Raw genomic sequence first — 72,089 nt, 5'->3', positions numbered from 1 at the left:
ACACGCTCAGAAAGTTAAAACAAAGAGAGGTACAGAAAAGCGTGCTATCCTTCTTAGCGCAACTACTACCCCGCTCTTCTTGTCAATTTCACTGCCTTTGCCATGAGCGGTGGACTGACGATGCTACGAGTATACGGTCTTGCTGAAAAAGGGCAGCTACTTGACTAAATATTGTATTTTCGCCTTACGCGACTTGTTTTTGTTGGTGTTGTTTCGAGAACAAAAAGTTGCAATTTTGAAAGCATGGCGAAAGAGTCGGCTAGAAATCTTGATGATGATGATGATGGTGGTGTTGGCGGATTTGAGCCAACAAAGTTTTTCTTTTCTTGTCGTCCTCTAATAATATTAAGATATCTACACCAAAACACCGCAAACAACACAAACCCCGAGAGAGAGGGACAAATGAGAGAGAAAAAAAGGAACCGTGGTAGAAATAGTTAGTGGTATAATACGCCGACCCCGCCCACTTCCGTGTGTGGTAAGTTAGTAGGTCTTCCAGCAAGAACAAACAAATCACACAGAACAACAAATCGAAATTGATTGTGAAGGGAAAGAAGAATCTCTCATGCACAACAACAACCATCCCACCACGGCACCGCATCTTCCGACATTAACAACGACGACAAGTTTGACGATATCCTCAGCTTTATTGCTGATGAAAATGAGTCTGAAGATGATTTCTACTATCAGGATATAGTCTACGATCCGACAGACGCCCCTATCGGTTTTGTTTGATTGAAGGGGGGATACAGCAAGAGAGAAGGGATGGCCAGCCAACCCTCCCGGTTTTTTTTCATTGGTCGCTGTGTTTTAAACTGTGTGTGACTTTTTAGTCTTGTATTTTCCCCATAGAGAAAATGTGCAAAAGAGGCGCGCCCCTCCTGATTCTCTCTAAAAAAAAAAGAAAAAAGAAGAAAAAGAATTCGGATGTAATGTTATCAAATGTATACTGATGGTATTGGTATGGAAATTCTCGGTCAGGTTTAACTCAACCATGACTGTTTGCCCGAAGTAGTAGCCACAGAGATTGCGGTTGAATGAGTTTTCTCGTCTGCTAAACGAATTCTTCCTCATCACCCAAACGAGCACCTCTTATAACGCGGGCCGCGAAGTTTATCTCACTAGTTGCAGACGACCTCGTTGGGCTGATACTACATACCGTTTTGGACCTGATGACAGGTTTTCTGAGAGATCACACTCTATACGGGAAGAGCAAAACAAGTTGACGGCTTTTTTTTTTTTTTTTTGCTTCAAGCTTTTATAAAAAAAAAAAATATCACCCGGCCGCCGGCGGTGGTGGTAAAAGGCAGACAGCGATTGAACGGCCGTGAAGTCTGTGTGATGGCATTCCAGTTATTGGTGGTATTGTTCTAGGTGGTGGCAAGACTTTCTTCTTTATAAAAACAACAAAACAAAAAACCATTGCTTTTGTCAGATCGCAGTCGCGACTTAAAGAACTACAAAACAACAACACACACATTTTTTCCTGCTTTGTGTGCGTATATATATAGAGAGAGAACGATCGGTGAGACAAAATTTCACCTTTTTCTTTTTATATTTAGTCAAGTTTTGACTAAATATTTTAACATCGAGGGGGAATCGAAACGAGGGTATGGTGTATGTGCGTGTGTCTGTGTGTGTGTCTGTGTGTGTGTCTGTGTGTGTGTGTAGAGCGATTCAGACTAAACTACTGGACCGATCTTTATGAAATTTGACATGAGAGTTCCTGGGTATGAAATCCCCGAACGTTTTTTTCATTTTTTTGATAAATGTCTTTGATGACGTCATATCCGGCTTTTCGTGAAAGTTGAGGCGGCACTGTCACGCCCTCATTTTTCAACCAAATTGGTTGAAATTTTGGTCAAGTAATCTTCGACGAAGCCCGGGGTTCGGTATTGCATTTCAGCTTGGTGGCTTAAAAATTAATTTATGAGTTTGGTCATTAAAAATCGGAAAATTGTAAAAAAAAATAAAAATTTATAAAACGATCCAAATTTACGTTTATCTTATTCTCCATCATTTGCTGATTCCAAAAACATATAAATATGTTATATTCGGATTAAAAACAAGCTCTGAAAATTAAATATATAAAAATTATTATCAAAATTTTTTTTTCGAAATCAATTTAAAAACACTTTCATCTTATTCCTTGTCGGTTCCTGATTCCAAAAACATATAGATATGATATGTTTGGATTAAAAACACGCTCAGAAAGTTAAAACAAAGAGAGGTACAGAAAAGCGTGCTATCCTTCTTAGCGCAACTACTACCCCGCTCTTCTTGTCAATTTCACTGCCTTTGCCATGAGCGGTGGACTGACGATGCTACGAGTATACGGTCTTGCTGAAAAAGGGCAGCTACTTGACTAAATATTGTATTTTCGCCTTACGCGACTTGTTTCTTCTTGTGAGATCATGGATTTCTGTACGAGGAGGATAACGAACACTACTACTGACCAACAACTTGAAGAAGAAAATAATAAAAAGGTCGACAGCGTAGCAATAATATCAGCAAAGACAGAAGCAGTCTGTGAAATGGGAATTCCAGAACATATAGTCATGCAAGTTATCGAAAATCGACGCCTGGATTTTACTGATGGAGAAAAGGAATTCGTCTGTGTCCAAGAGCTTTATCTCGCAGCTTATGAGATCGCACAAAGTCCAGAAAAGCAGGCTCAATTATCAAGAAAGCTGTACTTAGCCGAAGAAAAAGAAGAAGAAGAAGAAGAAGAAGAACGCCGTCGTCGTCGTCGTGAACAACTGGAACGCGTACGATTCTTAGCCAAAGAAAACCAGAACTTGAGAAACCGTAAATTCTGCCGAGCTTGTTTAAAAGTGGAGCTAGCTAACAGTGGTATTACTTTCTTACCCTGCGGACATTTTCTCACCTGTGAAAAATGCTCGGACATGTTTGACGATTGTTTGGCTTTGCGGCAAGAAAATCATGGGGACCGTCCGCACATTTCTGTCGTAAAAGTGAGTAATTATTTTGTCAACACACACAGCCACCATTTCAAATCCGGGCAGAATATTGAAATGAAATTGGAAGGAGAGAGAGAGAAAGAGAGCCGGCTGGTCTCTCTTGACAAACCGGCAGGGAAATAAAGAAGAGGGAAGGGAAAGATTTTGACTTCAACACCGCGACCATGCAGATTTCTCAACAACAACAACAACAAACAAGTCGCGTAAGGCGAAAATACAATATTTAGTCAAGTAGCTGTCGAACTCACAGAATGAAACTGAACGCAATGCAATTTTTCAGCAAGACCGTATACTCATAGCATCGTCAGTCCACCGTTCAGGCAGTGAAATTGACAAGAAGAGCGGTTTAGTAGTTGCGCTGAGAAGGATAGCACGCTTTTCTATACCTCTCTTCGTTTTAACTTTCTGAGCGTGTTTTTAATCCAAACATATCATATCTATATGTTTTTGGAATCAGGAACCGACAAGGAATAAGATGAAAGTGTTTTTAAATTGATTTGGAAAATTTAATTTTGATAATAATTTTTATATTTTTAATTTTCAGAGCTTGTTTTTAATCCGAATATAACATATTTATATGTTTTTGGAATCAGAAAATAATGGAGAATAAGATAAACGTAAATTTGGATCGTTTTATAATTTTTTATTTTTTTTTACAATTTTCAGATTTTTAATGACCAAAGTCATTAATTAATTTTTAAGCCATCACGCTCAAATGCAATACCGAAGTCCGGGCTTCGTCGAAGACTACTTGACCAAAATTTCAACCAATTTGGTTGAAAAATGAGAGCGTGACAGTGCCGCCTCAACTTTCACGAAAAGCCGGATATGACGTCATCAAAGACATTTATCGAAAAAAGGAGAAAAACGTTCGGGGATATCAATCCCAGGAACTCTCATGTCAAATTTCATAAAGATCGGCCCAGTAGTTTGGTCTGAATCGCTCTACACGCACGCACGCACGCACGCACGCACACACACACACGCACACACACACACACATACACCACGACCCTCGTTTCGATTCCCCCTCGATGTTAAAATATTTAGTCAAAACTTGACTAAATATAAAAAGGAAGGGGAGTTTTCACCACAGATCCTCCTCCCCCCGCCCCTGGCACAAACACATTGCTCTCTTGACAAACCGGCAGAGAAATAATCTTCTACCCCCGTTGTCCGCTCTTCTTGTCAATTTCACTGCCTTTGCCATGAGCATGAGCGGTGGACTGACACGGGATGCTAGTACGAGTATACCATACCGTCTTGCTGGAAAATTGGCATTGGCGTTCAGTTTCATTCTGTGAGTTCGACAGCTACTTGACTAAATGTTGTATTTTCGTCTTACGCGACTTGTTTTCTTTTTGTTTTCAAGCCGCAACTAAACGGGACATGTTCTCTCTCTCTCCCCCCAAATACAGAAACAAGTTAATATATGCTTTATTGACCCCCGGATCTCCACAGCGTTAATCAGGCGTGTTCTTCACGGCAATTCAGTGAGTGATTCGTCGAAAGCTGTAGTCCCCTGCTAGTACTTAGTTTCTTCTATCAAAAATCTTACATGCACCACATAACATGATGGGTGTAAGTTAGTCCTTGTTGTTTGAACTCAGAACTCAGAACTCAGAACTCATTTAATTGTCATAAAAACACAGTAGAGGGTTTATCAGACACGAAGTGAATATTTGTAAAGACAAGAAGAAATATCGTCCATGGAGCAGTGATTACAACATTGTTATGTATCTGTAGTTATGTCATTATTCCGTATAATCATGCAGTTGTATACAAATTCAGCAAGTTGTTGCTGTATCGGTACGTCTTGCATCGCCATCAGCTGACTCGGATTTCGAGCATTAACACGTGCATGTTCCATAAGCTGCAAGCGTAGATCATAAAATCTTGTACAACTATCCAGGAAATGGAGCTCGTCAGTTCAATCACGCCACACACGGTGCACTTTCTATCCTCTCTGGGTGTGTTTGTGTATCTCCCCCTTTCGATTTTTAAATCGTGAGCGCTAATACGCAATCTACACAGTGCTTTTCTGTGTTTGGGCGGGTTGGTTACACATGTCAAGTATGCTTCACAGTCGTAATCGCCGTCAGTAATTGTGTTGTAGTATTGCAGTTTTGAGCCCTCAGTCTTCTTTCCTTGCCAAAATCGTACGTATTCGTATTCTAGTCCTCGTCGTAGAGTTTTCATCAGCGCATTCTTTTGGACTGCTGACTGAAGTATCCAGTTATGGTCCAGTCCGAGGTTACCTATGATTGCTCGAATGAAATGTATCCATTGCGGTGAGCTGTCTTGTGGTCTGTCGATCATGTCAGCGTAAGCCTGTCGTAAATATGAATTTTCTTCTGACTCAACGATGTGGGTCCAGAAGTTTATTGTTTGTTCAATTAGTTTTATACCCACAGGGAGTTGCCCGAGCTCTGCTAGCGTTGGCAAGTTCATTGCTTTACTGTGGACGGCCAAGAAGGCGTTTACTGAATTTTAAATGCACTTGTTCATGGGGTAGATTATTCGATAGACACTTATCGAATATGTCGGGTAGCGATTGTTCGTTTTGGATGTTGATTGCTGATGGGAACCAGACCCCGGCTCCATAAGTGGACACAGGGGCGACTAAGGTATAAAATAGTTGCATCATAGTTTGTGTTGTGTGGTGCATGTGGCTGTGCTGGAAGACATCATGTAGAATGCATGCATTATTATAACGGGGCCGCTTAGTGTAAATCACGCTCACATTTCTCTAGGAGTGTTTGGTGTCTATGTAAACTGTGTTCACTAGACTATATGCGATGAGATCAAGAGCGTTGCAACTGGGAATATTATTTTATCTTTGAAAAACAACAAAGGCAGTGTGTTTCCCCCCGCCGTCCCCGCAGCGGACTGAAAAAGAGCAGAGTATAGTATCAGCCTGCCCGCTGACGTGGGGGTATCGCGTAATAACAGCGTGTGCTCGCCGCTCGCAGGCCACTCAGGAGATTAAGATCCGCGGTAGTACAGCTGGTGTTACTATTATACGCGGCCGTTTGCAGAGAGAAAATGAATATTCTTCCCCTTCGTTCGTTATTTTACCTGAACAGAAACTGTATAGTTGCGTGGGTTTTTTTTTTTAAAGAAAGAATCGTCCCCGATCTTTTCTCCTGTGTGTGAATTTAAGAATCGTTCCTGCTTTTTCCCCTTACCTTTCTTTTCATATCAACTAAACATGCTTGGGATGCGAGAGAGAGAGAGAGAGAAAACATTCGTCTAAATCGTAGTAGGGGTCAACTTCTCTCGTTTAGTGCACATTGCTCAGAGAAAGAGAATGAGAAAGAGAGAATGAGAGAGAGAGAGAAAAGAAATCAACGCTATACACGAATAATTCAATCGCAGCTTGCTCCAAGCGGCTTGGGGGAGAAACATTCACCACCACCATACAAAGCCAAACTCAAGCGGGAGATTTGCCTGTATACATAGCAGCAACGCCGGGGGCGTGACTCATCATTACTATTGTCGCAAGCAGTGGGTCGTAAGTAGCCTTACCAGCCGCAGTAGAATAGTAAAAGCTTGGCCGCTACTGGGGCTGAAAACTAAAAACTCGCAGTTGTGAAATTCCGGAGTTGCAGCTCTTCCTCCCATGACTCGTTGTCATAATTATTCTAGTTTTTCATGTGTGTGTGGTTTTGTTTTCTTTTGTGTGGGTTGATTTTTGGAAACTGTATAGTTGCGTGGGGTTTTTTTTTTTTAAAGAAAGAATCGTCCCCGATCTTTTCTCCTGTGTGTGAATTTAAGAATCGTTCCTGCTTTTTCCCCTTACCTACATGCTTGGGATGCGAGAGAAAGAGAGAGAAGAAAAATCAACGCTATGGAACACGAATAATTCAGTCGCAGCTTGCTGGCTTGGGGGAGAAACATTCACCGCGTCAGTTGACACCACCGGCCCCGTTCCAACAAACTATTGTCCTCCCCAGCACAGAATAAACAGTGAACGGGAAACATCAACGCTACTGCTGCGTGCCGTGCCGTGCCGTGCCACAGAGAAAAAGAATAATAATATTCCCAGTTCCTTTTTTTTTTTTACACCAACGGAAACGTATGAAAGAATGTTAGGGGTACGGGTAATAAAAAAATCAAGGGTCTACCAAACCCCGGCAAATGCAGTAGGCAGCCTAGAGATCCCTAAGTACCTCTCCCAATGATAGTACTTTACGGCAATATTTATAGTTTCAAATTGTTAGGACAACTTCTTTGTGATTTTATAGAGGTGTTCTGGGGAAACTGAAAGGTAGCCTCGTCCAGGGGACAACCGTATTCAAACCCATAGGCATATCCTCATCACTTTGTTTCTCGATTGAGAATAATCATTTATAGATGACCATTTTTCATTTCGCGAAGTTACATCCCCGTATACATTAATGTCCTGACGCAACAAGAACATCGACACAAAAATGAACGGGGAAGGAAGAAAGAATCCCGGCCGCCTTCCTCTTGCGATTTCTTCTTACTCTTTTTGTTTCAAATGTTGTGGGGTTTTCCCCGTTCCGATTCTTGGTTTTCGTTTTTGGTTTCGAGCATTGTTCATCTTTATTTTAAAATTCTTTGAAGCGAGTTTGGCCACCAACATACACACACACACACACACACACATACACACACACACACACACACACACACACACACACACACACACACATACAAAAGCCCTGTGTTGAACCGCAAGCGAAAGATCTCCTCGAAGCAACTGCTAGAAGCTTCTGAACAGTTGTCTACGACACTGTGCATGTGAATTTTTATCATGAACAACCAAAACATTCCAGGTGCAATTGCCTCCCTTTCGTCTCTCATGTCACACTCTCTCCCTCCGGTTCCCCAACCCTTGCCAAACTTTTAGAACAACAACTACGCTAGAGTTGTATTTGGGGTTCTTATATCTTGCGCTTGTACAGAGAAATAATACATACATATTGAGGCGTTCTCTCTCAGCAGTTCATTTTATCAGTAATTGACGAACCATTCGATCTCAGGCATCAGAGTGATATCAAAGTACTTCGCCTTCCGAGCAGTATTCCATGCTTGAAGGGACATAACTCCTCTCGTGTCCAAACTCGTCATCCACCAGGTTAACTCCCCTTGCAAGCGCACTTCAGTGTCGCCGGAATCCTCGTCACTAAGGTAACGGAGCACCTGAGCTGACGTCACGGGCGACGCAGAGTTACCTCCCTCGATTTTTAGGTTGACGGCAGGGGCGAAGATGTCGCCGTTGTCGGTCACGTGACGAAGACGAACTCTTACATCCGCACCCTTGACGACTGCGTCGCCGATGTCCGTTGTGCTGCCGGCGATGATGGTGTTGTTGGCGGAGTGGTAAATGGAGGACCAGGGTCTGGTGTCGACGAACCAAGACACGGCAGAGGAGTAGCGGGTTTCCGAGACTACGGAATGGTTGCCTAGCAACACCTCGTGACGCCATATTGTGCCTGTCGTGTGTACCACTTGCCAGCTCCATCTGTGGGAAATAAAAAACCGTTGTAGAGTGTTAACATTTCAATAATAACAACACGTATTGTCTGTTAAATGAGATAGCTACATTCAAACTGACTTTTTTTAAAGCACTGAGGAGGAGGTAGGGAAGTGACAATTCAGGTACATATAAATGATATCTTAAACAAAACATTGTCCTTATGCTGCTATTTGGGCCGGGAAGACTGAAGAGATGCATGCAAGTGCGTGAGGACTAGAGTTATGACGGTAGTGGAGGGGAATGGAGTTGGGATGGTGGCTGCTACAGTGGAACCTCCTTTTTTACGACACCAACAAATCTGAAAAAGTCAGGTCGTGAAAAAGAAGGGGGCTGGAGGTAAATCAAGAGAGGTCACGAACAGAAAATCTGAAAAAGTCTTATGGGGGGGGGGGGGGGGGTCTTAATTTGGAGGGGCGGGGGTGGAGGGGTCCCGAAAAAGTGGGTTCCGATGTCAAACAAAAACTCGAACCAACCTGGCTTGGTCATGAAGGAGGTGATGGTGGTCCTTCGCAGAACTGACGGGAGACAACTGCTTCAGGAGCTGCGCGGACAGGTGACCTCCCCTGATTTTCAGCACGTCAGCCTCCGCCGCCATGTTGCCCACAACGACCCTGACCCTGTGACCTCCTCGCGCCAAGAGCAGCAACTCTTCCAGTGACCCCTGCTCGCGCTGGCCTCGTGCGTCGTTGGTGAAGATATGTCTCCAGCACGAGTCCGTCATCCAGTCCAAAGACACGGAGTCTTGGTTGGCTCCCACGCTAACCTGGCCGTTGGTTTAAACAATGTTTTATTATTTTCATTATTATCAAGTGAAAACAACAAGCCTACGGCTTATAATGGTATCTTCAGTATTTAAACTGATAGAATTCAACTGAACTTGAAGTTTATTTTACACGGATGACGATTTAAGGCCGGGCCTTTTTATACAATCTGTCCTTGGGACAAGTACCCTCACCCCCCAAACACACACACACGCGCGCACCCATAAGAAACGCTTAATATTTTAGCGAATTGTGTGAGAATGGGTGGGGGGCAGGGAGGGAGAGTGAGAGAGAGAGAGACAAAGAGAGAGAGATAGACAAAGAGAGAGAGAGAGAGAGAGAGAAACAGAGAGAGATAGACAAAGAGAGAGAGAGAGAAACAGAGAGAGAGAGACAAAGAGAGAGATAGACAAAGAGAGAGAGAGAGAGAGAGAGAGAGAGACAAAGAGAGAGATAGACAAAGAGAGAGAGAGAGAGAGAAACAGAGAGAGAGACAGAGACAGAGACAGAGAGAGACAGAGAGAGACAGAGAGAGACAGAGAGATTCTGTGTTTGTCTATTTCACCTGGCCGTTCAGCAGCCAGCGAGAGTTGTGTCTTCGTCCCGTCGTGCTCCACGAAGACAGCCACATGTAGGCCGGCTCTCTGCGCATGCCCACGTGAGAGGAGAAGTGACGTTGGCCCACGTGCATGACGTTGTGACCTCCGACCCAGCCCTGAGCCGTGTCCCAGTTGACGAAGTGGAACGGGAAGGAGTAGCCACGGTCACGCATGACTCCGCGCACCTCCTGGCCACGCTTGACGGCTTCCAGTAGCACCGAGATCTTCTTCTTTCCTCCTGGATCCCCCGTGATGAAGTTGGAGTAGACGGGCCAGGCGAGGAACGACTGTGGAGACTCGCAATCTCCATCGGCAGAACCACCTGGAGAAGAAACTCCAACATCAATACCGTACAGGGATGCTTTACACATGGCCAGTTTGCAGCCTACTTTTACGCACATTTCGTTGGCAAGAAGTCGGGGGGAGTTCCCGAGACAAAATTGTCAAAAGAAAGGTGTTCATGTGATCAGTCCACCCAACTTTCAACCAACTTTTACGCACATTGAACAAGAAGTTGGGTCAAGTTGGCGTGACAAAATTGTCAAAAAGAGTTGTTCGCGTGAACAGTCCACCTAATTTTCGACCGACTATTGGTCGACTCTCAGCAGACACGAAACCCCCGGGCGGTACATGCTTTACCTTTCTGCCCGATTCTGGAGCGACTATTTTTGGAGCCTGAATTTAGCGGAAAGTGTGCGTGTTCTTCTTTTGGTTCGCATTACTATACCCTCCTACCTTCCCGACTCTAGAGGGAAAAGTCGGTTCAAAATAGCAAATACACTTGAAGTGTTTAACTGCGACAACTTTCCTGCAATCTTGTTCCGACAAACCTGCAGCCCAAGGCCAAACTGCCCATTCCGTAAAACACATCTTATATTTACCACTATGTCCAGCCCCGTAGCAGCTCACGTCTCCACCGACGGCCCAAGACTTGGTGAACCAAGACGCCGAGGCGTTGACGTGGCGGTCGCTGATGACGCGCCTGTTGCCTAGCGACAGTCCCAGCACGTGCAGATTGCCCGTGGAACACAGCAGGAGGTGCCAGAGGGCGTCAACGTCGCTTTGCGCATGCGCGTCGAAGTGTCGGTTGAAGTGGTTGAGGCTAGAGAGAGCTTCTATGCAGACGTGTTCCCGAGAGCGGACGACGTTGTCTGCGTGGACAGCGTAGGTGATGTTCTGCTGTGGATAAGAACGCATTCTAAATTGAGTTGTTTCACTTTTGAACACACTTTTTGTAACCTGGGCCGAGGTGCACGAGAAAGTTATCCAACCGGTCGGGAGTCAGCCGCGGTGTTGGATTGGTTGAAATTGAGATTTGTTGTGATTTCAACCAATCAGACCCGCGGTTTGTTCTCTCCTGTTTGGGTGGCACCCACTTTCGATTCGTGCGCCTCAGCTCAGTAGTTTAACACTAGTGTTTACCATGTATGCAACTTTTGTTAGTGGAATAAGGTACTGTCATTCTGTGTTCAAAACTGGTTACAAAAAATATGTTCAAAAGTGGAACACTTTCGTTTAGAGTGCAGTCAAACAAGGATAGGTTGAGGTGTGTTTATACGAAGTAATGACTTTGATGAAAAGGATTGACGTGTTGTTTTGGCCGACAATTCTATGCATATATATGGTAGGCTGAACTACGTGTATTGACCCAAAGAAGATGCATGAAGAGCTATCTACCGGAAAAAAAAAGACTTGAATTATTATACCCACTGCTTGTGGCTGTCGATAGAGGTAACTGCAATTGAATTGGACAAAACATGTTAACGAGAGACAGACAGACAGACAGAGACATACAGACAGACAGACAGACACACACACACACACAGAAACAGACAAACAGAGATAAACAGGGAGACATTTCTGCAGGCCAGAGAAACTATAAAAGAAAGAAGCAGGGGAAGCAATCACCTGAAATCCTGGTATGTCGTGAATGACAACACGGATTGTGTCCCCTATCGTAACCGCCTTGGTAAGAGAGCGAAGGTCTCCAAACACCGCAGTGCCCGCGTTGTCATGTTCGTACACCTTTTGCCATGGCCTCTCGCACAGTCCTGTGTGAAATCAATCGATTGACAAATTATGAGCGGAGAACACAATTACTCAAGGCCTCTTGCACAGTTCTGTTGTGAAAATAATCATTTGACAATGATTATGAGCGGAGAAGATATTAGGCCTACTCTCTCTCTCTCTTACACAGAAGACATTACACAGAAACAATAATCAGTTAGTTAAAGCGACAGAAGAGTTCTGCAGTCTGATTAGGACATACAACTGGTAGAGTCACTAACCCAAGCCCTAACCGTGTCTCTGTCTTATTTTATCTATCTTTCTCTGTTGTTTGCTTTATAAACATACGTATCAATACAAATGAACGTAATTCCTTTGCTTTGGTGTTTTTTTCTCAAGCGTAACACATTTGTTAATTCAACTTTACATTCAAGCTGATACATTTGTACAAATTAGGACTATACTCACATCAGTTGTAATTCGTCACTCCCTTTTGTTCAAAACACAGTGCGCGTCATTGTGTGTGACCTTTTTTCACTAGTGCTCTGTTTTTAATGCTAATGAAGAAGACATTGGTGCATTCTGCATAATTCTAATGAATTTCACATTCTGCTGTGGTTCGCCTGAGCTATATGCGCATATATGTGACAACAGATCTCTCTCTCTCTCTCTCTCTCTCTCTCTCTCTCTCTCTCTCTCTCTCTCTCTCTCTCAGTCTCTCTCTCTCTCTCGCTCTATCTCTCTTTCTCTCTCTCTTTCTCTCTCTCTCTCTCTTTCTCCCTCTCTCCCTCTCTCTCTCTCTCTCTTTCTCCCCCCCCTCTCTCTCTCTCTCTCTTTCTCCCCCCCTCTCTCTCACTCTCTCTTTCTTCCTCTCTCTCTTACTCCCTCTCTCTCTCTCCCTCTCTCTCTCTCTCTCTCTCTCTCTCGCTCTACCCCTCTCACTCTCTCTCTCTCTCTCTCTCTCTCTCTCTCTCTCTCTCTCTCTCTCTCTCTCTCTCACCACCCCTCCCCCAACGTACCTAAGTGTGTAGACCAAAACGAAGCGTCACCCAGAACGGTGGTCAACAGCAGCAATGCCACGGAAAGAAGACCGCTGACCCGTCCAGCAAACACAGTGGTCACTGGACAACAGCCTCGCCATTCTGAACAAGACAACAACAAGAAATCGGGGGATAGGCATAATCACGATATGGATGAAGAAAATAGTAAAAACCTCCTATGTTTCTGGGTTGATTAGTTGCGCATTGTGCCTTAGCAATATTAAATATTGATGGAAAATATGATTCGAAAACCAAGACAAGTGGATCGTAACACACACACACACACACACACACACACACACACACACACACACACACACACACACACACACACACACACATGTACACACACACACACAAACTTGATTCATCGATCCCTGGTTTTGTGGGAAAGGCACACGCACAAAAAGAAATAAACCATTAAACTTACCAACAAATCACCCAAACAAATAAAGAAACCGACAACTTACCGGTTAATTTATGAATGAATGAATGAATAGCCGTTTACCGAAGCAGAAACGGAAAGTGTAATGGCGATAACACGCACGAATAAAATGGCTGCTTAGTTAACCCTAAAGCAGAACGCTACTCCATTACTTAGACATTCAAACACTCAATAATGATAACAGTTAGCTTGTTACTTTGAAAAACACCAACTTACCTTGTGACATCATTTTATTATTTTGCGTGAAAAATCCTTTTGGTGCTGAAGAATACGCCACGTAGCCCGCTTTGTTCTGTTCAGTAAGTTTTGACGTTTTTCACCTTCACTTGTTATTTTGACAAAACTAATTCACAGGAAGAGTCTCTTATGTCACCGTCCGATTGCAAAGCACAAGCACCTGGAGCTGTTTTCTTTCTTTATTTTGTAGTTCACTTTTGTCGGCTTCTTTTTTTGTAGTTTCGGATCTTTACAGTAAGTATTTCATTTTTGATTTTCAGTTGATATGCATTTGTTCACTTCACTGTTCATTTTTGTTATAAATCCAAACAGTATCAAGACATTTAAAGAACACAATGGCTTATCAGAGGTCGCGTGAGTTCATCTATCCATGCGTCGAGCTAGTGAAACAATTTCTTCTCAGATTCATCATTTTAGTTAAATACTGATTGGAACGCTTTACACACCCATATAAAATTACAGAGCTTGTAAATCATAGTGTGAAAGCACAATCAAAATATATCCGCTCAAACAAACATAATTAATCTTCATTCATTTTGATAATGAGATTTTTCAGATAACCTTGAACGCAAAGTGGATCAACTCGAACAAACGCCATCGCCCATATCCGAGGCCTAAAAGACAGGCAAAGAAATGTGCAGTTGACACTGAGCACGTTCTACCCGACTTCTCTCACACATATTGGGCAGCTCGAACCACCATCACTTATGCCCTCAAAGTCGTCATCACGCGCTCCCACTTCTTCTTTTTCGTTTTCTTTTCTTTTCTTTTTCTATTTCCCCCAACCTTTTTTTCTGCTCGCTCTGCGACACAGCGTTCGTCAAGGCGCATCTGTCACAATTTTGAACAATGGTATTTTGCATAAGCAGACAGGTGTATAACTGATGACTGTGTGTCAGTCCTCATAAAACATGTAGTGACAGTAAAGGCTTTATGATGGACAAGTTTTGAAAAGCCTAAGTTTGTGACGTTATTTGCCTCATTTGTCATTATTATTTTGTCTCCACATCTTACGGTTTTTGTTTTGTTTCTTTGTTGTTGGGTATTTTTCCAACAACCTCTTCGCCTTGTTAAAGCGATATTTGCCCCACGATGGCTGAACTGACGTAAAACAGTGTTTCCGACTTTCGACATATTTTGCGCCGTTTCAAATATAATGTGCTTTTTATGGCTTAATAAAGTGTGTGTGTGTGTGTGTGTTTGTGTGTGTGTATGTGTGTGTGTGTGTGTGCGTGTGTGTGTATATGAGGGTGTGTGTATATGAGGGTGTGTGTGTGTGCGTGCGTGCGCGTGTGTGTGCGTGTGTGTGTGTGTGCGTGTGTGTGTTTACATTTGTTGTTGATGTAGTTATAAATACATTAATTCTACTAAAGGAGGATGCAACTTTAAATGCTTTTCATCCAAGCACTGGTATTTGTTTTTGTTTTGTCGCGGAAAGATCAGTTTCACAAATGGGGTAGATGATCGAGTGTGTCGAGTTTGATCCAAGGTAGGAGATGGGAAGGGTGGGGGATGGGGAGGGAGAGAGTGAAGAGAGAGAATATGCCCTCAGTATGTATGTAAGTACAAAATGCTCGGAGTTGAACTGTCACGTATGCATGAAGGTTGGACGGATGAAGTGAAGAGGAGAGAGTGCCGTCAGTGCGCATGTAGGCCTAACTGTATTTGAGTTCACATTGTTCGTATGCAAGAAAGGAAGAAAATAAGCTAGGAAGTATTAAGTTCTCATCTTTTTGCGTGTTGTTGTAATCACTGCACCATTGTCTATTGTCTACGTGTAACATGGGGCTTCTTTTGCAGGCGAACAGTTTGTAATCTGTGCCAAGCAAACAAATGACATGTATAGTCTTTAATTGTCATAAAAACATTGGACACCAAATGTCTTTTTCTTTCATTTTGTAACCGCAACATTAAGACATATTCCTGGTGAAGTGAGGGCAATAACATATGTTCTGTTATTCTGAATGCTCGGAACAGCAGAGCTTTTTGTTTTGATTTTTCTTTTTAAAGGGGTTACTGAAAACGTTTTCGTTTCTGTGTGTAATGTGAATATTTATGTCTTGGTCTTCTCACCTCTTGTTGTGTCTAACGGTAGCCTTTAGAATTCGTGGATTCACTCGGAACGAGGAATCATGATTCTCTCTGACGCGGAGAAGACTAGAACATTGGCAAGATGGTCGATAAATTCCGCTAAAAATAAAACCCAAATTGTCACGTGTAGGCGTTTGTGAACTTGTCCGGGAGTTTTAAGTTGACTTGTTTTTGTTATTTTTGTTTGTTTGATTGATTAGTTGTTTGGTTTTCATATATTATTTCCTTCTTTTGTGTGCGTTTTGTGTTATTTGTGTAGACAATCTCCCTTTGGTTGATTTCTTTAAACATTTTGGACCATTTCCTATTTATGTCTTACTCGACCCAGGTTTATATCTTTCCACTTGGTGCGTGCGCAGTTTCTTTCATTAACAAAGAAATAGCATGGGCGTGTCGCTGTATTCAAGTGCACGAAGTTCACCCAGACTCTCTCTTCCTCTCTCTCGCCCACACCAATCAAACCATACCCTTTTACACCCATGCACACAAGCACGCCACACACACACACACAGACTGACACAGACACAGACACAGACACAGACACAGACACAGACACACACACAGACAGACACACACAGACACAGACACAGACACAGACACACACACACACACACACAGACACTGACACACACAGAAACAGACACACACAGAAACAGACACACACAGACACACACAGACAGACAGACACAGACAGACACACACAGACACAGACACAGACACAGACACACACACAGAGACACACACACAGACTGACACAGACACAGACACAGACACAGACACACACCACGAACTAATACGGCTTGGAAAGCTTTTAATTTTCTTTGGTCTTTCGATAATGTTTATTGACAAGCTTAAATAATTGCGTTACATTTTTAACTGCAACAATTAAACGCTGTCTTAACTACCAGTATCAATATCAAAATATGTTAATATATTCAATACTTACAACGGAATGTCCTTCTACATACAGAATTGTAAGATGAATGTTCCAGATTCCACCATTCTCTGGATCATGGACTATTTGACGAAGAGGCCTCAGTTTGTGAAAATGGGAGATGACCTAGTGTCTGACACTGTGTGCACGAACACAGGCGCCCCACAGGGCACAGTTCTCTCTTCTTTTCTTTATATTTAGTCAAGTTTTGACTAAATATTTTAACATCGAGGGGGAATCGAAACGAGGGTCGTGGTGTATGTGCGTGTGTGTGTGTGTGCGTGTGTGTGTAGAGCGATTCAGACTAAACTACTGGACCGATCTTTATGAAATTTGACATGAGAGTTCCTGGGTATGAAATCCCCATACGGTTTTTTCATTTTTTTGATAAATGTCTTTGATGACGTCATATCCGGCTTTTCGTGAAAGTTGAGGCGGCACTGTCACGCCCTCATTTTTCAACCAAATTGGTTGAAATTTTGGTCAAGTAATCTTCGACGAAGCCCGGGGTTCGGTATTGCATTTCAGCTTGGTGGCTTAAAAATTAATTAATGACTTTGGTCATTAAAATTCGGAAAATTGTAAAAAAAAATAAAAATTTATAAAACGATCCAAATTTACGTTTATCTTATTCTCCATCATTTGCTGATTCCAAAAACATATAAATATGTTATATTCGGATTAAAAACAAGCTCTGAAAATTAAATATATAAAAATTATTATCAAAATTAAATTGTCCAAATCAATTTAAAAACACTTTCATCTTATTCCTTGTCGGTTCCTGATTCCAAAAACATATAGATATGATATGTTTGGATTAAAAACACGCTCAGAAAGTTAAAACAAAGAGAGGTACAGAAAAGCGTGCTATCCTTCTTAGCGCAACTACTACCCCGCTCTTCTTGTCAATTTCACTGCCTTTGCCATGAGCGGTGGACTGACGATGCTACGAGCATACGGTCTTGCTGAAAAATGGCAGCTACTTGACTAAATATTGTATTTTCGCCTTACGCGACTTGTTCTTTGTATACAGCTGATTTTAGTACTTCTGGCGACTCATGCCCCATGGCAAAGTTTGCCGATGACACTGGACTGGTTGGACTAATGACTGACGATGACGACTCTGACTACAGGCGGGAGGTAGATAAGTTTGTTGGTTGGTGTGATGATAATTATTTAGAACTTAATGTAGGCAAGACCAAGGAAATGATTATGGACAAAAGGAGGAAGGAACATGTACATGGGGATATAGTGATTAAGGGGGAGGTTGTAGAGAAAGTAGAGCAGTATAAGTATTTGGGAATAATCATAGATAATAAGTTGACATGGAAGCCCAATATTGATGCTATTGTGAAGAAGCTCCACTCCCGCCTGTACTTTTTGAGAAAACTCAGATCTTTTAATGTTAGACAAGAGATTCTCCAGATGTTTTATACTTCAACCTGCAATAGTGTGCTGTACTTTGGATCCGTGTGTTGGAGTGGCAGCATCAGCAAGCAGGACAGGGATAGATTAGAGAAGTTCATTAAGAAAGCAGGTGGGGTAGTTGGGAGGAAGCAGGACACTTTTGCATCAACGCAGGAACGACGACTGACTGACAGGCTACAGAAGATTTTGACCGATGACACGCACCCACTCAGACCTGAACTTGACAGCAGACGGATAGACAGAAGCTTAAGATTTAGACAGCCATACACAAGAACCACACGCAACACAAACTCATTCATTCGATCTGCAATTCACATCTTCAACTCTCAGGTGGGGCGCTAGGTGCTGGTGCTGTCGCTCTGACAACGGCATAATCTTTACATCCTTTTATCAGTTGTTTTTTCTCTGTTGTTAGTTATATTGACTTATAGGATACAAATGTGAGAAGATAATGTGGTTAAAGTGTGATAAGGTGATAATGTGATATAATTTTTAAACAGGCAATGCATTGCTTCTATTTGTAGGCTTATTTTAGTAAGTGTGTGGGTACAATGTTTGCGTGTAACGATATGATGTGAATATGCGATGTGAATGTTACTACATGCATGGTTGATTGATTGATTGATTAATTGATTGATTTTACAGACACACAGTCAAGCTTGTAATTTCTCTTTTAGAGATGAATAAAGATTATTGTATTGTATTGTATTGTATTGTATTACAACCTTGAATACAGTCAGACCTTTATTAGCATTTGCGTGTTAAAGCATTTTGAAAGAAGTCTGATTTTGCATACAAAGGAAACCTGTTTACATAAGCTTAGTCTTCTAAAACAATTCTCGGCTGAAAACCAGCCAAACCTTGCAGGACTTAAAGCTTCCTTTCCGTCCCGTTTAAACCGGTTAGTGAAAACAACTCAACAAAGATCCGTTCAAGCTTTAAGCTTTTACGAAATAAATTCATAAAAAACACAATACACAGAGAGCATCCAGACAGTTGATTTTTGGTATGTGACAAAAGCGGAGGGATGGTCTTATCCCATGTAAACACCTGGCCAGGGATGGTCTTATCCCATGTAAACACCTGGGCAGGGATGGTCTTATCCCATGTAAACACCTGGCCAGAGATGGTCTTATCCCATGTAAACACCTGGCCAGGGATGGTCTTATCCCATGTAAACACCTGGCCAGGGATGGTCTTATCCCATGTAAACACCTGGCCAGGGATGGTCTTATCCCATGTAAACACCTGGCCAGGGATGGTCTTATCCCATGTAAACACCTGACTGCAGTCAGGTCATAGATCAGGTCATAGATCGATGGAATATTTCTGTGTTTCAAACGAATGGGGTTTTTTTCATAGTGAAGTTCACATACTCACAGGGTGTCACGTTTCAATATATCACTCAAGGTGATTATGAACCGGTTAATTACTACTAATTAACTAACCACACCACGATCCACTCTCGCAGTCATACAATTAAATAGAGTCAACAAAAGTATAAGTTTCAGACGCCTGTTTATGTATAAACTCTCCACCTCCCTCGAGCCTTCACTCAAAATATGTTCCTTTTACGTTCTCAACACGTAAAAAACCAGTGTTCACTGACAAAATGCCAGTAGTATGTAGAAAATTATAGGAACACGCTGAACCCGTGTAAATATAGTTAAATGAGAATGTTCTGTCCGAAAAGCCCTAGTTCGTGCAGGTGTCACACACCCCACGTTGTCACTACTCCAATGAAATCATAGATACGAAAAGACAACGGTGGTCAACGGGGTGCGTACGACATGGTGCACTTAGCTTTATCTCTGCTGCTGCTGCTTAGCCGGTATGCTGGTTAGTCGGTTCGCTGGTTAGCCGGTCCGCTGCCGGTTAGCCGGTCCGCTGGTTAGCCGGTCTCCTGGTTAGCCGGTCTCCTGGTTAGCGTAGCCTCAACAGTTCCCGCCAGAGTCAGCCGTGCAGATGTTACAGGAACGTAACGAAGCGAGGCGAACGAAGCGAAACGAAACGAAACGAAGGCTGCAAACAGAAAGCATCGGTGCACTAAACATGTCAGCTACCCCTCACCCACCACCTTAAAACATGTCATCTTTAAATATCTCATCGAGCACGTGGGCCTGCACAAAATGGACTTTTTACAACAACAAAACAGTCATTTTCCGTCCTTCTCTCCCTATCTGCAAAAACCATATACAGATTAGTATTTTAGCGTCACAGAGAGTAAATTATGCGCTAACCTGGAAAGAACAACAGAGAGTATTTCATTCCACAACACAGACTCATCAACAGCGTTAAATAATGATTTATTACCTCAAAAGCCTATGATTGTACTCTCAATGGAAGCAAAGTCCGCTTCCTCCCTGGACCAGCCTCTGTTCGTCAACAGTGACCAAAACCGTCCAGAACCCCTTGTCGAATCCTTATGCGAAAGCCATCGCCGACGAAGGAAAGTTGACGACTTGTCCTCAGCAAAATACGTGGCAGAGAGAAGAAATAACTCGTGGAAGTTCCCCTAGAGTGCCGAATATAATACTCGGTGAAAAACCATCATACTCTAGAAACTGTGTATACGATCCTTCCCCTTCTGCCGCTGGGTGTCAAGTGTGCCGTCCTTGAGTCTCTGACAGACCACCTAGCCAAATACACGTGACTGACCTTGTCACCAAACCAGTCCAGCTATACACAATTCTGCCTCCCAAGCAGAAAAAGACACGAGAAACTCAATCCGTGAAAATCCCGTGTGCGCTGTCAGCGAAAAACCGTCAGCCCTAGCTATGACAGCAGAAACCTCCACTGTAAAACTCGTGCGATACAAAACATCCGTGCTCGTAGAGCACCGTCAGCAAACTCTGCTGTAACCCAATATCACGCACAGGCGCTTTCTATCATACACGACCAAGAACAGGCACTCCACTGAGTGACACTTTCTTGGTCTCTGTCACCCGATCGTGACACACCTCCCCTCTTCAAGACGAAACCTCGGTTTCGCTCACAGTCATGTTCTCCTCTACAGCCCGAGAGAGAAAGTCAGCTCCAACATTGTTGGCGCCCGGAATGACGCGTACCGTGAATTGGTACGGTTGGAGAATCAACGCCCAGCGCATAAGTCTGGCGTTTGCCAACCTTGCAACCTGAAGATATTGCAGAGGTTGATGGTCTGTTTCCAGACAGAAAGGTCGTCCTCAAGAACGAGCAACCCCTCGTTCCACCCCTGATGACTGCAACCTTCTCTGTCTTCTTGACTTTGTTCTTCTGGTCTTTGTTCTTCTCCCCGTAGGCTGTCCTCTCTATGTAGGCGCGCAGCAGGTTGGCGTGGTACAGGCGTGCTTTCCCGTGCATCATGATCCTGTAGTCGTTCTGGCCCACCCTCGCTGTCACCTCAAAAGGTCCTTGCCACTGCAGTTGTAGCTTGTTGTGTTTGACAGGTAGAAGTAGCAACACCCGTTCTCCAATCTTGAAGCTGCGCGGCCGTGCCTTGCGGTCGAATCCTCGCGCGTAACGCTGTGCTGCTCTTCCCAGGTTCTCTTGAGCCAGTTTGCAGGTCTCTTCAATCCTGTTCCTGAGTTCTACGATGTAGGTCGCTGTCGTCTGCACCTCCTCGTCAGCTTCTTCGTCTGTCCAAGCCTGACGCAGGATAGCCATGGGACCGCGTACCTGTCTGCCGTACAACAGCTCGAATGGGGAAAAGCCCAAGCTCTCCTGAGGAACCTCGCGGTATGCAAAAAGCAATGCTGGGATGTACCTGTCCCACGTGCGTGGTTTCTCCTGAGCTAGTTTCCTCAGCATGGTCTTCAAGGTGCCATTGAACCTCTCCACCAGTCCGTTGCACTGAGCATGGTAAGGAGTGGTGAAGTGCTGCTCCAGTGATAGCAGTCGTGCTGCCTCCGCCATCACTCCTCCCGTGAACTGCGTGCCTCTGTCGGTGAGTACCTCTGATGGAATTCCCAGCCGGGACCACATAGTAACCAGAGCCTCAGCTACTCGCGTGGCTTCAATCGATTTCAGAGGGATCGCCTCTGGGTATCGAGTAGCGTAGTCCACCATGGTCAAAATGTATCTGTTTCCGTCCTCAGACGCAGGCAAGATGGGCCCGATGATGTCCACTGCGACCCGACGAAAGGGTTCGTCGATGAGCGGCATCTTCTCTAAGGGGACCTTCCTCACCCTTCCTTTGGCAACCACCTTCTGGCACTTATCGCAGGACGCACAGAAACGTCGGACATCCGTGCAGATGCCTGGCCAGTAAAAGTGGCGCCAGACACGATCCGTGGTCTTCTTGGTACCAAGATGACCTCCCAGAATCGAGTCGTGTGCCGTTGCCATGACACCCTCGCGAAACTCGCGAGGCACGACAACCTGTTTGAATGTACCTTCTTGGTTGCTGAACTCACGGTAGAGCAACTTCTTGTCCCTGAGGAACCTTGACCTCCCATGCTTCCCGCTCAGCTTCACCTTCCCCGACTTCGCATGCTCCCGAGGAGTAGCTAAGGTCGGGTCAGAATCCTGAGCCTTCGCGAGAAGCGCGGGGGTCACGTTCCCCAGGGCAGCTCGTGCAGCAGGTAGGGGTTTGAGAGGTTTGTCCTCTCGCTCCGCCTGTGCCCGCGTGAGCACTGAAATGACGTCGGGAGCCCGATAAACGGGAACCTCCCTGGTGACGCCGTCCACAAACTGGACCCGGTTTCCAATGAGCAGGTCGCATGGAGGATCGTCCATGACGACGGCCACAATGGTCCCCGTGAACAACGGGGTTACGACCTTGATCACTGCCGTGTTCAAGTCGTAAGCGTGAGATGCCTCGGCCATTCTCACCCTGATGCTGTCTCCTGTGTAGGCCATAGCTGGAACTAGACTCGCCCGAACCACTATCATGTCTGCCCCTGTGTCCCGCAGACCTTCGCCCTTCACTCCGTTAACGTAGACGTTGCAGTGGGGCTGGAAATGTTTCCTGGAGCACGGAACGCAGAGTTGTGGAATGGTGCATGAGCTCGTGACGTCCCTTAACTCCTCACTGCCAACAAAGTGAACGCCCTTCTGGTCAGCCTGTCTCCTGTGGCAGTCCTTCTTCACGTGGCCCCGCTTGTTGCAGTAGTAACACTGGATGTCAGATCTGGAACTCGATCCCTTGTGTCCCTGATCGTCCTTCCCGTCCTTGGGTCCTGAAGAACCCGAATTTCCCGATTTTCCTGGCCGTGAGCCTGAAGATTTGCCGGAGATCGCCTGGGCGTCCTCGTGCACTCTGATCCAGTCGGCTGCCTCCTGAGTAGTCTTTGGCTGGTGTTCCTGCACGAAGGTCACCACCTCAGGTCGCAGGCTGGACATCAGTTGTTCCATGACAATGAGGTCGGCAAGGTCGTTGACGGTCCAGTCCTTTTCGGCCATCTCCACCCAGCGCCGCAGGTAGAGATTAAGGCGTGCCACAAACTGATGACTCAGCTCGCCGCTCAGTCTCTTGCTGTTACGCAGACGTCGTCTGTAGGCTTCAGCAGTCAGGTTAAAGCGCTGGAGTAACGCCTTCTTAAGTGCCTGATAGTCTCTCGCCTCGTCGTCATCCAAAGCATTGTAGAGCTGTAATGCGCGTCCTTTTAAGCAGGTGCTAAGGCGGCTAGCCCACGTGGCCTCTTCCCACTTCTGGTCAGATGCAATGCGCTCAAACCGGCGTAAAAAATCGTCGAGCTCGTCCTTGTCATCGTCGAACGTCGGCAGTCTCGTACGGTCGGCAACAAACGTCGGCGCGCTAGCCTGAGTAAGCGTACCCTTCTCGGCCTGTAGCCTAGCTAGCTCTAGCTGGAGATCGCGATCCGCCTGCTCTTTCTCTTTCCGTTCCTGTCTGTCACGCTCGGCCTGTCGTTCCTGTCTCTCAAGCTCGTCTTTCTTTTCTTGTCTGTCTCGTTCTCTTTCTTGTCTGTCAAGTTCGTCTTTCCTTTCCTGTCTGTCTCGTTCTGCCTGTCGTTCCCTTTCTTGTCTGTCAAGTTCGTCTTTCTTTTCCTGTCTGTCACGTTCTTCTTTCCTTTCCTGTCTGTCTCGTTCAGCCTGTCGTTCTGCCTGTCGTTCCCTTTCTTGTCTGTCAAGTTCGTCCTTCTTGTCCTGTCGGTCACGTTCTTCTTTTCTTGTCAGTCGCTCAAATTCTTCCTTCCGTTCTACTTCTAAGCGTTTTAGAACGCTTCGGGCTCTAACGCGTGCGTCTCGCTCAGTCGGTTGCTCGCTCCCAGGAGTCTCGAAAGTTATTCTCCTCGTAGGAGATCCCCCTGTAGCCATGGTTAGTTTTAGCAAAGCTTTATTACCAAAATAAGTCTAACGCAGCTATAGCTAGAACACGCGGTGATGAAAGCGGTGGATACAAAAATCCAGCAACCGGAAAATGCAGAAGAAAAATCCAAACGGTGTAGAACAAAACGCGTAGCCTACTTTATGGCTGCTTTTTGCGGTGAAACAAAGTGTTTCCCACAGCCGTGGCCTACTTTATCGGCTGCTTTTTGCGGTGAAACAAAGCGTTTCCCACAGCCTTGGTTAGGACAGAAGTCCTCGGACCCTTCCCCCCCAAAATTCCAACAAAGTCAAAATATGGAGAAAAATCCAAGTAAAACAAGACGGTAGAAATGTAACCTGTTACAGAATGCGAAACAACAATGTAGAGAAAACTGAGTAAAACGAACAACAAATCCGTTAACCCCGCTCAGCTCTCTGCAACGGAAAACTCTGAACGTACAACAACAAAGATTCACAAACAAAGGAAAGGGAAGTAATCACAGTTAGCGCATACAATAACTCACAAATTACAATTTACATTTCCTGCAAGATGTGAATCGCTTAAGGTGTGGTATATGATCAAAACTATACAAAAAAGGGTAGCACCAAGCAGAAAATAAGTCGAGCACTGACGAGATTATCTGCTCTTAGTTATCCTTAATTGGTGGGTCTTTATCAGTCAGAAATTAACTGAGTAAATCCCGGCTTGGCCCCCATGTGTCACGTTTCAATATATCACTCAAGGTGATTATGAACCGGTTAATTACTACTAATTAACTAACCACACCACGATCCACTCTCGCAGTCATACAATTAAATAGAGTCAACAAAAGTATAAGTTTCAGACGCCTGTTTATGTATAAACTCTCCACCTCCCTCGAGCCTTCACTCAAAATATGTTCCTTTTACGTTCTCAACACGTAAAAAACCAGTGTTCACTGACAAAATGCCAGTAGTATGTAGAAAATTATAGGAACACGCTGAACCCGTGTAAATATAGTTAAATGAGAATGTTCTGTCCGAAAAGCCCTAGTTCGTGCAGGTGTCACACACCCCACGTTGTCACTACTCCAATGAAATCATAGATACGAAAAGACAACGGTGGTCAACGGGGTGCGTACGACATGGTGCACTTAGCTTTATCTCTGCTGCTGCTGCTTAGCCGGTATGCTGGTTAGTCGGTTCGCTGGTTAGCCGGTCCGCTGCCGGTTAGCCGGTCCGCTGGTTAGCCGGTCTCCTGGTTAGCCGGTCTCCTGGTTAGCGTAGCCTCAACAGTTCCCGCCAGAGTCAGCCGTGCAGATGTTACAGGAACGTAACGAAGCGAGGCGAACGAAGCGAAACGAAACGAAACGAAGGCTGCAAACAGAAAGCATCGGTGCACTAAACATGTCAGCTACCCCTCACCCACCACCTTAAAACATGTCATCTTTAAATATCTCATCGAGCACGTGGGCCTGCACAAAATGGACTTTTTACAACAACAAAACAGTCATTTTCCGTCCTTCTCTCCCTATCTGCAAAAACCATATACAGATTAGTATTTTAGCGTCACAGAGAGTAAATTATGCGCTAACCTGGAAAGAACAACAGAGAGTATTTCATTCCACAACACAGACTCATCAACAGCGTTAAATAATGATTTATTACCTCAAAAGCCTATGATTGTACTCTCAATGGAAGCAAAGTCCGCTTCCTCCCTGGACCAGCCTCTGTTCGTCAACAGTGACCAAAACCGTCCAGAACCCCTTGTCGAATCCTTATGCGAAAGCCATCGCCGACGAAGGAAAGTTGACGACTTGTCCTCAGCAAAATACGTGGCAGAGAGAAGAAATAACTCGTGGAAGTTCCCCTAGAGTGCCGAATATAATACTCGGTGAAAAACCATCATACTCTAGAAACTGTGTATACGATCCTTCCCCTTCTGCCGCTGGGTGTCAAGTGTGCCGTCCTTGAGTCTCTGACAGACCACCTAGCCAAATACACGTGACTGACCTTGTCACCAAACCAGTCCAGCTATACACAATTCTGCCTCCCAAGCAGAAAAAGACACGAGAAACTCAATCCGTGAAAATCCCGTGTGCGCTGTCAGCGAAAAACCGTCAGCCCTAGCTATGACAGCAGAAACCTCCACTGTAAAACTCGTGCGATACAAAACATCCGTGCTCGTAGAGCACCGTCAGCAAACTCTGCTGTAACCCAATATCACGCACAGGCGCTTTCTATCATACACGACCAAGAACAGGCACTCCACTGAGTGACACTTTCTTGGTCTCTGTCACCCGATCGTGACACAGGGATTACATTTGTTGCAATCAAATCAAACAGTCATAACGTTCCTGGGTATGTATTCATCAAGCTTAAAAGTGTGTCACACAAACGGAGTATTTTCTGAATAACCTTCATAATCATATCTTGAAATATCAAAGAGATGAATTATTATGCACAACGATAAGTTGGTGCTTTGGGACGACTTGTATCTTTGGCTCAAAGATCAACCTGGTATATAATCAATAAGAGTGAACATGCATGATAATGTAAATACTGAATTCCTACTCAAACCAAACAGTTCAAGGACTACTGCACGATTATCTCTGATTTCTTTTTGTATAGAGATATGGAAATATGGGTGAGGGTAGGGAAGAAGAGAGAGAGAGAGAGGGGGGAGAGAGAGAGGGGGGAGAGAGAGGGAGGAGAGAGAGGGGGGGAGAGAGAGGGGGGGGGGGGGAGAGAGAGAGGGGGAGAGAGAGAGGGGAGAGAGAGAGGGGGGAGAGATAGAGGGGGGTGGACAACAGGAGGAAGACGATGAGAGTGACAAAGAGCCACAAATTAAAGACAAGATGGAGAAGGACAAAGAGAGAGAGAGAGAGAGCGAGAGAGAAAGTGAAAGAGAGAGAGGGACAGACAGAGACAGAGAGACAGGGAGAGAGAGAGACAGACACCGAGAGAGAAAGAGAGAGATTCTGTTTTTAAACCAGTGTCTGCATCTCTCCAGCTCTTTGCTTTCTGACTGTATAATATAAAATCAGTTTACAAATACAGAACACATTTATCATTCAACATGATGAAGTCATGATGTAGCTGCCTAAATAAAATAAGGAACGTTTATATTTCCAAATTTACATAATATCAATGCGCACAAAATATAGTTGCACACAGCCTTATCATTTAACCGGTCCTGTTTGGGGCCATTGAATAATGTCACATTGACACACATAATTATTTACACAATGTTTGATTCGTTCTGAATACAGGTACATCAACAACAGTTATTTACACGCATATCAAACCAATATGTCTGACGCATCAGTGGAGGATGTGCTTATAGGCTAAATACGAGCACATAAAAAAAACCACTCTTGAATTTCGTGATCTCGGATTTGCAAAGAACGAAGCGAAGAATCGCAGGCAAAATGAGCACAGGTATCGTAAACATCGCACGCAAGAACACGTTTCTGTTTATGACCTTGAAAACGTTGCTGGTGTCATCTTGAAAACATGTTTGTTTATGACCTTGAAAACGGTGCTGGTGTCACCATGAAAACGCTGCTGTCCTCATGCAGCTCGGCATTCGGCCTTGACCTTGATAGGAACATCCGGGATCGCCAGCCCAAAGGCCTTTCCAAGGTTGATTTTCTCCTGAACAGAAAGCATGTTCGACATGTGCAATTATAAATGTTGTTACGTTTATTACGGATAGATTAGTAGGCCTCTTTTGCCTTACTTCTCGATACGGAGCTGTGAAGAGATGATGATGGAACTTTATTTTTCAAGGATAGAGGTTTAAGGCGACGCCTTTTCTTACAACCGGTCCTTACTTCTAATACAAATGTCTAATAAATGATAAACAAGTAAAGCAACATGACAAATAAACAAATTAAACGAACGACCCAGCAAGCAATCGACAAGTAAGCAAACATATAACATATGTCTGAGAGAGAGAGAGAGAGAGAGAGAGAGAGAGAGAGAGAGAGAGAGAGAGAGAGAGAGAGAGAGAGAGAGAGAGAGAGAGAGATTTGAAATTGAAATTCACAAGTTGGAAATTCTGTTTTGGTTGTCACACGCACACACACACACACACACACACACACACACACACACACACATACATACACACACAAACCTCCAGACTTCTCCTACAGACGCACATACAATGAAAATACCAATACAACTCACGGGTGTGGAATCACATTTGAAGAACCTGAAAGCCCGGTAGATCCTGACGGCTGCAAACTTGACCTCGATCATCGCCAGTCTCATACCTATGCACTGTCGGGGACCGTACCCAAAGGGAAGTTCCGCGGCGAGGGGGTCAAGCTTACTTCGGTTTTCCTCCAGAAACCTGTTAACAATAAAATCACCCAGCCTGTTCATAGAGTATTTTGAACACAGAATGAGAGAATCCTCAGGACTCTGACCATTATTCTTGCCCGAGACTGAGCGCCAGCAACGCTTTCGAAGCTAAGTTTATTATTTGTACCATAAGTCTGTCTGTCTCTTTTGAAGAGCATAAGGTCGACGTACTTGAGTATGTACTCTGTGTGTGTGTGTGTGTGTGTGTGTGTGTGTGTGTGTGTGTGTGTGTGTGTGTGTGTGTGTGTGTGTGTGTGTGTGTGTGTGTGTGTGTGTGGTGTGTGTGTGTGTGTGTGTGTGTGTGTGTGTGAGTATGTGTGTGTGTGTGAGTATGTATGTGTGTGTGTGTGTGAGTATGTATGTGTGTGCGTGCGTGCGTGCGTGTGCGTGTGTGAGGTAGAGAATCTGACTCAGCACAGCAGAAGGCCTTTGGATTATATCCCCTGGGTATAAAAAGAAGCTAACGTTTCTACTCGAAGACTAAATGGTAAAGACAAAAGGGACTATGTTCCTACGTTTCCGGGACGAATTGCTCGACTACAGGCCTTCTGCTCAAAGACACACAAAAGTGAAGGGACTATATTCTGACCTTTCAGGGACGAGTTCCCACAGACCTTCTGCCCAAAAGAGATTTTATTCTGGCCTTTCGGGAACTTTTTTTTTGCTACAGACCTTCTGCTCAAAGATCATGCAGTACAGGGATTTGTGTGTCCTTTCATGGACGAATTTCTCGGCATTAGGCCTTCTGCACAACGACAATAAAATGAAGGGTCTTTGTTCTGGCCTTAGCGAAGTCGTCTTCGCAAAGTCAACTTCACAAAGCTCGCTGCACGAAGCATTGGCACTAAAGGTTTGGTAAAAGGACTTTTCGAAGTCTTCGCGAAGCTAACTGTGGGGGCAATAAAGGAAGATCAGTACAGTTTTGTTTTTCGTTTTCTTTTTCGCTACAGGCCATCTGTACAAGGACCATACAGAAAAGGGACTGTGTCCGGACCACCCAGCAACACAGGAACGTCACTGGAACGATGAACGCACAGGACAGGACGCGCCGACCGTCGAAGACACCATGAAGTAAAGTTAAAAAAAACAAAGGATTTCTGTACTCACCGATACAAGAACAGCACAAGACGATACGAATTTTCGCTTATGAAAATACACCATGGAGTACACAATTCCTGGCAGTATAAACACAGGAAAGGTCCGCCATCATCACTGCTATAGGATTTCTGCTCAAAGACTATACTCTTTGTTCTGACGTACCTTTCAGGAATAAATTCTCGGCTATAGGCCTTCTGCTCAAAGACTACACAATTCCTGGCAGTATAAACACAGGAAAGGTCCGCCATCACCACGGCTATAGGCCTTCTGCTCAAAGACTACACACTTTGTTCTGACGTACCTTTCAGGAAGGAATTTATCGGCCATAGGACTTCTGCTCAAAGACTACACACTTCGATCTGACGTACCTTTCAGGAAGGAATTTATCGGCCATAGGACTTCTGCTCAAAGACTACACACTTTGATCTGACGTACCTTTCAGGAAGGAATTTATCGGCCATAGGACTTCTGCTCAAAGACTAACTTTGTTCTGACGTACCTTTCAGGAAGGAATTTCTCGGCTATAGGCCTTCTGCTCAAAGACTAACTTTGTTCTGACGTACCTTTCAGGAAGGAATTTCTCGGCTATAGGCCTTCTGCTCAAAGTCTACACACTTTGTTCTGACGTACCTTTCAGGGAGGAATTTCTCTGGCTCGGGGAAGATGTCCGGGTCATGCATGAGGCTGTGTATGGGGATGATGACTCCGCATCCGGCAGGGATCGTGATTCCGTTGATCGTGACTGTCTCCAGGGCTTTTCTGTCAATTCTGTGGCAACAAAAAAGAAGTGGGTAATGCTAACTAACCTACATGGCATTCTTGTCTATCCTGTGTCAAGAAAGTATGAGGTTATCCAGGGAAGTGCAAATCTGTTGTCCTGGTAAGCCTGTCAAAATGTTAGCTGTTTTGTTGCGCTTCTACTACTGTTCCAAGATGAAAGAATTAAAAGTAAAACAGGGATTTGAGAATACTGTTGGTGGTAGCACACACACACACACACACACACACACACACACACACACACACACACACACACACACACACACACACACACACGCATACACACAAACTCGCACACATACAAACTCGCACACACACACACACACTCTTACTCTCTCACTCTCACACTCTCTCACACTCTCTCACACTCACTCACACTCTCACTCCCTCTCTCATTCCCTCTCTCACTCCCTCTCTCACTCTCTCTCTCTCACTCTCTCCCTCTCCCTCTCTCTCTCTCTTTCATTGCGCGTAGATTGACCTTGTGACTTACGCTGGAACAGGTGGAAACAACCGTAAACTCTCACGGATGGCTGCTTCGAGGTATTTCAACGTTGAGACGTTTTCATACGTAGGATCTTCCTGGAAAAAGAAAACTCGTTTTAAACTGTTGGGAGATGACCAGTTAACTTCTCCTGTCGTATGAAAAATCTGAACAAGTCGCGTAAGGCGAAATTACTACATTTAGTCAAGCTGTCGAACTCACGGAATGAAACTGAACGCACTGTATTTTTTCACCAAGACAGTACAGCTTCGTCAATCCCCGCGTGAAGGAAATCGCTCACCTTCCACGTGCAAAAAGTAGTGATATTGACACGCCAGATTGGTGCGGTAGCGTATTGTGCAAAGCAGGAAAGCGCGCTTTTCTGTATTCTTGTTAACTTTCGGAGCTTGTTTTGAATACAACCTATCATATCTATGTTTTTTGAATCAGGAAATGATAAAGAATAAGATGACATAATTTTTGGATCGATTTCTTAAATTTTAATCGGAAGACTAATTAATCTATTTTCGTTAATTTTGATCACATTTTAAGAGTAAACATGACATATGTATACATTTTTAGATTCAGAATGTGATGAAGAATACGATGCAATAAATTATAAATCTGTTTGCAAAAAATCGATTTTAATGACAACTTTAATGAGCAAACTCATTAATTAAATTTAAGCCTTCAAGCTGAAATGCACTACCAAAGTCCGGGCTTCGTCGAAAATTACTTGACCAAAATTTCAACCAATTTGGTTAAAAATTGAGAGCGTGACAGTGCCGCCTCAACTTTCACAAAAAGCCGGATATGACGTCATCAAAGACATTTATCCCAAAAAAAGAAAAAAACCGTCTGGAGATACCATACTCAGGATCTCTCATGTCAAGTTTCATGAAGATCGGTTCAGTAGTTTTCTCTGAATCGCTCTAAGCAGGAAGCATATTTAGTCAAGTTTTGAGTAAATATTTTAACATCGAGGGGGAATCGAAACGAGGGTCGTGGTGTATGTGCGTGCGTGCGTGCGTGTGTGTGTGTGTGTGTAGAGCGATTCAGACTAAACTACTGGACCGATCTTTATGAAATTTGACATGAGAGTTCCTGGGTATGAAATCCCCGAACGTTTTTTTCATTTTTTTGATAAATGTCTTTGATGACGTCATATCCGGCTTTTCGTGAAAGTTGAGGCGGCACTGTCACGCCCTCATTTTTCAACCAAATTGGTTGAAATTTTGGTCAAGTAATCTTCGACGAAGCCCGGGATTCGGTATTGCATTTCAGCTTGGTGGCTTAAAAATTAATTAATGACTTTGGTCATTAAAATTCGGAAAATTGTAAAAAAAAATAAAAATTTATAAAACGATCCAAATTTACGTTTATCTTATTCTCCATCATTTGCTGATTCCAAAAACATATAAATATGTTATATTCGGATTAAAAACAAGCTCTGAAAATTAAATATATAAAAATTATTATCAAAATTAAATTGTCCAAATCAATTTAAAAACACTTTCATCTTATTCCTTGTCGGTTCCTGATTCCAAAAACATATAGATATGATATGTTTGGATTAAAAACACGCTCAGAAAGTTAAAACAAAGAGAGGTACAGAAAAGCGTGCTACCCTTCTTAGCGCAACTACTACCCCGCTCTTCTTGTCAATTTCACTGCCTTTGCCATGAGCGGTGGCCTGACGATGCTACGAGTAAAATGGCATTGCGTTTCATTCTGTGAGTTCGACAGCTACTTGACTAAATATTGTATTTTCGCCTTACGCGACTTGTTGTTAATTTTGATCACATTTTAGGAATAAACATGACATATGTATACATTTTTAGATTCAGAATATGATGAAGAATACGATGCAATCAATTTTAAGTTTGTTTGCGAAAAATCGATTTTAATGCCAACTTTAACACACACACACACACACACACACACACATACATCACGACCCTCATCTCGATTCTCTACGTTAAAACATTTAGTCAAAACTTGACTAAATGTAAAAAGGAGGCAAATGCACAGATACTCGAAAATATGCACTCAAAAACTATCTTGCATAATTATAAATCTTCTTGCGAGTGAACAGTGCATCACTGGATACGGAAGGCATAGGGTAGGTAGTAAGGGATAAATGATAAGTCCCGCGTATGAAGCAATCACACGCACGAACGCACTTACACGTAGAAAGACGAACCCACACACAGACAGACACACACACGCACTCACACACACACGTACGCATACACACACACACATACCCCCCCCCCACACACACACACAATAACAGAAAACACTGATGCTTACATCTCCGATGTTGTCCCTGATTTCCTGGTAAATCTTTTCCTGTACTTCAGGGCAGCGGGTCAGGTTGTATGTGAGATACTGAAGAGTGGTGGCCGTTGTCTCGTAGCCCGCTATCATCACGATAAACCCCTGGCCGATAATCTCTCCTTTTGTCATGCCTGGACATACAGTAATACAATACCTTGTATTGGACACTATAGTAAAACAATGACTTGTATGAGAACAATGACTATTTCTGTCAAATGGTTTTTATGGTTAAAAGTATAAATAACATTTATGCATCGATCCATTTAACTTAACCTTTTAGTTAGAGTTTCTGAAAGAAAATGACGATTGTTCGCATACAAACACTCACCCCCCCCCCCCCCCTTCACACACGCACACATAGCCAGAGGGAATGACCACACGTACGTCTGTGGCTCTTGACTCGATATTGTGCGACTGGTCAGCAGAGTCAGTGATCAGGACAGAGTCAGCTTGTACCTCTACCACACACACACACACGTACACAAACACGTACACACACACACGTACACACACACACACACACGTACACACACACACATACACACACACACACACACACACACACACACACAGAATGACTACACGTACGTCTATGACTCTTGGTATTGTCAGTGATCTCATCAGAGTCAGCTACGACCAATACCACACACATACCCACACACACACCACACCACACACACACAAACACACACCCACACCCACAGGGAATGCCTACACGTACGTCTATGACTCTTGGTATTGTCCGACTGGTCAGCAGAGTCCGTGATCTGGTCCGAGTCAGCTTCGGCGTCCACCAGCATCTGCAGCAGGTCCGCCGTCTTCTGCAACCACAGTTGGAGTGACATTTAAAGCACATTGCGTGCGTATCTCTCTCTCTCTCTGTGTGTCTATCAGTCTCTGTGTGTGTGTGTGTGAGTCTCTCTCTCTCTCTCTCTCTCTCTCTCTCTCTCTCTCTCTCTCTCTCTCTCTCTCTCTCTCTCTCTCTCTCTCTCTCTCTCTCTCCAGTGACGATAGTTTAGTTTCAGGCCGACAAACTGACTTAATGCATTCATATTCATTGACGCGACTGTATGTGCGTGAATGTGTGGCTATGCGTTTGCTTACTTGTTCGCTTGGTTCTTGCTCCCGTCGGTTCTGAATCATCTGTTGCATGGCATTGATGAAGAAGAGCGCGTGCTCGTTGTAGAAGAAGGACACAGCCACCTTGCCCAACCACGGGCCCATGAAGGGGAACATGGCTGAGGAACGTGCACGACACATGTGTTTTATTGGTTCAAACATAAGTTTATTTTAACAAAAGTTACAATCATGACATGTATACAAAATACACAGGTAACAGCAAGAAGCTAGAAGCTTATAGTGGTGTTCCTGCATGGACAGTACAACGTAAGGCGGTAACGGCTGAACAATTCGTCTAAATAAACCAAATCTATTGATAACATAATAAACGTTGCATGTGTTTTATTCACCAAAGCCACGGGTAAATACATTTTGGGATTAGAACAGAGAAATAAAGAATGAAAGAAAAAGAGAAAGAAAGAAAGAAAGAAAGAAAGAAAACAACAACAAAAGAAGAAAGAACGAACGAAATATATCAAGAAAGAAAGAAATAAAGAGAGAAAGAAAAATAGAGAGACAGACAGACAGAAAACAAAACGAAAAAACTAAAAAACAAATAAACAACCAAACAAAATATACGAAAGAAAGAAAGAAAGAAAGAAGTATAACAAAATAAGGAACAACAAAAAAGTTTTAAGGTGTATAACATAGTGATCACTAGTGTTCAAATGACCAGGTAGGAACACCATGTGTTTATTATGTATGCCTCTTTTGCTAGTAGAACTAAGTAATGTGACACAAAGAGTTCACATTTTGTCACAGAAAAGTCGAACACTCCTGTTTAGAGTGTAAAATCAACTGTCCTCGGCCAGGCACTTTGACACAGCGGAACCTTACTTTTCAGACACCCCCAATTTAAGACTCCCTCCCTTTTAAGACCCTGTTTTTGCAGATGTTCTGTTCGTAACTTCTGATAATTTACCAGCATTTTAAAAATGTTAAGACTCCCCCCTTTTTAAGACATGATTTTCTCAGATTTGTGGAGGTCTTTGGGAGCGGGAGGGGTGTTCCCCTGTACAATTTTCTGTGCGAGAGAAGAAAAGCCACAAAACAGGTGAGAATGTAACGACTTACTGACGAAATAAATCATGCTGCGAAGAGAGCCTCCTCTTGTCATGTTCTCGAAGAGCGCCTTGCAGTGCACGACGAAGGGTTCTCCTTCCTCGGTCTGAGAGTTGGTTTCCAGGCCGAACGCCGTCCCCGCGATCACGTCCATAGTGTAGGATCCGAACACACTGACAAACGCATGGATGGAAAAATAAGCGGTTAGTTGGTTTTTTTTTCCTCACTTTTGTTTTTTGTTTTTTTGTTTTGCAAAGGCAAATGCCTGATATTCATAACGCGAAGTAGACTTCAAAAAGTAGACTTCAACAAGCTCGCTGCACGAACCTTTGACACTGAATTTTTGGTTAAAAAAAACACACAACGCGTATTTTTCGCGAAGTCTACTTCGCGCTCAATTATTAAGAAAATAAAGCCTGACTTTGTAAACAGCTTACATATAATTATATACTAAGCGTCCCTTGTTGGACTGGGTGGCCGAGTGGTAACGCACTTGCGCTCGGAAGCGAGAAGTTGCGAGTTCGACCCTGGGTCAGGGCGTTAGCAATTTTCTCCCCCCTTTCCTAACCTAGGTGGTGGGTTCAAGTGCTAGTCTTTCGGATGAGACGAAAAACCGAGGTCCCTTCGTGTACACTACATTGGGGTGTGCACGTTAAAGATCCCACGATTGACAAAAGGGTCTTTCCTGGAAAAATTGTATAGGCATAGATAAAAATGTCCACCAAATACCCGTTTGACTTGGAATAAAGGCCGTGAAAGGTGAATGCTCGCCTAATAGGCTACTGAGCTTTACTGGCCGATGTGAATGCGTTATATAATTATTGTGTGTAAAAATGTCTGTTTGTCTGTCTGTCTGTAAAAAATTCCATTTCAAACGGCAGAAATTAATATGTAAGCGCCTAGGGCTATATCTAGATTAGGCGCATAAAAATGATCACAATAATAATAATAATAATATGTGCGGTACAAACTTATTGTTAAATCCAAGAAGCATGTTAATCATTCATGTTACACTGTTCACGTATGTACGCACGTATGTGTGCATGCATACATTTACACAACAGTTATACAAAACTAGATGATTACCCGCTTCGCCGGGTACCGGCTTCGCCGGGAAGAAGTAGAGCCGACTACGAAGGAAAGGAGATAAACGCGCAAAACACTGGAGACCTTCTAAAAATAGTAACGTGCAGTGACCTTCTAAAAATAGTAACGTAGTAACGGGAATATGGATTGACGCCACACGGAGGAAGGGAGATAATCGCGGCTGAAAACACTGGAGAAGATAAGGAAGAGTTACTGGTAGTGGATCCCGACAACAACAAAACAAAAACAAAAACCAAAAAAAATCGGTTCAGCGCGCACAACGCTGCGCGCTGAGAGCACGTGTTGAAATATCTCATCGATGAGGTTGTGTCCGGGGTGTAGCTGAATACGGTGTCCAAATTTGAAAAAGATCCACTGAGAACTTTGGCCGTGCTGCTGCATCGCGAACAGACAGACAGACAGACAGACAGACACTATAGTCGTATATATCTATATATAGATGAAGGGGTAGCTCAGGTGGTAGAGCACTGGACTTGTGATCCTAAGGTCGCAGGTTCGAATCCGGGCCGGGACGGACACAAGTCAACTTGATGTGCAGACTCAGATACGGTATCCACGTTCCACCCCCGTGTCATCACTGTGGCACGTAAATGACCTCGGTCATTCTGCCAAAAATGCAGGTGGCTAATTACACCTAAAAAAAAACATACACCTGGGTAGCGCGACTCTGTTGCTGCTAGCTTTCCACTGGGTGGAAGCGACCCGAATTTCCCAGTTGGGGGACAATGGAAATGAAATAAATGAATGAATGAATGTGAATAATACTTACTCCTTGACATCAATGTCTTGGTCTGTGCGAACCTTCTGCTCAATGTTCTTGGTCAGAAGATTAGAGCAGCGGTTTATGTAGTGACTCATCTGGAGAGAAAAAAAAGCCAAAGATACGTAGAGGCTACACGCCGAGTCTCAGTGGATGTAAACAAAATTGGTCGAAGTCTTCTTTTTTTTTAATTTTTTTTTTAATTCGGTCGAAGTAAGCAGATCGTGAAAATTACTGGCTTCGGCGACAACCGAACTCTAGACTCAAAGATTCAAAGAATTCACTGTAATTATAAAAACAAGGAACATTGCCTGATAGATTTTATAGTTTGATTTGCATGTGTTCAAACGTGTAGTTGTTAGTCTGAATGCGTTATAAATGTGCTGTCTACAGCAGAGATCTATATTATGCACATTCAAGCGTTTGCAACTTCTCGACACACAAACACAGACTCACCCATCCATAAAACACACACACACACACACACACACACACACACACACACACACACACACACACACACACACAACACACACTCCACCCAACACACATCCAACAATAAACAAAAACAAACTAACAAACAAACAAACAAAAACACACACACACAAACAAACAAACAAACTGAACAAACAAACAAACAAACAAACTCACAAGCTTGAGTTTGCTTCCGCTGAAAGTTGGTGTCATCATGTTACGGATCCGTTTCCACGCTGTGCCCCCCGCGAAAAACAAGCCCTTGTCTATGTCGGGAGGTCGCATGCCCCGCACCAGGTTCTGATAAAACAGACCAGAATCACAGTCAGTAATAAACACTGAAAGACACAGATAGACCGAAGCAAACACACATAATTATAGACAGAAGCAAAAACACATTATAGACAGAAGCAAATACACAAGACAGACAGTCAGTAATAAACACTAAAAAACACATAAATTATAGACCGAAGCGAAGACACAGACAGACAGAAGCGAAGACACAGACAGACAGAAGCAAATACACAAGACAGACAGTCAGTAATAAACACTAAAAAACACATAAATTATAGACCGAAGCGAAGACACAGACAGACAGAAGCGAAGACACAGACAGACAGAAGCGAAGACACAGACAGACAGAAGCGAAGACACTGACAGACAGAAGCGAAGACACAGACAGACAGAAGCGAAGACACAGACAGACAGAAGCGAAGACACAGACAGACAGAAGCGAAGACACAGACAGACAGAAGCGAAGACACAGACAGACAGACATAGAGTAAGTAATAAACACGGAAAGACAGAGATGCACAGACACATGATATACACATAGTAGACAGAATCACAGGCAGACAGATAGACCAACACACATACATATGTTGTTTGATCCTGTTACCCCCTTTGAGGCACGGAGGATAACAATTTCACAAAAGCAAGAGATCCCTCGCAACATGTTCAAGTCATGCACCACCCCTTAACCTCCCCTCTCTCACACACACACACACACACACACACACACACACACACACACACATACACACACACACACACATACACACACATACACACACCTCCCCCTAACCTCCCCTCTCACACACACACACACACACACAACACACACTGACACACACACACACACACCCTCTCCCTAACCTCCCCTAACACACACACATACACACTCACACACACACACACACACACACACACACACACACACACACTGACACACATGAGTGACTCACCCTGTCGCCAAAGTTGTTGAAGTGTTTAACCATGATCTCCCGCAGCATGTCCAAGTCATGCACCACCAGAACCGGCCCAACTCCGAAGAAGAATCTACATTTGGCAAAGGGACAATGTAAAGTTTAAACATCTGTGGTCTACAATAGAGAATAGCACATCGGGGGAAACAGCAAGCGCACACATTATCCTAGAATGACTTTTCAACTGTCTCGATGTCATCATGAGCAGTGGAAAATTAGGTCCCTGTCAGATTAGTTTGACACGACCTTATTTACATGATATACCCTCTTGTTACGTTATGGATGGTCCCTCCCACGTGTGTAGAATACAGTTTTGTTTCAGTTTATGTAGTAAGACCAGTAAAACTATCATTCCAGATAGTTCATTTAACATAACATGAATACACTTTCTTTTCAACTTAACGCCATGTTCGGGTTTGTTTGTATGTCTGTAAAAAAAACTATTAAAATTCTTCACACTTACCCATATATCTTGCCATACTTCTGTTTCCATTCTGAATATACTCGGAACTGCGACTATGAAAGGAAGAGAAAATGTCACTTTAACTCTATGCTCAAAAAAAGAAACAACGAGAGAGAGAGAGAGAGAGAGAGAGAGAGAGAGAGAGAGAGAGAGAGAGAGAGAGAGAGAGAGAGAGAGAGAGAGAGAGAGAGAGAGAGAGAGAGAGAGAGAGAGAGAGAGAGAGAGCGAGCGAGGGAGAGAGGGAGAGAGAGAGAGAGAGGGAGGGAGGGGGAGAGAGAGAGAGAGAGAGAGAGAGAGAGAAAGAGAGAGAAAAAGAGAGAGAGAGTAGTAGTAGTAGAAGTAGTAGCAACATCAGTAGTAGTAGTAGTAGGTGTAGTTGTAGTAGTGGTAGTATATGTTATTGTTGTTGTCGTTGTTGTGGTTGTTGTAGAAGTCTACGTGAACAAGTAAAGACTATTGAAACCGTGCACGTGTAAGGGGGATAACGCACACACCGTTTCCATGACCTCCCTGGTGTTGCCGACCAAAGGCCAGGGTTTGGGGCCTGGGAGTCCAATCGAGGACCACGTGGAGTGGGTCCATGTGCCGTACCTGCTCAAACAATGGTCAACAGTTGAATGGGCTGTACAAATACACCTTAATAATGGTAACACGTTGAATAGGCCGCTGTACACGTCACTTTAAAAAAAACTGTCACACACACACACACACACACACACACACACACACACACACACACACACACAAACACACACACACACACAAACACGCCACATACACATAATGGTAACAAGGCGAATAGGCTTCACACGGCACTTTCAAATAATGGTGACATTTAAATATGCCGTACACGTCACATACAAATAATGGTGACATTTAAATATGCCCTACACGTCACATACAAATAATGGTGACATTATAAGATGTTTGGTGGCTTGTTGACAGACCAGCTTTTTTTGTTGGTCCAAGGGGACCATATCGTCTTTTGTTTCATCTTTATCGACCAAGGCCGAAGGCCGCGGTTGATAAATATGAGACAAAAGGCGATATGCTCCCCGAGGACCAACAACAAAATGCTGTTCTGACGACAAGCCACCAAACATCGTTTTGGTCATCATTTTGGTTGTGCAACAAAATGCACAATAACCCACAATGTTGTTCGTGACAAGGATGGTTGTTTCATTATTATGGATGTTGAATTTTTGAAAAAGAGGTACACTATTGTAATTATATATGGACCTAGCAGTGGAGATAAAGCCTCCTTTTGTGAAAATATAAGCGCAATGGTTAGACAGATTGGAAATGATTATGTTATTATTGGTGGTGATTGGAATGTTGTGTTAGATATGAAAGTAGATATGAGGAATTATGTATGTAATGTAAATAGGCCTCAGTCAAGAAAAAAGATAAGAGATATGATGGATCTTTATGATTTGATAGACGTCTGGAGGGATCTTTACCCCGATAGACGCCGTTATACATGGAGGAAATTTAATTCCCTTAAACAAGGGAGATTGGATTATTTCCTGATGTCAAGTAATTTGTTGATGGAGGTAAATGGTTGTGACATTGAGTGTGGTTATAGATCTGACCACTCGCCAGTAACACTTACATTAAAGACAGAAGATATAAAAAGAGACAGACCTTTTTGGAAATTTAATAACTCGCTGATGTTTGATAGTGAATATGTTAAAGAGTTAAAGAAACTAATTATTGATGTGAAGAAGTTTTACGCACTGCCAGTGTATGATATGGACGGTATACATTTAATACACAATAATGAAATACAATTTACAATAAGTGATCAGTTATTTTTTGAAATCTTGTTATTGGAAATTAGGGGAAAGACAATTGCCTACGCCTCCGAAAAGAAAAAAAGAGAAGTAAATATTGAAAAAGAACAGTTATTAGAAAATAATGTGACCAATGATTCCTTATTACAGATTGAAATGTTAAATACCCAGCTGGAAAATTTGAGGAAGAAAAAGATTGATGGTATGTTGATAAGATCAAAAGCTAGGTGGCAGTTAGAAGGAGAAAAGGTGAGTAAGTACTTTTGTAATATGGAAAACCGCCATTATCAGAATAAGACCATGAGTTTTTTGCAAAATAGCGACACTGGTGAATTGATATTTGAACACAGACAGATTTTGCAAAACGTGAAACAGTTTTACGAAGATTTGTATAATCTGCAACCAACAGAAGACGTTGATTTACAGGAACTATTTATGGAAAAAACACATCCCGTTTTGACAAATGAAGACAGAGATAATATTGAGGGGAATCGTACCTATACTGAAATGTGCACAGCATTACGGAAAATGAAAAACGGAACAAGCCCAGGACCTGACGGGTTTACAACAGAATTTTATACATTTTTCTTCCAGGATATTGGATTATTGCTGCTACGTTCTGCAAATGCTGGATTTCAATGTGGAGAATTGTCCGTTACACAGAAACAAGGCATTATTACATGCATTCCGAAACAAGACAAGCCAAAACAATTTATTAAGAACTGGCGGCTTTGGTTAGGAACTTTAAAGTTTTGCAAAAGAAGATTTTTGCCTGATATGAACTTTACCTGGAACCCGGATAATTTTAAAGCACTTGGTGTTATTTTTTCAGTAAATGTATCCGAGGTTGTTTTTCTTAACTATAGAAATAAGTTAAAGGAAGTTCAAAAACTTCTGAATTCATGGACCAGAAGGAACCTGACACCTTTTGGTAAAATAACAGTCCTAAAAACCCTGGCTATTTCCAAATTGACACATTTGTTTACGAATCTACCTGATCCAGACGAACAGTTTATGATGGAGCTAAATAATATTTTTTTCAAATTTCTTTGGGGTGGAAAAAGAGACAAAAATTTTAAAAGAACTACGGTCACCCAACCCGATGAAGATGGAGGATTAAAGATGGTTGACGTGTCATCTCTAAAAATTGTTTGGTTAACAAAGAGTTGTTGGTCTTACTGGATTAATATCAAGATTATTGTTTAAAGCATGTCCATCTGTTATAACAATTAATATGAGAGGAGAAGAATTTGCAAATGTTTTGATGCAGAGAATGGAAAACCCGTTTTGGACTGATGTTTTTAAACATTATATGAAACTATATGGAAAATGTGAACCTACAACCTTTAACGATTTTGTATCAGAATGTTTACATTATAATGTTAATATTCGCAGAGATAAAAAGACAGTGTACATTCAAAACTGGATTGACAATGGAATTGCTCAGATTGGTCATATTTTGGGACAAAATGGATACTTATCCTATCATGCGTTCAAAATTAAATATCCAAATGTGCGAGGAGATTTTGTATTGTATCAAGGTGTAATCCAGGCTGTTAAAAAATATCAGAGAAAAATCGGCTTAGAATTTGATAAACATTTTATTATGACAGAGCCCATTGTGTGGAAATGTATTTGTAAAGGTAAGACACAACTTATTTACAAAAAACTGATTGAACATGTTACGGTCCCAAAATGTATCGAAAAATGGTCTGAATCTTTAGACTGTTTGTTAGATAAGAAGGCTATTTTTCAATATGTTTTTAAAACAACAAAAGACACTTGTCTGAGATGGTTCCAGTACCGATTATTGTACAGAATTTTGCCCACAGAACGGTTTCTATTTTTGCGAAAAATTGTGGATACGTCATTGTGTACTTTTTGCGGTAGAAAGGAAGAAACCCTTTTACATATGTTTTGGGAGTGTGATAAAGTGCAGACTTTTTGGATAGAATTTGTAAATTGGCTAAAGGTGAACTGCACCCATTGTGATAATTTAAAACTGTCTAAAGAACTGGTTCTTCTTGGAGTTGCGAACAATGTAGTCACCGATAAAGCTTTTGATGTATTAGTAATCTGTGCCAAACACCATGTATATATTTCCAAAATGAACAAAAAGACCCCTCATTTTCAGACATTTAGTAGACATTTTAAGCAAAGATTTATTTGTGAAAAGTATAATGCAGTTGTGAATAATACAGTAGATAAATTCTACAAGGATTGGCGCCTGTATACACATGTTTTGGTGTAACCCTTAGGTTTTTTCTTTCTTAAAACCTTTTGATATTGCGACCACCAAGCCCTGAACATCCCCCCTCCCCCACCCATCCTCCCACCCACATGTATGTTGTATTTGTTCAAGTGTTCTTCTGTTGTATGGTTCTGTCCCTTTGTTTACGTGATGTCCTGTAATGCACAGTGTATACATGTAAAAAATAAAAAAATAAATCACAAAAAGAGAATAAAAAAAATTAAAAAAATAAAATAAAAGAACTGGCGGCCAATATCCCTGCTTAACATATCCTATAAAATTTGTTCATCCTGTATTGCGAATAGATTGAAAATTATGTTACCTAAGATTATTAGTGAACACCAAACAGGTTTTATGAAAAGAAGATTTATCGGGGATAATATGCGTTTGTTGTATGATGTGTTGATATTTACCGAAAGAGAAAATATACCAGGTTTGCTGCTTGCAATTGATTTTGAAAAGGCGTTCGACAGTGTTTCCTGGCCCTTTTTACAAAAGGCATTGGATTTTTTCAATTTTGGAAACGATGTAAAACAGTGGATACGAGTTTTTTTATCAAGATATAATAATAATAATAATGCAAACTTTTATAGCGCTATTCTAGAAAAATGTCTACTCTTAGCGCTTTACAATACATACATCGACCAAGCATACTATACACGCACAGGCAAAGAAACCGACCAAACATAACCAACAAACTATACAGGCATGTGTCCAATATTCTGGTTGGTTTAATATAAGAAGAGGCGTCCGACAAGGCGATAGCCTCTCACCATATTTGTATTTAATATGTTCCGAGATACTATCATCAATGTTACGTAACAATTCTGTGATAAAAGGATTGAAATTGAATAACGAGGAAGTGTTATTGTCTCAACTTGCGGACGATACAACTCTTTATTTGGATGGCAGTAAGGAATCATCTGTTGAATGTATTAAAACTTCACAGAGATGTTCTACATTTTCCGGATTAAAGAAAAACAATGAAAAAACTCAAATTGTCTGGATTGGAAGAAAACGAAATTCACAAGAAAGATAAATGAGGGATATGAACTTTTGTTGGGACCCTGGGATTTTCATAGTATTGGGAGTCACCAGCAACAATTTGGAAATTAATTATGAAGGAAAATTGAAAGAGATCAAATAAATTTTAAACGATTGGAGCCGAAGACAGTTAACTCCATTCGGTAGAATTATAATTTTGAAAACCTTGGTCCTTTCAAAGTTGGTTTATTTATCAACTGTATTGCCAGACCCACCCGAAGATTTTGTACGAGAAATTAATGCAGCCTTTTATTCCTTCCTGTGGAATGGTAAACCTGCAAATATTCGGCGAAATGTCGTTTGCAGACCTCATGGTGGTTTGAATATGATTGACATTTACACTTTTGTGGCATCGGTAAAGATAAATTGGATTCGCAGGCTCAAGATGTTGGAATTTGATGTGAAAAAGATTATTTTTGACAGTCCCTTGTGTGCCTTTTATAAAATTGAAAATGAAACAATTTCCCATATATTTTGGTACTGCCCGCTTAGTCGGAAATTTTGGATTGATTTGGAAGATTTGTTAAACAGAAGTGGTATTTACCGCGCAAATGTTCTTTTTACAGAAGAATTTATTTTGTTTGGGTGTATCAACAATGTTAAGGTAGATGTGGTTTTGGATTTTATAATTTTGTTTGCAAAGTTTTATATTTATAAGAGTAAGTTACAATAGACAAGGCCACTGTTAGAAATATTTTTAAGAAATTTGAAATACAGATTTGAAATAGAAAAATATTCCAGTTTCAATTCTGGTAACATTACCAAATTTGTAGAATTATGGTCCCCATATGAAGAGTTGGTTAGGTAGTACGCTAGGTTGTGCAGAGATGTGATGATTTGCGTATATATATATATACTGTTCAAAAAAAGAAACGCATAGTTGCTACTTGCCAAATTTGTTTTATTTTTCGAAAAAATTAACAGAAAATCCAATATTTAGATTATTTGTTTGAAATTTGGTATGGACACAGTTGAATGCACACACAGTTCATTTGCATCTTCAAATCAATCAGTCAATCAATACGATTGGGTGCCGAGGCTGTCAAGTCAGTAGGGGGTGTGACTGCCTTGAGCAGCAACAACTGCCCGGCACCTTCTGGGCATGGACTGGATCAGATGCCGGATATCTTGCTGTGGGATGGTGTCCCACTCCTCCTGAAGTGCCTGCAATAGATCGCGGTGATTTGCCGGCGCTTCTTCTCGCCTGCGCACACGTCTGTCCAATTCATCCCAGAGGTGTTCTATCGGGTTCATGTCTGGCGACATGGATGGCCAGGGAAGCACCTGGACATGGTGGTCGGTGAGGAACTGGGTGGTGAGTCGTGCTGTGTGCGGGCGAGCGTTGTCCTGCTGGAATATGGCATCCTGGTCAGCCAGAAGAGGAAGGGCGTGTGGGCGCAGAATTTCCTCCACGTATCGCTGGGCAGTTATGCGCCCTTGGACGTGCACCAGGGTGCTCCTTCCAGCGGTATTGATCGCCCCCCACACCATGACGCCTCCACCACCATGAACGGGTGCCTCATCCACACAGTTGGGCGCGTAACGTTCGTTTACTCTCCGGTAAACCCTCCTCCGACCATCATGTCGCTGGAGCAGGAAGTAGGGCTCGTCGCTGAACCACACGTGTCTCCAGTGATTCCGGACGGTCCAGCGAAGGTGCTGGTTGCCCCACTGCACTCGGTTCTGGCGATGGCGGCGGGTGAGGACAGCTCCTCTGTGAGGTCTGCGAGCTCTCAAACCAGCTTCATGCAGGCGGTTCCGCACGGTCTGGTCCGATAATCGGTGTGTCCCGGGGAGAGCCTGGACAGAAGATGAGGCCGACAGGAAACGATTCCGGAGGTGGCGGAGCCGTATGAAGCGGTCGTGAGCAGCAGTTGTCGCCCTTGGTCTTCCCGCTCGTGGCAAGTCAGCAACGGAGCCAGTGGCTTGAAACCTGACCCACAGTCTACTGATGGTGCTCTGGGACACGTGGAAGTGCCTGGCGATTGCACTTTGACTTTGGCCTGCTTGTAAACGACCCAATGCAATTTGGCGGTCTTCTCTGCTCAATCGGGCCATCTTTCGTCGCTGAATTGTCGTCTGATTTCTTTGTGGCAAACAATCCGCTTTTATGGGTTTTGGAAGACATGGTGAGAGCTCAATATTCCCCGAGTTTCACGAGATTACACTGAAGCATGACGAGTGGTCATGCCAAATGAGCAATTTTGACATTGTAGCCACTGATAACGCATGCGTCACGTGCAGAGCTCACTTGTGGCAATGGACGAAAGGTCGACGACGAGATAAACATTTTCTGCAGTTTGGTGGATATCCTTGTAGCCATATAACTAAATTAACCAAATATTACAAGCTATGCGTTTCTTTTTTTGAACAGTATATATGTGTTTTTGCTTTGTTTTTTGTTCTTTGTTTTTTTGTTTGATGGTATTATTAACTGACTGTATTATTATTAAGCAGGTAATACGTCCATAAAGTACTGTAATCTGCATGTTATGTTAAGCTCCGGCCTTACTTGTATGCGAACGGATGTTATATGTCCGTCTGTCTGTTATGTCCTAATGTTGTTATATGTCTTGTATACTTGCCATTTACATATGCATTATACATGTTGATGGATGAATGATGATACATTGTAGACGGATGCATGCTATTGATTAAAAGCCCCACAATGATGTGCTTGGCAAAGTACAAAAAAACAAAAAACAAAAAAAAAAACACACAGGGAGACGAATTTTTAGAATCCAACTGCGGGCCACAAAGCATCGTCACAGAAGCTCGAGATAACACGTCAACCTTGCATGTGACGTCAAACGTAGCTTGTTGACGCTTTTCTTCCAGTCTGAAAATGTACAGAGCTGCGATCATACTGAGTTCAGTAAGTGCTGAGGCATATTTCTTTTCTTTTTAAGTGTTTATGACTTTTCGTTGTGGATTTTGCGATTACAGAGATAAGTTGCAAATTGACCATGAGTCGCCGCGGTAATTATCAACATTGATTGGGTCTTTGAAAGTGAATGCTTACAATCGTTGTCCTCGGAAAAACAAATCCAAAGCCGCGATGATTAAACACATCAAACAATCAGCCTGATTGGCTTTTACTTTGACAATCCACGTTTCACCTGAAAGCTCAAACCCATTCACCACCACGATTTATTGCATGGGGAACATGAGATTTATTTCCCAGGTGTTTGTGAATTTTGTTTGTTTGTTTGTTTGTTTGCTTAACGCCCAGCCGACCACGAAGGGCCATATCAGGACGAGGAAGGGGGGATGAAGGGGGCCACTTGTCAAGCGATTCCTGTTTACAAATGCACTAACCCATTACTTGTGTCCCAGCAGGCTTTAGTAAAACTAAATTAATACCTACTGGAAGATTACCAGTTTCCAGTATGTTAAAATAGGCTTAACCTATCTACTGCTGGACTTACATCAGAACACTAACAGATTAAACTATACATGAATCGCGAGACAAGCGGCAAGAGAAGAGATTTTTGGAAAAAATACAGGTGAATGAGCAAGAAGGCAGAAAAAAAAGAATTCATGAAGAAAAAGAGAGCATGACAGGAAAGAGGAACCAAAAATCTACCTAACAGCAAACTAGAAAGCTCCTGCGGTTCCAAAAACAGGAGGGGCCTTTAATTTCATAACCGCAGTGCCCCACTGCGGGAGTGTTTGTGAATGAAAACTCGTGAAAATGATGACAATTAAATATGCCGTACACGTCACATACAAATAATGTTAAGTTGAATAGGCTTCACACGTCACATACAAATAATGTTTACAAGTTGAATAGGCTTCACACGGCACTTACAAATAATGGTGACATTTAAATATGCCGTACACTTCACATACAAATATTGTTTTAACAAGTTGAATAGGCTTCACACGTCACATACAAATAATGTTAACAAGTTGAATAGGCTGTACATACACTTCACATGTTGGTGGTCAAAGACGAATTCCGTTAGTTAATCTGTCGGGTTTAACAGGTTGTGGAAGGGATGCTTTCCCTTGTTTGTCCTTGCTTTTTCATAGTAACACTGAGGCAAGCTACATGTGAAATTGTAGGCTTGCCTAACGGGGTTTTTTTTTCAACAAAAAGCAACTCAAAAAAAGAGAGAGAGGGGGAGAGAGAGAGAGAGAGAGAGGGGGGTGAGAGAGAAAGAGAGAGAGAGAGAGTGAAAGAAAACGAGAAAGAGAGAGAGAGAGAGAGAGAGAGAGAGAGAGAGAGAGAGCGCGCGAGAGAGAGTCAGTGAAAGATAACGAGAAAGAGAGAGAGAGAGAGAGAGAGAGAGAGAGAGAGAGAGAGAGAGCGAGAGCGAGAGCGATTCACATTCTTGGTATTGCCAGGCAGTTGCTGTTTGTTACCGGTAATTCGTCCAACGAGTATATATTTTCTACGCATACATTTTCAGCGACAGGCTCACAAAAAGAGACATTTTTTGCGCACCGAACACTGTGATAACATCAACACAGATTATGTAATCACATAAGCTCTGAAATGTAGGTAAGGGGACCAGTAGCTAGACAGTCGCTTAGGACGACTTATCTCAAGATTCATGTCGGCCTTGAAAACTAGTGTAAATGTCTAAAACCCAAATTTAAGCCTTATCACTGAATTTGTGACAACGAACAAATGCAACAAGCTGCATTACTGATTTAATCCGTTCACAATTCGCAAAAATGAGTAGCCTAAGCGTTTATTTAAAATCACCTTGCATGTGTGTGTGTGTGTGTGTGTGTGTGTGTGTGTGTGTGTGTGTGTGTGTGTGTGTGTGTGTGTGTGAGAGAGAGAGAGAGAGAGGGAGAGAGAGAGAGAGAGAGAGAGAGAGAGAGAGAGTGTGTGTGACTATTTGTGTGTGTGCGTTCGTGTGTGCGTGTGCGCGTTTCCAATACTCACACGTAAAGAAGTGCAGCAAGCATCAGCAGAAGCAACAGCCACAGAGGGATGTCAACCAAGCCCAGGATTTCCATGGTAACGGTCTTACTGATCACTCCTGTCTACTAATTTTGGCAGAGACCGACGGTCTGAAAAAACAAGGTTATGCACAGGTTATCATAACTTTTGTTCGGAATTTACCCATGAAAAATTTGCCTTCCCAAGTTTATTCTGCACAGAAACACACAGGCTGTTGATTGTTGATATTCTTCTTCTTCTTCAGCGTTCCAGAATGTTTTCTGGTTACGTGTGAGCTCGTTTGCCCATTTGGGTTCCCCCACACTATGCTCTGAGAGCATAGTCAGCTCACTCCGCTTTCGTTGAGTAGGCATGCTGGGTATTTTTGTGTTTCCATAACTTGACCCACCGAACTCCGACATGGATTACAGGATCTTTTCCGCGCGCACTTGGTCTTGTGCTTGCGTGTACACACGAAGGGGGTTAAATCACTAGCAGGTCTGCACATAAGTTGCCCTGGGAGATCGGAAAATCTCCACTCTTAACCCACCAGGCGGCAGCGACTGGGATTCGAACTCACGACCTCCCGATTAGGAGGCCGACGTCTTACCACCACGCCACTGCGCCCGTCAGATTGTTGATATAATATGTCAATGCGGAGGGATGGTCTTACTCCATGTAAGATCTGAAATAACGGTAAGCCGAATGTTTATTATCCCCTAGAGAAAGTAGATATTTTGTTGATATAATATGTCAATGCGGAGGGATGGTCATACTCCATGTAAGATCTGAAATAACGGTAAGCCGAATGTTTATTATCCCCTAGAGAAAGTAGATATTTTGGAAAATATGAAATGCAAATGGCGGCCATAATTGATATTTTGCTGATATCTACTTCCTCTAGCAGATAATCAAAACTAAACATGCGAACACGGGTACATACAGATTTAGACCAACTGTTGCGGTGATACCCTCCTCACTGCCAGGTTCCAGTTAGTCACAGCATGTACCTTAGTCGGAAAAAAACTAAGTACTTCATTCATTAGTGATTATCACGTGTTTGATCCAGCTATACACATTGAGCCTTATATCAAAGGAAATCGCAGAGTCTTAGGAACACAACGGTACTAAAATCAAGAAAATTGGTAGAGAAACAAAGACGCACGAAGCAATTGAAAACTGTGCATTTTGGTACGTATTATTTGACTAACCTATTTCCCTTAAACGTATGCACAGCTTACATTTTTAACAACACGGGCATGCACGAGATAAGCTTACCACATGGCCAAAACAGTAGCTTCAACATTATGGAAAGTAGCCAACTTGATACATGAGCAGGACCAGAAAAAGCTCTGTTCTATGACAATGAAAAAATCGGGCAAAATTGATTACGCTCACAACATCTAAACTAAACATACATTCTTAGACCCTCAACACCCTAGACAAAGAAAGAGAAAAAGACAGACAGGCAGACAGCGACAGGCAGGCAAGGCAGACAGCTGGTAAACTGACAGACGGTTTTCGCTGACACAGCCTTTGTGCCCTGACGTTTGTTTGAACAGAACATTGTGACATAGTTCATATTGCCACACCGTAATATATACTTACTTTGGCTGATTCAGTTTTCAAATTCTTGACAACCTGCTTTTCGGATAACTTGATCTCGTCGCAATTACAACAGAACCGAGAAACATGCACTTCATTCCACACACTACTCCAGCACAACACAAGGCTATGTTTGTGAGGTGAGTACCCCGGCTAAAATGTACTGCTCGCGGTGTCAGTTACACACGTGCTGTAAATGGCACAAGACTCAACCAGTCATGTGCACTCAACCGACTAGACTCTGGTGATTAATTCACCTCTAGGTTTCCTTCCAACGCTCTTTCATACACTATACGTATAGTGCTTGAACTGCGTAACACACAACATGTCCTTGGCCATGGACTCTGACCTGACAAAAACTTCATTGGAAGCTCTCCTCGTGTAATAAATAGGCCTACACTGTTGATGAAAGAACCTCAAGGTTTACAACTAAACCTTGTTGGTGCACGTGTACTGAAAATGCGAAACGCACTACACCGTTGCACGAACAAGAACACGGAAGCATGATCAACAATTCAGTCAATCACAGGCGCCGGACACACCAAGGGAAGATTCATGTTCACATGTTCGCTCGAACTCTTGTTTTGTGCATGCAGGGGTGTGTACAGGTGGACATTGTTGGGCACCCTTTGTTCGGTACGAACGCGACGGGCGCAGTAGCCTAGTCGATAAGCCGCCGGCCTCCCACGCGGAAGGTTGATCTAGGGTTCGAATCCAAGCCGCGCCTGGTGGGTTAAGGGTGGAGATTTTTCCGATCTCCCAGGTCAACCTATATTTGCTGACCTGCTTGTGCCTTATCCCCCTTCGTGTGTACACGCAACCACAAGTCCAAGTGCGCACGGAAAATATACATTTAATCCATGTCAGAGTTTGGTGGGTTATAGAAACATGGAAAAAAAACAAGCAGACATCTTCCAAAAGCGGCGTATATCTACTTATTCCCCCCTCTGCTTCTTTACCTCTGTAAACTTGTAGGGGTAGTTATTTTTCGATAATGACCCAGCAACCAAACAAATAACGACCCAGCAACAGCCTGAATCCTCGATAGTGCAATGGGTTGAGAAGCTGTTCTGTTTCGGTACTACTTTTTGCGACTGAAAAGTTCCGAACGCTCTAATGTACGAAGTATACATCTCTGGAGCAAACAATACAAACATACCGCATTTAAATTAACAACTACAGGCCTGAACACATGAATCTCCATATAAAATCCATGAGTTCGGTTGTTTTCTGAATCTAGATCAGACGTTCATCACAAGCAATTTCCCAAGGCAAGTAACTCATACTTTGTCCAGCGACAAGAGTAGTTCCCCTTCTTTTCACTCAGTTTCTTCGACAACAGACTGCAATCCGACGGTCAGTTTTCAACAATATTTCATTTAATAAACAGATCACACGCAACCAAATGCACACATCTCATCAATTTAAACAACATAAAGCGGTTTCATACACTATTTTCCCCAGAAAACTTAACTTCATACAGTTTTTAACGTTGGAACACGGGTGCAAAAGTTCGTCTGCTAGTCCCATTTGACGAAAGAACATTATCTTAACCGATACCAAAACATATACAGAACACACAATATCTGCCTTTGCCGCCACAGCAGAATAACAGCATATCTGTGTACTTTATTTTAGCCCAAAATAGGAAAACTGACAAGAAGTGTTAACAGAATGGAATGATTTGCACGGAACTATACAACCGCGCATTAATCGATCGCCTGCGCAGGTTGACTGGTTGAGAGAATAGGATTCGATCAAACTTTCGCAAAAAAACTCCTCTTTTCTTTGAATAACTGAAGAAAGGAGGAATAAAGAGGTTACACTCGGCATGTAACCTCTACTTACATGGCGGGGTAAGAACGGTCATACACGGAAAATCCCACTCGTGCAAAAAAACAACACGAGTGTACGTGGGAGTTTCAGTCTATGAACGCAGAAGAAGAATAGGGAGAAGGTTCGACCCCTATCTGCATTCATGTAGACGCTCATGTACAATTGCACAATTGTCAACGCTTTGTAACGTAGTTGTTTGTGTGTGTGTGTGTGTGTGTGTGTGTGTGTGTGTGTGTGTGTGTGTGTGTGTGTGTGTTCAGTTCCAGAGAAAAGTCATGACTGTCCCCTGGAAGAGAAGCATAAAAGTACGTCATCAGGTTACGTGCGATATGTAGAGGTTACATGCCGAGTCTCAGTGATTATTAAAAATAATGGTCGAAGTTAGCGGATCATGAAAAATGCGAGCTTTAGCGAGCTTTTTCATGACCGCGAACTGAGACCATTATTTTGTATAATCACTGAGACGAGGTGTGTAACCTCTTTATTCCTCCTTTCTTCAGTTATTCAAAGAAAAGAGGAGTTTTTTTGCGAAAGTTTGATCGAATCCTATTCTCTCAACCAGCCAACCTGCGCAGGCGATCGATTAATGCGCGGTTGTATAGTTCCGTGCAAATCATTCCATTCTGTTAACACTTCTTGTCAGTTTTCCTATTTTGGGCTAAAATCAAGTACACAGATATGCTGTTATTCTGCTGTGGCGGCAAAGGCAGATATTGTGTGTTCTGTATATGTTTTGGTATCGGTTAGGATAATGTTCTTTCGTCAAATGGGACTAGCAGACGAACTTTTGCACCCGTGTTCCAACGTTAAAAACTGTATGAAGTTAAGTTTTCTGGGGAAAATAGTGTATGAAACCGCTTTATGTTGTTTAAATTGATGAGATGTGTGCATTTGGTTGCGTGTGATCTGTTTATTAAATGAAATATTGTTGAAAACTGACCGTCGGATTGCAGTCTGTTGTCGAAGAAACTGAGTGAAAAGAAGGGGAACTACTCTTGTCGCTAGACAAAGTATGAGTTACTTGCCTTGGGAAATTGCTTGTGATGAACGTCTGATCTAGATTCAGAAAACAACCGAACTCATGGATTTTATATGGAGATTCATGTGTTCAGGCCTGTAGTTGTTAATTTAAATGCGGTATGTTTGTATTGTTTGCTCCAGAGATGTATACTTCGTACATTAGAGCGTTCGGAACTTTTCAGTCGCAAAAAGTAGTACCGAAACAGAACAGCTTCTCAACCCATTGCACTATCGAGGATTCAGGCTGTTGCTGGGTCGTTATTTGTTTGGTTGCTGGGTCATTATCGAAAAATAACTACCCCTACAAGTTTACAGAGGTAAAGAAGCAGAGGGGGGAATAATCTTTGTTAATCGCTCTACAACACACAGACAGACGGACACACATACACCTCCGGCTCCAGAATACCTGAAAACGGTCCCCAAGGAAAATATCTCAGTTACCCTGTGCTGATGTGCACGAAGCGAAAGTGGGTGCCACCCAAACGGGTGAAAACAACCCGTGGGGTCTGATTCGTTGAAATCACAACAAATCTCAATTTCTACCAATCCAACACCGCGACTGACTCCCACCAGTTGGTAACTTTCTTGTGTATCTCGGCGGAGGACTCCGACGTGTGTGACCTATACGTATGCCGCTTGTGGTACATCAAGATTTACGGCCAACGTGCACAATCAAAGGATAGCGGAGAATTGTATTGTATAGCGTTGTACGGGATGACCCCCCCCCCCCAAAAAAAAAAAAAAAAAAAAAAAAAAAGAATGCAACCCAAAAACATCCTAACTACTTCTACATCTTTCAACATGTACATTTTGACTTTCTACATGATTCATTCGCTTGCGGCTTCGTGGCAGACGGAAGGTAAAATCAGCCAGATAAGTTTTCGTTATTGTTTGTCTGTGCACTTAAAGGTGGTCGTCTACATTTTTGCTTTTTTTTCAATAATCTTATGGTTAGATTTCGCTAAAAAGTTATGTCAGATGATGAATGAACCATGGGGAAAAAAGTTATAGAACAAAAAATATATGTAAAAAAAGATTTTATTTTTGGGTAGCGTGACTCACGCTTCCAATATTTTGTTTTCTGTTTGCTGAGAACATGTGCTTTGCCTAAAAGTACTGACCAATCAAATTCAAGTCACTATGCTTATAGCCACGCCCAAACAAGTGCAGCAACAGTTTGACACTGGAGCGCTGTCCACGTTTTTTTTTTAAATGCACGGGATTTGAGAGGAGTTTTGCGCTTGGCATTTTCCAAATAAGGAATACACATCTAGTATGTTTTAGTAGTTTTAGTCGTTCTTTAAACCACTGTGAGGTGTTGGAAGAGTTTATTTTTTATGTGCTGTTTTAGAGGTACATTTTATCAGTATGGAACATGTTCAGTTCGGGAACAGGGGTTGGAGAGGGGGGGGGGAGTGGTTTGGGGGGGGGGGGGGGGGTCCGAGGGGTTCCGGTAGTTCTTAGAGTTTCATAGTTCTCACCATGTCTGTATAGTGTATGTATTAGTTACTGTGATACCAATTTGTCTTACCCATGTATGTATGATGCTATGCGCCAGTGATGTATGAATGCTATTTATTTTTGTTTTTATCACACAGCAAGCTGCTTTCCTCGTGTATTTTTTATGTTCATTCATGTATTGTACACTTGGCAATAAATTATCTATCTATCTATCTATCTATCTATATCCTACTATGAGTACTACGCTGGAATACTACAATGAATTTTCAAACAGCTACACTGGCTTCGTCTTTCCTGATCAAAAGGGGGTGTATTTATTTGTAGATAATACACTCTGCATTTTAATGGTCAAATGGCGATTTCGGTATAAAAATGTAGACAAGGACCTTTAAAAGACCGTTGGGCCGATATATTTGTGAATGTATTGTTTTGTCAATAACAAACGCTCCAACAACCTACCTTTCTTTTTTTTGGATTCTTTATTACTTCTACATCTGTTCACCGAATTACTTCATATTTTGTGCAAAATTAACTTCAGCTTATGCATGAGCAGGTCCTTCGTTGCTGACCTACTGATAACGGGCAGTATAAGTATGCATGATCAGTTCACCATGTGGCAAGTTATTAGCATTTTAGTGGGTCAGTAGTTTTGTGATCACCCTGTTGACAACACATCTCAGAGAGAAAAGTCAATTTTGCACAGGTTATAGGCAAAGCTGACTTCAAAGGCACTGTCTCCCCTAGCCCCCCCTCCCCCTCCCACCCACCCCCTACCGTATACTCGACCATGTCCACCGCCATAGATCTGTCGAGGCAGTCCTATGTGTGTCACAGCGGGGGGGGGGGGGGGGGGGTGTTGTGTGTGTGTGTGTGTGTGTGTATGTGTATGTGTCACAGTGTGAGTGCGTGTGTGTGAGTGGGTTTGAGTGTGTGTGTGTGAGTTGGTTTGAGTGTGTGTGTGTCAGTGTGTGTGTGTGTCAGTTTATGTATGTGTGTTCCATTGTGTGTCAGTCAGTGTGTGTGTGTTTGTGTGTCAGTGTCAGTGTGTGTCAGCACGGTGTCAGTGTGTGTCAGTGTCAGTGTGTGTCAGTGTCAGTGCGGCGTTTTACATGTGACAGGAACATCCTTTCGCTTTGACACACATACCGAGTATATATACATCATGGCCGGGTTGGGTCAACTTCAGAGTGGAAAAAGATGTCACGAATTCATTTCCTGAATGACAACAGTAATAGTCAATTTGTGAAGTCAATTCCACAAAAGTTAACGTTCCCACGCAACGTTCCTACAGTAATCAAATTCTACGGCCTGCTTTATAACGCGTTCAGGGTTCGTTCGTCGAATCTACCGCACAATGCATATATATATATATACAATAGCAGATGCAGACGATCGATGTTGCCTTTACAAAACCTAACTTGGAATCTCAACACACTCACAACAACCAGTGACATCTCCAGAAACACACACAAAAGCAAAACACACACACACACACGTAAATACACACACACACACACACAACATCTCAGCGGACTCCCATTCATGATGCCAGAAGCGAAGCTTGCCGTTTACAAAAACAGGTTCAAATGTTGAACATGGAATCGTCATCACTCACCTTCCAAAACAGACGCAGAAGCAGACGACAGTGTCACAGTGTGACTAGTTGCACTTTGTGGCGGGGAACGAGGAATACACAAGCGCAGACGATAAGCGATAGGTTCACAACTGATAAACTCATACAGTCTGTACGTCCGCAGCAGTTAGCCTTGCATTCCATACCCCCAAAAAGACTGTCCTCTTATTTGTACTCAAACCGCTGCGACAGGCACATGAAAAAGTTTTCAAAACTGACAATATGGAGAAACCAGACGCTCAACACACAACCTTGGGACACAAACTCCACAATGTATGGATTGCACCCTGGATTTCCCTTCTTTGAGTCATGTGATGTCAGAGGCCGAGAAAAACTCATTTTAAGGCGGCTGGCCGAGACCACAAAAGAGTGCATGTGTGAGTGCGTTCATTGGTAAAAAAAACAAGTCGCGTAAGGCGAAAATACAACATTTAGTCAAGTAGCTGTCGAACTCACAGAATGAAACTGAACGCAATGCCATTTTTCAGCAAGACCGTATGTACTCGTAGCATCGTCAGTCCACCGCTCATGGCAAAGGCAGTGAAATTGACAAGAAGAGCGGGGTAGTAGTTGCGCTAAGAAGGATAGCACGCTTTTCTGTACCTCTCTTTGTTTTAACTTTCTGAGCGTGTTTTTAATCCAAACATATCATATCTATATGTTTTTGGAATCAGGAACCGACAAGGAATAAGATGAAAGTGTTTTTAAATTGATTTCGACAATTTAATTTTGATAATAATTTTTATATATTTAATTTTCAGAGCTTGTTTTTAATCCAAATATAACATATTTATATGTTTTTGGAATCAGGAAATGATGGAGAATAAGATGAACGTAAATTTGGATCGTTTTATAAATTTTTTTTTTTTTTTTACAATTTTCAGATTTTTAATGACCAAAGTCATTAATTAATTTTTAAGCCACCAAACTGAAATGCAATACCGAAGTCCGGGCTTTGTCGAAGATTACTTGACCAAAATTTCAACCAATTTGGTTGAAAAATGAGGGCGTGACAGTGCCGCCTCAACTTTCACGAAAAGCCGGATATGACGTCATCAAAGACATTTATCAAAAAAATGAAAAAAACGTTCGGGGATTTCATACCCAGGAACTCTCATGTCAAACTTCATAAATATCGGTCCAGTAGTTTAGTCTGAATCGCTCTACACACACACACACAGACACACACACACACACACACACACGCACGCACGCACGCACATACACCACGACCCTCGTCTCGATTCCCCCCTCTACGTTAAAACATTTAGTCAAAACTTGACTAAATGTAAAAAAAAAGAGAAATTCTATCCAAAAATGGATCGATAGACAAATGTGTTTTGTTGTTGCATTTTTGACCAAAATAGTATATTTAACACATAGTCTCAAAGAACAATGACTGTCTCGATCGATATGTGTAAAATGACATGTTTTAGTCAAACATACAAATAACGTATGGAACAAACTCTATGTGAGCCAAGGGTGCAACGCAGATGAAGTACACAGGGCTAGCTTCAGCAACAATATGCTAACTGCGTAAAACTTACATGCGCACTTAAAGGTACAAACATGTTACCAACGACGATAACAATGTACGCCTAACAGCATACAACTTTTTAAGTACATGCGTACTATTCGGGTACGAAAATGTGACTAACGACAAGAACAATGAGACCACAAGGTCATTGACACACAACACACCGTACAGCTACAGCTAACTTAGATACCTGTTTGTGTAACGATACGGTTCGCTGATCCGGTCCGCCCCGCCGTGTCGTGGTGGTTTAGCAGTGTCACAGTGTCAAATAGCATTTTTTATTTTTGCAAAAAACACCCCTCAGCGCAGTGCCTACGTATTTCACACTCAGTTTGAGTTGCGTTGCACACATTCGCTGTTGCTGTCAGCGTTCTGGTCCCAGGGGTGACAAATGAGATGTCCTGACGGTGACAACATTAACACTTTTTGTTGCCTTGATTTTGCTATCTGGCACAATTTTTGGATTGTGGGTTTTTTCCACAAGCCGCGTCACGTGACGGACACCCAACAGAGGCGTGTAGTCAGACGTCGACTGAATCAAGTTTCAAGTTTTATTTATTCCAATAAAACCCCGTGAGGGTACATGGAAAATTAAAAAACACAATAAAAACACATTTCATTCAACACCAAATAAAAGGAACTAAAACAAAAAGAAATCAGACTATGTACAGAAAAGGGAGTTGAGGGGTGAGGGAGAGCAAAAACAATACAAGAAACAATTCAACAATAATAATAATAAATAATAATAATAATAATAATAATAATGATAATAATAATACAAAAAATAATAAAACATTACAAGTGCAAAGTGATTACATACATTTCTTTACTATGGGAAATGGGGGGAAGGGAGAGGGGGGGTGATGGGTGGGTTAACATAAGGACAAAAATACTATTACAAACACACAAAACAGATAACGGATTATAAAGCTAAAAGAGAATTAAATTTTACTCGCTTCTCAAACAGTCCATGACAAGTGTCATGAACTTTGCGAGTTTTAGCAATAAACTCTTTTTTGTAGTGGAAAAAAGCTCTCTGAATTTAACTGAATTGGGGCGGGCATAATAATAGCACCGTAACAACTGTTTTCTATAATTGGTAAAGAAAGGACATACAAAAATATAATGGAACTCGTCCCCAAGGTCACCTGATGAACATTTGTGACAGATTCTGTCTTGTCTGGGAATACCAAGAGTCCTACCTTTTTGTATAGGCAATCAATGGTCGATGACAACCTGTTAGATGATAGACTTGTTGGTCAGCTGAATCGGGTTTGAGTGCATGTGTACTGATAATTACACCCCCGGTATAGGGGTGTGTATAGGTTTCACTCGATGTGTTTGTGTGTTTGTGGCGGTATTTGTGTGTGTGTGTGTGTGTGTGCATGTGTATGTGTCACAGTGTGAGTGCGTGTGTGTGAGTGGGTTTGAGTGTGTGTGTGTGAGTTGGTTTGAGTGTGTGTGTGTCAGTGTGTGTGTGTGTCAGTTTATGTATGTGTGTTCCATTGTGTGTCAGTCAGTGTGTGTGTGTTTGTGTGTCAGTGTCAGTGTGTGTCAGCACGGTGTCAGTGTGTGTCAGTGTCAGTGTGTGTCAGTGTCAGTGCGGCGTTTTACATGTGACAGGAACATCCTTTCGCTTTGACACACATACCGAGTATATATACATCATGGCCGGGTTGGGTCAACTTCAGAGTGGAAAAAGATGTCACGAATTCATTTCCTGAATGACAACAGTAATAGTCAATTTGTGAAGTCAATTCCACAAAAGTTAACGTTCCCACGCAACGTTCCTACAGTAATCAAATTCTACGGCCTGCTTTATAACGCGTTCAGGGTTCGTTCGTCGAATCTACCGCACAATGCATATATATATATATACAATAGCAGATGCAGACGATCGATGTTGCCTTTACAAAACCTAACTTGGAATCTCAACACACTCACAACAACCAGTGACATCTCCAGAAACACACACAAAAGCAAAACACACACACACACACACGTAAATACACACACACACACACACAACATCTCAGCGGACTCCCATTCATGATGCCAGAAGCGAAGCTTGCCGTTTACAAAAACAGGTTCAAATGTTGAACATGGAATCGTCATCACTCACCTTCCAAAACAGACGCAGAAGCAGACGACAGTGTCACAGTGTGACTAGTTGCACTTTGTGGCGGGGAACGAGGAATACACAAGCGCAGACGATAAGCGATAGGTTCACAACTGATAAACTCATACAGTCTGTACGTCCGCAGCAGTTAGCCTTGCATTCCATACCCCCAAAAAGACTGTCCTCTTATTTGTACTCAAACCGCTGCGACAGGCACATGAAAAAGTTTTCAAAACTGACAATATGGAGAAACCAGACGCTCAACACACAACCTTGGGACACAAACTCCACAATGTATGGATTGCACCCTGGATTTCCCTTCTTTGAGTCATGTGATGTCAGAGGCCGAGAAAAACTCATTTTAAGGCGGCTGGCCGAGACCACAAAAGAGTGCATGTGTGAGTGCGTTCATTGGTAAAAAAAACAAGTCGCGTAAGGCGAAAATACAACATTTAGTCAAGTAGCTGTCGAACTCACAGAATGAAACTGAACGCAATGCCATTTTTCAGCAAGACCGTATGTACTCGTAGCATCGTCAGTCCACCGCTCATGGCAAAGGCAGTGAAATTGACAAGAAGAGCGGGGTAGTAGTTGCGCTAAGAAGGATAGCACGCTTTTCTGTACCTCTCTTTGTTTTAACTTTCTGAGCGTGTTTTTAATCCAAACATATCATATCTATATGTTTTTGGAATCAGGAACCGACAAGGAATAAGATGAAAGTGTTTTTAAATTGATTTCGACAATTTAATTTTGATAATAATTTTTATATATTTAATTTTCAGAGCTTGTTTTTAATCCAAATATAACATATTTATATGTTTTTGGAATCAGGAAATGATGGAGAATAAGATGAACGTAAATTTGGATCGTTTTATAATTTTTTTTTTTTTTTACAATTTTCAGATTTTTAATGACCAAAGTCATTAATTAATTTTTAAGCCACCAAACTGAAATGCAATACCGAAGTCCGGGCTTTGTCGAAGATTACTTGACCAAAATTTCAACCAATTTGGTTGAAAAATGAGGGCGTGACAGTGCCGCCTCAACTTTCACGAAAAGCCGGATATGACGTCATCAAAGACATTTATCAAAAAAATGAAAAAAACGTTCGGGGATTTCATACCCAGGAACTCTCATGTCAAACTTCATAAATATCGGTCCAGTAGTTTAGTCTGAATCGCTCTACACACACACACACAGACACACACACACACACACACACACACGCACGCACGCACGCACATACACCACGACCCTCGTCTCGATTCCCCCCTCTACGTTAAAACATTTAGTCAAAACTTGACTAAATGTAAAAAAAAGAGAAATTCTATCCAAAAATGGATCGATAGACAAATGTGTTTTGTTGTTGCATTTTTGACCAAAATAGTATATTTAACACATAGTCTCAAAGAACAATGACTGTCTCGATCGATATGTGTAAAATGACATGTTTTAGTCAAACATACAAATAACGTATGGAACAAACTCTATGTGAGCCAAGGGTGCAACGCAGATGAAGTACACAGGGCTAGCTTCAGCAACAATATGCTAACTGCGTAAAACTTACATGCGCACTTAAAGGTACAAACATGTTACCAACGACGATAACAATGTACGCCTAACAGCATACAACTTTTTAAGTACATGCGTACTATTCGGGTACGAAAATGTGACTAACGACAAGAACAATGAGACCACAAGGTCATTGACACACAACACACCGTACAGCTACAGCTAACTTAGATACCTGTTTGTGTAACGATACGGTTCGCTGATCCGGTCCGCCCCGCCGTGTCGTGGTGGTTTAGCAGTGTCACAGTGTCAAATAGCATTTTTTATTTTTGCAAAAAACACCCCTCAGCGCAGTGCCTACGTATTTCACACTCAGTTTGAGTTGCGTTGCACACATTCGCTGTTGCTGTCAGCGTTCTGGTCCCAGGGGTGACAAATGAGATGTCCTGACGGTGACAACATTAACACTTTTTGTTGCCTTGATTTTGCTATCTGGCACAATTTTTGGATTGTGGGTTTTTTCCACAAGCCGCGTCACGTGACGGACACCCAACAGAGGCGTGTAGTCAGACGTCGACTGAATCAAGTTTCAAGTTTTATTTATTCCAATAAAACCCCGTGAGGGTACATGGAAAATTAAAAAACACAATAAAAACACATTTCATTCAACACCAAATAAAAGGAACTAAAACAAAAAGAAATCAGACTATGTACAGAAAAGGGAGTTGAGGGGTGAGGGAGAGCAAAAACAATACAAGAAACAATTCAACAATAATTATAATAATAAATAATAATAATAATAATAATAATAATAATAATAATAATACAAAAAATAATAAAACATTACAAGTGCAAAGTGATTACATACATTTCTTTACTATGGGAAATGGGGGGAAGGGAGAGGGGGGGTGATGGGTGGGTTAACATAAGGACAAGAATACTATTACAAACACACAAAACAGATAACGGAGTATAAAGCTAAAAGAGAATTAAATTTTACTCGCTTCTCAAACAGTCCATGACAAGTGTCATGAACTTTGCGAGTTTTAGCAATAAACTCTTTTTTGTAGTGGAAAAAAGCTCTCTGAATTTAACTGAATTGGGGCGGGCATAATAATAGCACCGTAACAACTGTTTTCTATAATTGGTAAAGAAAGGACATACAAAAATATAATGGAACTCGTCCCCAAGGTCACCTGATGAACATTTGTGACAGATTCTGTCTTGTCTGGGAATACCAAGAGTCCTACCTTTTTGTATAGGCAATCAATGGTCGATGACAACCTGTTAGATGATAGACTTGTTGGTCAGCTGAATCGGGTTTGAGTGCATGTGTACTGATAATTACACCCCCGGTATAGGGGTGTGTATAGGTTTCACTCGATGTGTTTGTGTGTTTGTGGCGGTATTTGTGTGTTTGTGTTCGCAAGTAGATCTCAAGAATGAACGGACCGATCGTCACCAAACTTGGTGAACAGGTTCTATACATTCCTGAGACGGTCCTTACAAAAATTGGGACCAGTCAAACACACGGTTAGGGAGTTATTGGTGGATTAAAATTATACAACGACTTATAGACGGACACCCCCGTTGGTCAAAGGGAAATAACCATTCTCACTGCCACCAACTGAGAAGGTTATTTCCCTTTGACGGGGGTGTTTTTCCTATCAGAGGAATTTCTTGTTATTCAAGGCTACAAAGGCAGTTTGTTGCAAAAAAAGGAACAGTGGGGTTGGGACTGAGTAAACACAAACTCGAAACATACACAACAGAAGGAAAGTCCGTCTGTTGGAATATCATGTGGCGGATTCCATATCGCGTTCAGTATACGAGAGAAAAAGTGAGAGAGAGAGAGAGAGAGAGAGAGAGAGAGAGAGAGAGAGAGAGAGAGAGAGGGGGGGGAGAAGGAGATGGGGTGAGACTGGAATGAAGGAAGGGGAATATCGGGTCTGGACATTGCCCGCTAATATTTGTATCTCGACTGACTGACGGTTCACCTTTTTCAAGAGGAAAATCCCTGTAGTCAGCAGTGTGTGACAACAATTTGCTTTAAAAAAACAAAAACAAAAACAACAAAATAAAAAACCCAACATCACACTCAAAGGCTCATCGAAAACCTTAAACCCTTCTTTTCAAACACTGTCCGGAGTTTTCTATGCCAGGATATACCACCATAGGCACATACAAACGATTCATAATTATGGGCAAATTACATGCTATTCTGGTATTGTGCATGTATAATGCCTTTTGCTGTGAAAGTTAATGTTCAAGTTTGAGGCGCAGCATTATTATGATTATTCATTTTTATCCGGTGTGTTTGTCGTTTCGTTGTTTGTCCCTTTGCTTGCCTGTCTACGTGTATGCGTGCCTGCGTGTCTGCGTGTCTGCGTGTCTGCTTGCCTGCGTCTCTCTCTCTCTCTCTCTCTCTCTCTCTCTCTCTCTCTCTCTCTCTCTCTCTCTCTCTCTCGACAGCACCTCTCTAACGACTAAGTCGGTGTACAATTTGTGCGAGTGTGTGTGAGGATGCGTGAAAGAGAAAGTGTATAGTATGCTTCCATTAACAAGCACGTACACCTTAAAAAAAAAGTTATACTTTTCCCTGCATGATTGTGCTTTATTTGATTTCTTTTTTTTATTCTTCATACTTGTTCTTCGTTTCATGTGTGTATTATAGTAGGGACTAGCTGTAAGAAAGGACCATATGGACCTAATGCTATCATCCCTCGGTAATAAAGTTTTCGAGTTCGAGTTCGAGTTCTCTCTCTCTCTCTCTCTCTCTCTCTCTCTCTCTCTCTCTCTCTCTCTCTCTCACTCTCTCTCTCTCTTTCGCTCTCTCTCCCTCTCTCTCACTCTCTCTCCCCATCTCTCTCTCTCTTTCTCTCTCTCTCTCTCTCTCTCTCTCTCTCTCTCTCTCTCTCTCTCTCTCTCTCTCTCTCTCTCTCTCTGTGAGTGTTAACGGATGTGTAGCTGATTTGAGCAACATTTTTGAGTTCTCCTTATATAATTCCTTAAATGCACATTGTGTTGCAATCCATACAATGTAATTCTGTATCTTATATGATTGAAGTTTTATTTTTTATGTCCGTCTGTCTTTATGTGTTGTATAAAGGACAGGTTGGAAGCTGGACTTAATAAAGTTCTGAGTCTGTGAGTCTGAGTCTCTCTCTCTCTCTCTCTCTCTCTCTCTCTCTCTCTCTCTCTCTCTCTCTCTCTCTCTCTCTCTCTCTCTCTCTCTCTCTTCAGACTGTAAATAATAACGAGCAATTCTGACATGTAACCTGATCCGGCACCAGTTTGTGCACTTTGTAATTAACAGAGCTTTTGTGCATTTGTCTCGAAGTTGATCAGAACTTGTTGTTCACTATATTCAATCAGATACGTGCGTGCATGAAACACTGGTGTTCTTGAGAGGAATGTGGATACTATAGGACACAAAGTATTTACACCCCCGGTATAGGGGTGTGTATAGGTTTCGCTCGATGTGTTTGTTTGTTTGTTTGGGTGTGTGTTTGTGTTCGCATATAGATCTCAAGAATGAACGGACCGATCGTCCCCAAACTTGGTCAACAGGTTCTATACATTCCTGAGACGGTCCGTAAAAAAATTGGGACCAGTCAAACACACGGTTAGGGAGTTATTGGTGGATTAAGATTCTACAAGGACTTATAGCGGGACATATTAATGGTCAAAGGGAAATAACCTTCTCAGTTGGTGGCAGTGAGAATGGTTATTTCCCTTTGACCAACGGGGGTGTTTTTCCTACCTCGGAGGAATTTCTTGTTGTAGATGAATTCTTCTTTTTTCTTTTCATTCGTCAGGTGGTAGATGATTTCAGGGAGGCGCAATGAAACATACACTTCGAAAAAACCCACTGAAAACAGAGAGAGGGGGGAACGGGAGAGAGAAAGGGGAAAGAGAGGGTGATAGGGAGGGAGGGACAGAGACAATGACAATGACAATGACAAATTCTTTATTAACGAGGGTAATGGCATAAGCAAACAGGTGCTTTTTTACATCCAGCCCTCGCCCACGGGAGGGTTTAATCTAATGATAATACGTTTTAAAAATGTTGGAATATCAATTAAAGAAGTAATAAAAACAAACGACAAACAAGCAAACGATTAACAGACTAAACAAACAAACTAAAATATACATACAAACGAACATGACATATTATTGTCAAAGGTATAATGAAAACTGTTTCAAGCAACAAAAAACGTGTGAAACTTCGAGGGAAGAAAAAATCCGTGAAACTGAGGAGTCAATGAAGCAACTACGTTGCAAGTAATAGCAATGTAGCATCGTTAAATAAGTCATGTTATGAAATTAATTAGGTACATTTATCTACTGAAACGTGTAAAAGGTACAAATAAGGCATCAACAATATAAACATGTTCAGGCTAAGTGAGAACGAAATGTGCCATGTATAAGAAATGAGAAATATATGTCTTTAAAAGTCTTGGCATTGACAGAATGTTTGAGACCGCTTGGAAGTGAATTCCAAAGATTAGTCCCCGAAAAGAGTAGGCTGGACTTAAAAAGATCTATACGAGGCCGATCGAGGAGCATACATTTTTGTCGGGTCTCTTAAATTGTGGGAAGTGAATTGAGAAGAAAGAGGTGCAGGCGCTCTTCCAATTATGAGTTTATGCATCAAAACGCCTTTATTGTACATGAGTCTTGATTTAGGAGGAAGAATGTTTAAAAGTTTATAGTCTTCGTTGGAAACCGAGACTTGTAATAAAATAACTTTGATTGCTCTTTTATGTATACTAAATAAAGATTTCAGAGTTTTTGCACTCGCACAATCCCATAGTGTTGACGCATAATCAATGATCGATTGAATGTGAGCGTTAAAGAAAAGTTGCCTGCCATGCCTGTTCAAGAAGTGTTTTATTCCGGACAACAAGTAAAGCCTCTTGGAGAGTATTTTACAAACTCCTGTCACGTGATCAGTCCAATCAGTCCACGATAAATCGTTATCAAGAATAACACCTAGAACTTTGTGTTTATTAACTTCTTCAACAATGTGATTATCAATCGTTAAAGGTGGAAGTTTAGATTTTAAGTTTTGGCGTTTTTGTCTGGTGGTAATAAGCATGCTTTTTGTTTTGTCTGGATTAAGAGCCATGTGGTTTAATTCGGTCCACGCTAAAAGCTCGTTAACACTTTCTTGAAGTTGTTTTGACAATACCTTCACATTTGAGTGGGAATTGTGAATAGTGGTATCATCAGCGAAGAGTTCACAGTTACTGCTTATGTGTAGGGGAAAGTCATTAATGTAAATCGTAAAGAGAAGAGGGCCGAGTACAGACGGATCCCTGAGTAATGCCATAACCTATCTACTGCATGCTGGACATAGAGCCGTTGGCGCACACAGCTTGTACTCGATCAGAAACAAAAGACTTGATTAACGATATTGTATCATTTCTAAGGCCGTACAGCGCGAGTTTCCTAAGAAGTAGGCCATGATGAATCAACGAAGAGAGCAGCACATAATTTGTCTGAGAGAGAGAGAGAGTGAGAGAGACTGAGAGATAGTAAAGGGAAAAGAGAGGGCGAGGAGAGAGAGAGAGAGAGAGAGAGAGAGAGAGAGAGAGAGAGAGAGAGACTGAGAGATAAAGGGAAAAGAGAGGGCGAGGAGGAAGAGAGAGAGAGAGAGAGAATTGAATTGAATTGAATTGAACTTTATTTTACAAGGATTTAGATTTAAGGCTACGCCTTTTCTTACAATCTGTCCTTGGGACGCATAGACACACAATTATATAATTAAAAAAAAAAAAAAAAATTAAAAAATAAAAAAAAGTTAACCAACAAAAGGAGGTCGGAAAACGTGATAATAAAGATGACGATGATGATGATGATGACGATAATGATGATGATAATGATGATGATGATGATAAAGATGAGGCATGAAGAGCATACATATGTGGTTATTCATAAAATCAAATGCATACTATGCAGGTAATTATAAATACAAGCTGGTGGCAATCGAACATGTAGCAATAGAGTAACAAAAATATGTTCAGAATATACAATGCACAGCATATTTTGACGTAATACTAAGTTTGGTAAGTCAAAAGGCGTTAAACTACTCAGACATTAAGTGGTTTTTGGCTCACGAAGTGTAGCCTATGCGATCGTAACTTTGTCTGTCTGTGCGTTTGTGCGTTTGTGCGTGTGTGTGTGTGTTTGTGCGTGTGTATGTCTGTGGTAGAAACTTTAACATTTCCGAGTCTATGTGTGAGTGGTTATCCAAGACTATGGATAAAGCTCGTATAAGATTACGTCACGGTCAAAAGTGTTTGACGTCAATTAATGCATCATGACGGCATGCCTCCCTGTAGTCTTTCTCTCTCGCGTGGTGTGTGTGGTCTCGGTCATTGTTATTTTGAGCGGGCCGAGACTATTTGGCAGTCGTGTCCCTGTAAGTAGGCTACATGCAGACAGACAGATCTAGATCTAGTGTCTCTCTTTCTTGCACAGTGTCACCTAAGCTTACTGTGTGTGTGGGTGTGTATGTGTGACGGAGTGATTGAGTTTGTGTTACTGTTTGTCTATTTCTTACGTGAGCCTTGAAGGCTTCGCCTCTTGTTTACACATTTTTTAAAACTTTTTAATGACTTTAGGTGCTTAAAGGATGATGGAAGTGAATTCCAAACTGAAGTACCCGAAAAAGCAAGACTGGTCTTATACCGGTCAATTCGTGGAATTGGTGGGATCAAGTTGACCGACCCATATCTGTGGGTAGCTTTATTAAATAAAGAGAGAGAGAGAGAGAGAGAGAGAGAGAGAGAGAGAGAGACACGCACACACACAGACACAGACAGACAGACAGACAGAGACAGACAGACAGACAGAGAACTCAGTCGGAGATAATACCCATGAGGCGATCGGGACGAGCACTGAAGCAGTGAATGGAAGAGTATATGGCGAGATTATGTCCCTTGGATCAGAAAACTCTCTCTGCCTCTGAAGTAGTGGTTTGACCAGTTGCTCCGTTGTCTATGTAGATTGTTAGATTGTTGCCTTCGTGTTCAGCTTTTCAGTTGTGAAATGAATGTGATTGCCTTAAGCTGCTATTGTCCTTAACGGTTGCTACTTCAGTAGCTATTTGGGATAAATAAACACGGACTGAGTGAAACCTTCACACCCCGGCGAATATACGGTGATAAATTATCTCGAATGATTCGAGTGGAAATTAGTTTCCGTTGATAACATAAGTTGTAGGACGAACAGATTGGATATGAATTATCATGGTCCCATCATGATATTTTCCACATTGTGTAATATTTACCTTGGGTTGTGTGTGTGTGTGTGTGTGTGTGTGTGCCATGTGTGTGTGCCATGTGTGTGTGTGTGTGTGTGTGTTGCGTGCCGATGTGTGTGTGTGTGTGTGTGTGTGTGTGTGTGTGTGTTTGTGTGTGTGTGTGTGCGGTGAGTGTGTGCGTGTTTGTGTGTGTGAGCCTTGTTTGTTTGCGTGTGTGTGTGTGTGTTTGTGTGTTTGTGTGTGTGTGTGTGTGTGTGTGTGTGTGTGTGCCGATGTGTGTGTGTGTATGTGTGTGGGTGTGTGGGTGTGTGCCGATGTGTGTATGTGTGTGTGTGTGTGTGTGTGTGTGTGCCGATGTGTGTATGTGTGTGTGTGTGTGTGTGTGTGTGTGTGTGTGTGTGTGTGTTGCTGATTTGTTGCCTGTTTGGTAGACCAAAGTTTCAAACGTCGCACTCTCAGTTACTCACACAAAAACTGATTTGATTTCACTTTCAAACGATAATAAGCGAACGGATGACCAATTAAGCGTCGGGAGCTCAACACTGCGATTTGTGCTATCAGTGCTGCTCAGAGTAGCTAATTTCTTGAAAATATTATTTGTTAAGGTACTATTGGTCTTTTAAACACAATATCGATGTCGTCGTGGAACTTAATTAGTCGCTACTCGATTCTCGGCGATTTTGATGTTTTTCTTGTTCAGGCTAATTCAGTGAATCATTCTCCATTAGAAATATTCTCTTAAACAGGCTACAATGGACAATGCATGATTTAACATTCTTTCATCTTTCTATCCATACCAGGAAGGAAAATAAACACTATTTCATAATACAAATAATCAGTTTTGTCCTTCTCCTGAAAGGCTGTCTAAAAGGAGTTACTGACGGCGGGCAAAATTCCACGACGACGTCGATATTCGAAAGTCACACCCTGACAGACCTTAATCATCAGTTATACAAACAATCTACTGTTGGAACAACTTCCTGTCTTTTGTGTGTAGATTGCGACAGTCTGCATCAGGGAAAAAAAGAAATGACAAGTCACCATTGAGGAACATGAAAAGGGAAGGAAGTAGGACAATGTCCGAATCGTGTGGATTTACGGGCATATCTTATTGCCAGAATAAGACCAAACAAATTGGAATTTAGACGAACCCAAACCAGAGCCACAAAGAGCTAGTCGCTGAACATTTCTCTGCCTGACTTCACCACAGATCGCGATAGGTGTCAGCATAGACCTATATTATATAGGTCCCTGGTGTCAGCATAGACCTATATTATATAGGTCCCTGGTGTGAGTTAGTGTAATGCGGAGGTTAATGAGCGGCCACGTACCTTCCTGCATCTCTGGATGTGAGCCAAATGACCGTCTGTACCGTGTACGCGTCGGTCATACAGTACAGTCAGTAGCACCCCTCCCCCTACCCCCACTCGACCTCCAAATATCTAAGAAAATTAGATCAGGAGTGACAAAGGAGGGAGTCTTAAAATGTATTTACATTTCCAGAGGATCTGAAAAGAAAATCTAGAAACGCAAGGTCTGAAAAGGACGGAATTAATTAGGTTTTGTTCTCTCTTTAATTCCCACACTGCGCATGGAAAACACTCTATGTGTTGATTGATGGTGAGTGTTCCAATGGAAGGCTCACAAAGGCTTATATCAAGGTGCGCCACCCAGACACGTCAGTCGCAGCATCGTTATATATATGCCATAACCATTCACTGAAGTATAGGGTAGACTTCCTTGTTGATGCAGTAGCTGGTTAAAGTTTGTTTGTTTGTTCGTTCATGGGCTGAAACTCCCACGGCTTTTACGTGTATGACCGTTTTTACCCCGCCATTTAGGCAGCCATACGCCGCTTTCGGAGGAAACATGCTGGGTATTTTCGTGTTTCTATAGCCCACCGAACTCTGACATGGATTACAGGATCTTTTTTGTGCGCACTTGGTATGTGCTTGCGTGTACACACGGGGGTGTTCGGACACCGAGGAGAGTCTGCACACAAAGTTGACTCTGAGAAATAAATCTCTCGCCGAACGTGGGGACGAACTCACGCTGACAGCGGCCAACTGGATACAAATCCAGCGCGCTACCGACTGAGCTACATCCCCGCCCCGCTGGTTAAAGTGAACGATAATTCGATCGATCAGTCCCGGTCACCCGGACACTTCGATACAAACTCGTGTGGTATGGAAGGCCTTATCCATTGTAAAAACGGAGCCTGGCCAGATGTGACGGACACGGGTCAACTTTATGTGCAGACCCAGAGACGGGTAGCCATGCCCCACCCCCGTGTCACCACAGTGGCACGTAAAAAGACTTCGGTCGTTCTGCCATGAGTGCAGATGGCTGATGCCACTCAAACACGCATACACTTGTGTATCTCGTCATATGCCGTGAGGGCGTAAAACTCGAATCATAAAACGTATATCTTGTCCTTAGGAGGCGAAATATTTAGCCTGTAGGACATAAAGCATTCTCATGAATGCTGGTGCGCTCATCTGGAAGGGTGTGTGAGAAGTGTGTAATGTAAC

At 42.4% G+C, this 72,089-nt stretch overlaps 2 protein-coding genes across 6 annotated transcripts; both read right to left on the bottom strand.

Moving 5' to 3' along the window:
- Nucleotides 1–7,876: 7,876 nt before the first annotated feature.
- On the bottom strand, nt 7,877–14,325 carry LOC138951991 (uncharacterized). 2 transcript variants are annotated; one of them, XM_070323563.1, is made up of 7 exons: nt 13,556–14,325; nt 12,874–12,996; nt 11,756–11,898; nt 10,729–11,026; nt 9,814–10,169; nt 8,961–9,250; nt 7,877–8,472 (listed from the first exon to the last, which is right to left on the bottom strand). In XM_070323563.1, exons 1-7 carry the CDS (start codon nt 13,566–13,568, stop codon nt 7,962–7,964), a joined length of 1,734 nt encoding a protein of 577 aa, XP_070179664.1. In that variant the 5' UTR covers nt 13,569–14,325; the 3' UTR covers nt 7,877–7,961. The 2 variants fall into 2 exon arrangements, with proteins under 2 accessions (XP_070179664.1, XP_070179665.1); XM_070323564.1 differs by having other exon boundaries at nt 10,729–11,023.
- Nucleotides 14,326–27,019: 12,694 nt separating this feature from the next.
- LOC138951992 (cytochrome P450 3A8-like) lies at nt 27,020–58,866 on the bottom strand. Of its 4 annotated transcripts, none has more exons than XM_070323568.1 (15): nt 58,848–58,866; nt 49,569–49,696; nt 40,075–40,171; nt 39,581–39,633; nt 39,097–39,190; nt 38,030–38,152; nt 37,388–37,476; nt 35,524–35,684; nt 34,435–34,568; nt 34,052–34,151; nt 33,304–33,461; nt 31,000–31,088; nt 30,357–30,494; nt 28,452–28,617; nt 27,020–27,914 (listed from the first exon to the last, which is right to left on the bottom strand). In XM_070323568.1, exons 2-15 carry the CDS (start codon nt 49,640–49,642, stop codon nt 27,831–27,833), a joined length of 1,560 nt encoding a protein of 519 aa, XP_070179669.1. In that variant the 5' UTR covers nt 49,643–49,696; nt 58,848–58,866; the 3' UTR covers nt 27,020–27,830. The 4 variants fall into 4 exon arrangements, with proteins under 4 accessions (XP_070179669.1, XP_070179666.1, XP_070179668.1 ...); XM_070323565.1 differs by lacking the exon at nt 58,848–58,866 and adding an exon at nt 57,103–57,277; XM_070323567.1 differs by lacking the exon at nt 58,848–58,866 and adding an exon at nt 53,019–53,152.
- Between the last annotated feature and the right edge of the window lie 13,223 nt (nt 58,867–72,089).

This window comes from Littorina saxatilis, linkage group LG17 (genome assembly GCF_037325665.1).
Source record: "Littorina saxatilis isolate snail1 linkage group LG17, US_GU_Lsax_2.0, whole genome shotgun sequence".
Classification (NCBI taxonomy): Eukaryota; Metazoa; Mollusca; class Gastropoda; order Littorinimorpha; family Littorinidae; genus Littorina; species Littorina saxatilis.
Note: the sequence above shows the minus strand (reverse complement) of the source record. Positions and strands in the feature narration are given on the sequence as shown.

Excerpts from the sequence above, each read along its gene's own strand:
- LOC138951991 (XM_070323563.1), bottom strand. Across the intron at positions 10,170-10,728 it reads CTACGGGGCTGGACATAGTG|GTGGTTCTGCCGATGGAGAT; the intron begins GTAAATATAAGA and ends TTTCTTCTCCAG. Across the intron at positions 9,251-9,813 it reads GCTGGCTGCTGAACGGCCAG|GTTAGCGTGGGAGCCAACCA; the intron begins GTGAAATAGACA and ends ACCAACGGCCAG.
- LOC138951992 (XM_070323568.1), bottom strand. The coding sequence starts at position 49,642 with ATGGAAATCCTGGGCTTGGTTGACATCCCTCTGTGGCTGTTGCTTCTG. Across the intron at positions 34,152-34,434 it reads AGCAAGAACCAAGCGAACAA|AAGACGGCGGACCTGCTGCA; the intron begins GTAAGCAAACGC and ends CTGTGGTTGCAG. Across the intron at positions 28,618-30,356 it reads GAGAAATTCCTCCCTGAAAG|GTTTCTGGAGGAAAACCGAA; the intron begins GTACGTCAGAAC and ends TATTGTTAACAG.